This window comes from Typha latifolia, chromosome 10 (assembly GCF_019914945.1).
Source record: "Typha latifolia isolate L0001 chromosome 10, TyphaL0001v2, whole genome shotgun sequence".
NCBI lineage: Eukaryota > Viridiplantae > Streptophyta > Magnoliopsida > Poales > Typhaceae > Typha > Typha latifolia.
In genome coordinates, this window is record NC_133095.1 from 6,378,733 (window position 1) to 6,450,821 (window position 72,089).

The 72,089-nt window shown below is 39.2% G+C and overlaps 2 protein-coding genes across 2 annotated transcripts; both read right to left on the reverse strand.

Moving 5' to 3' along the window:
* Positions 1-31,762: 31,762 nt before the first annotated feature.
* Positions 31,763-32,785, reverse strand: LOC140796159 (protein PHLOEM PROTEIN 2-LIKE A1-like). Its single transcript, XM_073149053.1, has 3 exons — positions 32,684-32,785; positions 32,449-32,579; positions 31,763-32,312 (listed from the first exon to the last, which is right to left on the reverse strand). Exons 1-3 carry the CDS (start codon positions 32,714-32,716, stop codon positions 31,949-31,951), a joined length of 528 nt encoding a protein of 175 aa, XP_073005154.1. The 5' UTR covers positions 32,717-32,785; the 3' UTR covers positions 31,763-31,948.
* A 20,311-nt stretch (positions 32,786-53,096) lies between these two features.
* On the reverse strand, positions 53,097-54,116 carry LOC140796160 (protein PHLOEM PROTEIN 2-LIKE A1-like). The gene is made up of 3 exons (XM_073149054.1): positions 54,017-54,116; positions 53,783-53,913; positions 53,097-53,646 (listed from the first exon to the last, which is right to left on the reverse strand). The coding sequence occupies exons 1-3, from the start codon at positions 54,047-54,049 to the stop codon at positions 53,283-53,285; spliced, it is 528 nt and encodes a 175-aa protein (XP_073005155.1). The 5' UTR covers positions 54,050-54,116; the 3' UTR covers positions 53,097-53,282.
* Between the last annotated feature and the right edge of the window lie 17,973 nt (positions 54,117-72,089).

Below are 72,089 nucleotides of genomic sequence, written 5' to 3' on the forward strand. Positions count from 1 at the left end.
ATACATGATAAATTATATGCATATATCTAGTACTACAACAGATCATGCAACTGAGAAATTTAGGTGGTAAAGAAGCCAAGAGAAAAATGATGCAATGCCGACTCTAACCATGTATCTAACACATGTATACTTCTACTAGTCTATCACATGCATACTCATGATAGAGATCATCCCGACATAAAATCATAACAGTATAATCATCTCTATATATCACTAATGTACTCATATCTCAGATTAGCCTAATCAAATGCATGATAAAATGTACTTGACTGAAATTATCTCTAGATAAAATTATATAATCATGCTGAAGGCCAAAATATGCATGTACATAATATATAATATATCCTAATTTGAGAAAGGCGTTTAGGGGATAAGACTACTCACATTGACCAAAAGACCCAACACACGTATCCCTCATGTCCACCAATAAACGATCACACATCACTAGCAAGGTCCATGAGGTCTCAAATAAGGGGTTTGGGATCTCGTCAGTGGAAGCAGCGGCGGCGGTGGCTGTAGGCTGACGTCGGTAAGGGGAACGAGAGAGAGAGAGAGAGAGAGAGAGAGAGAGAGAGAGAGAGAGAGAGGTGGTGGGGGGTTGGCAGCAGTGCTAGGGCCCGCCGCGGCCAGCTGGTCGCAGCCGGATAGCTGCGGCAACGCTACGGGGTGCGTGGCACTCCTAGGCAGCTCCCCTACTGCATGGGCACGAGGTCGGCCACAGTTTCCCATAACAAATTTTTTTTATATTTTTTATTAGTTCTAGGTTGTTACATATACGACTTGTAATAACCAAAGTAGTGTAAAAAAAGAAATTTAATTTGCTCGGAACGATGCAACCGGCCACGCTGTGGCCGGCCTCATGCCGAGCATTCCATGCATGTCGTGGCAGCGGTGGAGGTGCCATGCACCTCCACCGAGCCAATCTTCTCCACGCCACGGTGACGCGTGGAGATGGGACCCGGCCCACCGGCCACTCTACCGCCACCGCGTGACCATCTCTCTATAATTTTTTCTCTCTCTCTCTTCCCCTCATTCTCTCGATCTCTCTCTCTCTCTCTAGCTCTCTCCCACACACTCTCTCTCTCTTTCTCCCTTTAGTTCCCCAGCTATCACCGACCGTCGAGAAGAGCCGCCGTTAGCCCTTCTATCCACCGGTGAGCCTTCCTCTCTTTCCTTCTCTCTCTCTCTATCTCTCTCTCTCTCTCTCTGGTTCTCTCGGTTTCCTCTCGGAACCGCTAAAGGTTTGAGCCACCGGCGAGATGCCGTTCCCCTCCCCTGCGACCCAGCACTCTTCCCCTTTTTCTTCTTCCTCTTCTTCTTTTTCTTCTTCTTCTCTTCCTCCTCCTCCTCCATCCCTCCTTTCCTTCTCTCAGGTAGCACCCTGCAATGAGGTGCTGGGCTGAGCCCAGCATGAAGTATAGTTTATATATATATATATATATATGCATATTGTTGATTACTATTTAAAGTATATTTGATTATGTTATTAGTTATTTAATTAGTTTAGTTAATCTAATGTAATTAATTTATATGAATTAAATCTAATTATATCATGTTTAGCAAAATACCTACAACATAAATTACTATATTAATCCTAGATAGGTAATAGTAATTATTAGGGTTATATACGTATATTCTTGCGTAATTATTTGTAGTAACTTAATTTTTATTTTCATAATTGTCAAAAAAAAATAATAGGCAGATAATTATATTTTAAATACACTATTAAATAATATGGTTAATAAATAACAAAACAAATATAGGAATGAAGAGTACATGATTACCACGAGAAATTATCTTTTAGTTGGGTTAATTTTAATTAATAGAAAGACTGACATTATTTGTTATAAATAATTTCAGATTCTGACCCCCCTATTCAAGACCCCGTGGACTTAGCTACTGAGGCTTGATCGTTGTCGTAACAGCGTGAACGAGTGGTTGTTTGGTAATTACAATGGTGGTGAGTAGTCTTATCCCCTAGATGCATTTCTCAAATTAGGATATATTATATATTTATGTATATGCATATTTTTGCCTCTAGCATGATAATATGACTTCCTACCATTAGATAGTGACCATAAATCTCATGATAAGTACCCAAAGATTCATATTGAACTTCGATGGGAACTTCTCTTGACCCAATGACACGTTTCATCAAAGGGGATGGAAGTTCATTCTATAATGACGTTGACGCTATGTCGACAATAATACTCGTTTTATTCCCTGCTAAGCAAAAATCCAGAGTGCAATGGCTGGGATTCGAATACAAAATTCTTCCATGCTTCCTTCTCTTCCCGTTGTGCAAGAAAGACTATAATCAGATTTGCCTCATGTCCTATCATTGTTCGGGTGTGCTTGAGAAAGAGAATTCCCATTTCGGCAGTTAAAAAAAGCAAAATATCAGAATCAAAGGAAGAAGGACGAAATCCTTCTTGAGGGGCCAAAGAGGAAGGCGACAAGAAGGCGGACATGTGACGAAAGTAAGTCGGGCTGGCGAGCCACCCTTAGGATTGATAGACACAGAAAGAGAAGATAACTTGTTTCCCCGGGAAAGGGTGAAGATCGTCATCGAAATACATAGCCCGTTGTGGGGAAGGCTGTTTTACTGGTAAAGGCCGATCCTCTGCAAAATACGGCCGGAAAAAGTGAAAATAGAGTGGCTTCACGGAGGATGACAAAGATTGAGTCCGAGGGAGAGGGGGGTTTTCTTCGGGGCTCGAGTTTCGTCAGCTACCACTTGAGTTCGGACAAGGAAATCCAATAAGAGACTGCTTCGTTCTCGGCCTGGCTGGACTGCCTCCTCGGCACAAGAGGATGAATTGAAAGAGCTAAAGCTCCCATTGGAAAGCACTGCTGCTTGGGCAGAAAGTAAAGTCGGTTACGGGAAGAAAAAGGCAACACTCTTTGCTTTTTAGTCAAGGGGAAATAGCTCAGTTGGTTAGAGTGCTGGTCAATTTTTTTTTTAATTGATACTGATCAGTTATAATCTGATTCCTCTGCTCTGATTCACCTCCCCGGTAGTATGGAGAGCACTAATCGAAAGAATAAGGAGGGAGGGGAATCAGAGTCACTGTTCGGAAGCATGCGATCTCTGCTATTAATTCCCTTTCCTTTTTCCTCTTCCTTACAGATAAAAGTGGCCGTGAGCCTTAGCTAACTTTATATACGAACCGACCGATCCGACGGATATATAAGCTGTAGGGTTCCGCTTTTTTCTTTTTTGAGAGAATGAGCACTGTGAACTATCTGCTTCAAAAAGGAGAGGGATCCACCGAAGAAGACCCTTCCCTTTATTCGGAAGAAAAGGAGGATCTGGACAAAATAGATGAAACAGACTGGTTTTCATTGGCGATTACATCTACTGATGCTCAGATAGATAGGTACTACTATAGTCGTTTTGGTGAGATGATTATAGTCGAGCATATTTTTATCATGCATGTAATTAGACTGATCTTGGATATGAGTATGATAATGATAAATAAAGATGATTAAAATGACTATACTGTTATAATTTTATGTCTACTCAATTTTTAGCATGAGTATGCATGTGATAGATTAGCATGGGTATGCATGTGTTGACTACATGGTTGGAGACTACATTGCATTATTTTTATCTTGACTTGTTGTTATCGTACTAGATATATGCATATGATCTCTCATTTAGAAGGAAAGCATTAAATGTGATTGCTAGGATAGTTGATAGAAAGCGTAAGGATACCTGAGTGGACACGAGGGTTAGGGCCTGCTTGGAGATGATTGATCGCTCGACATAGTCGCAATCCTACTGGCCTTACATCCAAGATTGTTAGTCTATGTGCGCAACAGACATTCGAACACATGCCACTCGCCAGGGCATATGTGACGAGTTATCCTCACGAGGATTCTATCATCTAGGAAGGTGCCCGGTCTAGATTGTTGTTGATACCCTAGCGGGCGGCGAGGCATGGTTATATTTGAGATACTCTTTGCGAGTGGTAGAGTATGCTCTGAGCCTTCAGATATGATGTTGAGATCGGGTACTGGGTGTTCACTATGCACAGTGATCTAGCATGATGGTGTTATACTGAGATGTCGGTGATGATTGTGATACTAAGAATTTCATATAATTATTGAGTAATTATCATAATTTATATACCATTGCATTTGACATCATGACATGGTCGGCATGCATCATGTGTGTTATATGTGAGAGTGACACAATGATAGTATGACATAGAGATTATTTATACATTACTAAGAGTTTCTGTTCTTGATCAGTTATAACATGACATTTACTATAAATCTGGGATTATTGAGGACTTGCTTATATGTTTCATTCATAGCATGATGATTCTTTCTGATTCATATTATCTAGTACTTGATTTATTCTCTGTTTGGCTTTACTGATTCGGGGTAAGATCTATTCATTGAATCTTTAGCTCATAATAGAGTGTGGTTAGTGTTATATAATAGATGAGTTATGTTATCTGATGTATAAGTTGACATCTTTCAAAGTGTGTCTTTATCCTTATCTTATATCCTAGCAGGTAAATTATACTATACCACTGTTGTGTATATGTAGTTGTGAAAAGCTCTTGATGATGTGTTGTGGCCTATGTGGGGCCCAAGTAGGGTTATCTATATGCTGTTGATAGTTAAACTTCAGTTATTCTTAGTTTAGATGTTGTGGATAAAATTATTATGTTGATACAGGTATATTTGATTGTCAATAACTAACCAAATAGTCAGGTGCCACGCACGTGCCATGTGGGCTCGTGCCATGCACGTGTTTAGAGTTTGGGGGTTACACGACTCAAACTAGGACTTGCCTTAGACTAACCTTGTAATGCCCTCGGTTGGCACGGGCACGTGCATGCCCACGCGCCCACACGACACGCGCAACAGGACGAGCGAGGCTCATCACGCACAGATGCTCCTGTGCACATATAATCATAACATCATCAAATAAAACCTGCTAATCTATCCATGATCACATAATCCATCATGAAATAAATCATACTAATAACCAAATAAACCTATTAACATAAGAATATCCAAGTCCACAATAATATACACTAGACCACTACATAATCTGGCAGGACCCACACAGGCTACAACAAACCATCAAGATACAATTAAAACAGTTAATACAATATTACACTTTGATTCGACCTGTATTATATAAATCATTGTCTAATACAAAAGAGTACAAATATCAAATATTAGTACAACTCAATTTCTATATAAACTATCATCTATATAATCTCGCATCTATAACTCACCTCATCATTGCTCTAAAATATCTTCTCAAGATATCTCAAGTCGCTATCACGTACCACATATCGGAGGGGTTAGAAAAAAAATAAGAGAGTCATGAGCAAAAGGCTCAGTGAATAGACCTTACCCCGAATTAGTGATGCCAAACAGAGAGTAAATCATGTACTGGAAAAATACAAATAAAAAGAGCATCATATCATGAATGAGTATATGAATGTTCCTCAATAATACATAAATAAAAAATAGATAACATGTCATGACTGATAAATTGTATAATCCTCGATAATGAATAAACAAATTTCTATGTTATACTATCATCATAATTCTCTCTCAAATATGACACATGATGCATGTCGACCATGACGATGCTATGATATCAAATACAACCATATATGATGTATATTGACTACTTGATAATTAGGTAATCAAATGATAATGAAATCATATGCATTTCTCAACATCTCAGTCATCAATGTCAGCTCTATATGTCATTATCATACTAGACCACTATGCATAGTCAACACCCGGTACCCAATCTCAACATCATGCCCAAAGGCTCAGAGCATATTCTGCCATCCGCAAGGAGTATCTCAAATATAACCATACCCTGCCATCCATTAAGTGTATAAACATCTATCCAGACCGGGCACGCTTCTAGCTAATAGAAATCTCATGAGGATAACTCGCCACATATCCCTTGACGAACGGCATGTGTCCGAATGTTTTCTGCGCACTCAAACTAATGACCTCGGACGTAAGTCCAATAGGATCGCAACTATGTCGAGCGATCAATCATCCACGAAAAGCGTCCTAACCCTCGCGCCCACTCGGGTATCCTCACGCTTTCTATCAACTATCCTATCAATCACATTTCATGCTTTCCTTCTAAATGACAGAACATATACATATATCCAGTACGATAACAAATCAATACATAATAGGAATTTAGGTGGAATAGGAATCAAGAGAAAAATAATGCAATATAGTCTTCGATCATGTAGTCAACACATGCATACTCATGCTACAAATCAATTATAACAGTATAATCAACTCTCATCATCTCTATATATCATCATCATACTCATATCCCAAATCAACCTAATCAAATGCATGATAAAAATATGCTCGACTGTAATCATCTCTAGATAAAGTCATATAATCATGCTGGAGGCCTAAACATGCATGTACATAATATATAATATAACATAATTTGAGAAAGACGTCTAGGGGATAAGACTAATCACCGTCTGATCAGAAGACACGAACCACGCATCTCTCACGTCTATCAGTCAAACATCAACTCATCGTCAGATTCCACAAGGTCTTACATAAGAGGGTTCGGAGTCTAAAAATATTTAAGTACCATGAAGTTAGTTGTTTATCTAATTTGAATTAATTCAAGTAAAATATAAAGGTTTATTAGATTTAGAATCACTTTTTTTTTATTTTTGATTACATAACTAGATCTATCTTATAGATACAATTCAAATACTATAATTATACTATTATTATAAAATACTAATTATAGTATAAGGAGAACAGGTTTGTTTCTTTTTATATAAGAATATTTCTAAATATATAATTACAAAATAAAATAAAATAAAAGGCTAAATAACTATAAGTATAGAAAAGGTCTAATTATAATTAATTTTATAATTCATATTCTATCTTGATTAATTAGGGACTATGTAGTCTTTACTCGATAAGATAATTAATAAATAACTAAATAAGCCTAGTATTTTATTTGTTGCAGAATAATAATATATAATAAATTAATAGAATTACTTAAAATGTATATCATAAGAATATTAGACTAGAAATCTAATAATTATAATTTACAAATCTATCTATTAATCTAATATACATATAAGTAAATAAATAAATATAAGTATTGCCTATATTTATGTGTAATAATTTATAACCTAATTAATCATTAATTAATTATAATTAACAATAATTGTATTGATGAATATATATTATTATTAAAATAAATAATGTCTAAATCTATTTGTATTAATTAAGACAGAAATACCTAAATAAATAAATAATAAAATAAAAATAAGGATTACTAATACTAGTGCTGGGAGAAAGAGAGGCGGTGGGGGGCGGCGGCGCTGGGGCCCACCGCAGCTAGCTGGTCGCAGTCGCTTAGCTATGGCAGCGGCGGTGAGCGTGTGGCGCCTCACCACGCAAGCTGCTCATGCAGCTTGCATGGGCACAAGGCCAGCCACAGTCGTGCTAAATTTTTTTTTAGCAGGTTGTTACAAATCCTAAAGGCTTATATGACTTGAACTAGGAGTTGCCTTAGAGGCTTACATGACTTAATTGAACTTGTCTTAGTGGTTTACATAACTTAACTAGACTTGCCTTAGAGGCTTACATTACTTAATTGATTTTGCCTAGTGGCTTACATGACTTAACTAGACTTGCCTGAAGTGCTTACATAAGAGATAAATATGACCTAGAGATAAATATTGTTAGGTTTTTAATTATTGGCAATTGTGTACAAAATATTCTAAGTGTATTTTTACATGTATATGAGCTTTATACAAGTCTAGAATATCTCTGGTTTGAAGAATTGCAAAATTATTAGAGAAAACCTGTTGAGTTCACACCGCGTTCGAACGCAGGTACTTGCGTTCACACAGACCGAGAGTTGGGTTCACAAACGCGTTCGAACGCACTCGGGCCCATTCGAATGCACCTGAGATCAAGTCATGCTGTTCGAACGCACTTGGGCCGCGTTCGAATGCACCAATGAAGTTTGAAAATCATGGACTTTCATGAGTACGGATAAGACTTGGATTTGGCTCTATCTTGGAGATTATATATAAGGATTGTGATGCCCTATCTCTAGGGTGGTTGAAGAAGCATTATTGAAGGAGACTTCTTGATGCTACATCGGTTCTTCAACTAAGAAGGTTCCACTCATCTACAAAACTTAATCTTTCGTCTTAAGGGCTCTCTAGACGAAAGATCAATCTCGAGGGCTACTGAGGTTGGACTTCAATAACGAGAAGCAGTGAATCGTGGGTTCTAGCGAGCAAGACTAAGAGGAACAAAGTCGTTTTGATTGATGGGTTGTTTTGTGAGTCAGTCTTGTAACTCCTACTATTCTAGTGATTGGTTTTGATCCGAATTTGAATCCATGGTTTTTTCCCATTTGGGTTTTTCCACGTTAAAATCTTGCTGTTCATCTCTGCTTTCGTTTTTAATATTTCTTCGGACTTTTACTTAAGCGAACGAGTGATATCATTGCCTAGTATTTAGATACATACTTGTGTCTAGGGGTTTTTCTTATTGACTCAGCAAAATCAGCCTTCCTTATCCTTCTCGGATTGATTCTTCGTTCTACTACAGATAGAGTCCAAATCTAGAGAAACTTGGAATATGAATGTTTGGAGATTGGCAATCTTATTTAGCTCATTTTATATTATTCTGACGTTTGTGGGATATTGATGTGATTCAGACTAGATCAGATCACCTCGAAAGACATTGGGCTTGATAGATCAAGTATAGTTATCTTATTTATTATTCTTATGTGGTTTAGTCAAAGTCTTAGTATGTTACGATTTTATTTAATTAGCTAAATCTAACTCTGCGCAGTTTTGTAAATATATTCTCAGAATATTTTATAGATATTCGAATAATATCAAACCAATTGGATAAGATCGCCAACCTCCAAATCTACAATTTTGGTAATCACAACTTCTCCATATTCAGAATCTATCTACAGCAAAATGAAGGGTTAATCCGAGAAGATAAGAAAGACTAGTTTGGTTAAATTTGTTTTAGACATTTTGATTTAATCTCTATAAATAGAGCCTTATAACTTGTATCCTAGACATGCTTAGAATAAAAGATTAATTGTCTTTTGCCCTAGCATCTCTCTCAACTAGACCACTGACATCTACATCTCCCTCCTCCTCCTTTACCACCCAACCTCTTCCGTTGGCATAGTCTCGGCTAGCTTCTAATCTCCCTGTACCGCTGATCACCCTAGTCTCATAGGGCAAGCCCACTTCTCCCCCTTTGTCTCTTTATCTTAACCGTCTCTACCTCCCGTACGGTTTTTACTACAGTTGTAGGCCAATCATAGCCTTCAACCATCAATCGCATCCGCAAGCGCAAACCACCGCCACCATCATCGATTGTCGAGCCACCTCCATCATCACCTCCATCCTTTACCTAGGAATTCGTGCCTCCACCCGCGGATCCCAAATCCCGTGCCGATTTGAATCCCAACCACTATGAATCGGATCAAGCCAAACAAATATTCTACAAATATTTTTCCAAAACTGCGTAGAGCTAGATTTAGCTAATTAAATAAAATTCTAACCTACTAAGACTCTAACTAAACCAAATAAGCAAATAAGATAACTAGACTCAATCCATTGAGCCCAATCTCCCCTTGATGTGGTCCGATCTGATCCGATTCGCATCAAAATTCCAAGGCAGGCCAAATTTTTGCGAACAAATTTGACCACCTCGTGCAAACCAATTTGGAACCCATGAACATAACCTGAGCACGAGTATGAGGTCGAGGATGAATGGTGAAATAAACTAATAGGCCCACGCCATCAAACTGAACTGAACCCACATGCAGCGCATGAGCAACATGAGCCAAACCCATGGCCTTGAAGAGTAGCTTCATTAGTAGGCTCAAGCTTGACATTTAGGCTGAGGTTAAGGCTTTGAGGCCAACTACTTCTAACGAGGCCTTCTCTTTAGCTGTTCTAATAGAGTCCAAGTTGGATCAATTGAATCAGATCTGCAAGGAGGAGAGAAAAAAAGACGGGCCACTAGAGACAACATCTGCCCTCACTCAACTTGCACTGATGGTTCAGCACCTGCCCTCACTCAACTTGCAACTTTGTACCCAATGACTTGGAAGAGCACCAAAGAAAAGGCATGTATTTCTACTATGATGACCGATTTATCCCCGATCATAAATGCAAGCACCAGCTAGCCCACATCATGTTCCTAGGCGGACATGAGGAAGATGAATTTGAATCCACTGATTGGCACGACAAGTCGTGTGAGTATAAGGACGTGAGAGATTAGTCAACTTGAGGACAAGGTGTCCGAAGCGTGGTGGATTGTTACAGTCCAACCATATGGGTTAAATCGAGTCAAGTCGAGTTGAGTCAAGTTAGTTAGTTAGCTTTATCTTATTATTTTGAATTTTAAATAAGTCAGATAATCCTATGTGGATCCGATCTGCTAGGGATTTTTACTTCTATAAATAGGAGTGGACATGAGTTGATAATGACCATTGAAGGAATTCGAGTTTAGCGAAGTTAATATTTTCGTCCTTATTTTTTACCGTATCCGTTAAATCGCCTTTATCTTTCTAGAAGTATATCGTAGCCGTAGAAGCACTCTAATCTGCCAAACCCTAGCCATCTTCTTCCACCAATAGCCACCATATCATACGGCCGTCCACCACCACCCTTAGCTGTCCACCACCCTCCTACGACCGCCGCAACGTCGGTTAATTACCGTTCTCCCTATTTGACCTTGCGCGACTTTTTAATTAATATCTTTTCATCGAGACGTCAGATTCTTGAAATAAGATCGATTAGAACCCTAACTTCTAAGACTACATACATATATATTTTCACAATTTTTTTATCACTGGATCAGTCCAGATCTGGTTCGTAACAGTTCTAATAAGTTCTTTTCTATCTTGTCACACCCTCTTAGTGGCTTTCCCCATCACCGTGACAGTACTATTTCTTATTGTGTGATACGATTCAGACTTCACCGATGATGTCTCGAGCATGGATACACTTTAAGGGTGTCTTTTATTCTTCTTTTAGTGTTTATTTCATAGAAAAATAAGTTTTCTATATGTCGCGGTCGAACGTGGATATAGTGCGTTCGAATGCGCTTGTGAACGCCTGCATTACGTTCGCAAAAATAGAGAACGTGAAATGTGCGTTCGAATGCGGATGGATTGTGTTCGAATGCGCTTGTGAACGTCTGCATCAGGTTCGCAAATATAGAAAATGCAAAATGTGTGTTCGAACGCGATTGAGCGCATTCGAACGCGATCGAGCGCATTCGAACGCGATCGAGCGCATTCGAACGCGATCAGCAAAAATCTACTATTTTAGGGTTAATAATTGCCATTTTTGAATTGATTGGTTAGCCTCCAAAGGTGTGGATGGCAACCATGGAATCATTATTGAATGAATTGAGTTTTGCCCTTGTCTCTTTCATCTTCTTCTCTCTCATTCTCTCATTCTCTCATTCCCCGGCGACGCCGCTTTGAGTATCCCTCGATCGGCCAATTACCCTAGTCCCTCAGGGGCGGCCACTCCCCTCCTTCTTCCAATCTATCTATCACTTTGCCATAACCCTTCTATTATCCATAACCCTTCCACCTCCACTTACTCATCGGTGCCATCCCATTATCGCCGGTCCACCATCCTCCACCATCATCATGGATCTCGTGCCTCCATCCACAAATCCAAAGACAGACTCCCTGACGTTCGCCTACTGATCAAACGGTATCTCGAGATCCCACCGTCCAATTCACCTAAAACAAGATTTTTTTGAAAGCTCTTTTCGAGGTTTACATCATATCAAAATTTCACATCGATCCGACGACTGCATTATTTGAGATCTATTTTCAAAGTTCTGTATCAAATTGTGTCTAGATCCGAGAATCGAGATAGATTGAACCTTTGCCTAAAAGGGAGATCGTATCAAGCTGGTATCAGAGCCACCGTTCCTCGGACACACACTTCCTATGACGACAACCAGAGCCATGGCTGCACGGCGAGATGAGGAAGATGAGATTTCCCCAATAGAGGAGGGGAAAATGGTTGCGAGGACTTCAAGCCATGTTTGGGTCTCTTTCCGAACAGATGGCCATCAATAATTAGATTAGGATGGAGATGATGCAGAAAATATGGGCGTGGTCGAAACCTTCTTCAACAAGTATGGCAAATGCAAGGCAGCATGGGGAGCCCTCCGCAGCATACCCAACATCCTCCCAGCATGGGGAGAGTTTAGCTATCCAACAAGATCGAGCTTCTACACCCCGACCCATGGTCAGCCGCAATGAATTGCCACTAGCTATAATGGAACATCCACATCTTCCCATGCACTGGAGACCTGGCCGACAAACCACAAAAGGCTGGCTGCACCCTTCCCGATCCCTATAGAAATGGCGAAGAGTCCAGCTTCAATGCAGTAGTTTCCTCCAGCAAGCTTGACGATTGGAAAGGTTCTTTCGACGTCAGAATGAAGTTCTTCGATGAGTCAACAACGGTGCGAACCACTATTGAATGGAGGAAGACCACGCATGGTCGCTGGATATCCCTCATCAGTGGTGAGGGAGATGAACCGGAACTGCGAGTTCTCACACTTGGGCCACTTTACACCACCTCCCTATGCAACCACGATGAGTCGGCAACTAGGAAGAAATCACATATGGCCTCCAGCGACCTTCCACCATTCTCCTCGGTCAATCGACGATCGACCATGATAACGTCATCACCGGAGATAATGTTGTAGCTCCCCACCGAGCTACAACTCAAAGGAGAAGATCGCGATCTTCCACCCACGGCAGCACCGGCCGCTGACAACCCCATAAAGGCCTCATGGGTTGCTGCTTTTCTCACCCAGACGGTAGAAAGCTTCCTGCCATGGCTGCGACTAAATGAAGAAGAAGGAGATGAAGATTTTGTTTTTGTCAACCTCCGCCTTCCACAGAAGTCAACCACTGCCACCCCAAGAGGGACCTCATCGGCAGCTATTTTCGTATTCTAGATAGCCAAAGGCTCCTTACCATGGCTGCAACAGGACAGATAAGAAGGACATGAAGATTTCATTTTTGGGCCAACTTCGACCTTCCATCACCACCGACCGCCACCACACCGCCGGGAACCCTGCTAGAGCAATTACCGGAGGTGCAACTCCTATGGCAATGACTGATGGAGATAGAATTATGGGAGAAATATTAGGGATTTGATTTTTTTTTTGAAAACCCTAAGTGGTTAGAATTTCAAGATGGCCACATGATTAGGCTTGACCAGGTTAAATTGCTAGACATGAGCTAGGTTGGACCTAAGAGCCAAAGGGGTCAAGTCAATTGTGAGTCATCTCTAGACTTGGGGACTCAATTAAGTCAAATAAGGGACCTAATCAGAAACCCTCTACTTGACATAAGTCGAGTTTGCTTATACTTGGACACATTTGACTTCGATCCTAATCCATGGAGTGGGTAGAACGATTATGAGCACAACCAACAGTCAGTTCGGCTGGTTGAACCTAACTCAAGTCACTCGGTGGACCTAATCAGGATCCCCCAACTATATCTACCTCGACCTCTTGAGCGCAATTGGATGCACTAGATTTCCATAGCTGAACTGACATTGAGTCAATTGGTCGACCACCCAAGACCAAGTGGACTCAATGTAGACGTACTAGAATCCCACCTTGGGCCAGTAGGAGTACAAGTATCCAAGCTCGACTGAGAATGACCCACCGAACACAGCAAGTTTGACTCGAATCACCTTGAGGACAAGGTGTATGGAAGCGTGGTGGATTGATGCGATTCGGACTTCACCGATGACGTCTCGAGCATCGACAAAGTGTATGTTATATATCTGATGTTCGCCTACTGATTGGATGATATCTTGAAACCCCACCGTCTGATTTGCCTGAAATAGATTTATTGGAAAGCTCTTTTCGAGGCTACAACATATCAAAATTTCATGTCGATCCGATGGCTGCGTCTTTTCGGATCTATTTTCAAAGTTTCGTGTCAAATCCTGTCCAAATCTGAAAATTGGGATAGATCGAACCTTTGCCTAAAGGGGAGATCGTATCATTGTGCACAACACTATAAGAGCTGACCACTACCCATGTCCACAACTCGTGGGCCAGCATGAGCTCGACGCACACCTACTAGACTTCAGTGTGCACCACATCCAAACAACTACAATCGCCATTATTTGCTGCCCAAGGAAGATTCTTAGCTGGATCATAACTGCTTGAATCCTTCTCTAAGAAATAATTCATTAAGAGCCACTGCTAAATTCGAAGGTTTCATCTCTTTAAAGAAGGAAAGAGATAATGAGACCTCAGAGTTTCTAGAAATGGTGGGTGTCATACAATCATGAAATTTGTCACCTCTATCCCTTCATCTTTCTTCATTGAATTGAGGCATGGTTATCACAATAACGTTCATTGAATATTCACACTACCCAATTTCTAGATGAAATCTAAGATCTAGGGTGCCTAGGTGGAAAGGTCAAGCATATCAGACCTTGACATCAAGTCCTTGATGTCAATGATGTGCTCTTCCTTCATCAATTTGAATGCGATGACTGCGGAGAACATGTAGGTGCTTCAAGAAATTACAGACAACGATAGATTTGGACCTAATTTCGGATTACCAGCTTTGGTTGCCGCGACTTGAAAGAAAGTCTAATACTATTCTAACTATGAAAATAAAATTCAAGTCGGTGAGCCAAAATTTGAGTAAGAGTACAAAACAAAGTTGAGTAAAAGTAAAAAAAGAAGACATGACAAACACACCACAGCACATTTTCTAATGTAGCTAGAAGATGTTTCTTGCATATAGAGGAAAAGATTATAAACCTAACCTCCCCCAACACATGGTGGTGGAGTTTACGTAACCTCTTGAATATGAATTACCTGACTGACTATCCTTGTGAAGTAGATAGCTTCTCTTTGGTGAGCACTCGAGCGATGGCTCAATGCTCAAATACAACATGTCAATGGTGGTAGAAATCATTGAAGACAATTCAATTCAGCTCCTTTGGTGCAATTGAGGATCAACGATTGTTGTTTCAGCTCTTAGATATATGACGATGAGTCTTCTCACAATTGATAGGAAATATGCTCCATGATGGATCCTAGAACTCATAGATGTTTATTTGGAAGCCCCTATCCTGTGAGTTGAGACACTTTTGCTTAGTCTTTAGATCACTTATATATAAATGAGGAATGTATTTGCTTCATATTAGGGGAATCCACCAAAGTAATCTCCAAGTTCGAATAGGTTTCAAAGTTTTCAATTTCAGTTCTGCACATGCCATGCGGACAACATGACACTTAAGTTTGTGAAACAATTTTTCTATGCATCATCTAGATGCCATTTGAGTGCTAACTAGATGCCACTTTGCGGCACTGTAGAAAATTTTGATTTTGTTGTAGCAAATACCGAATATGAAATTTTTTGACTTGATTTAGTTATGTTTTTTTTATTCTCTTTCCAAGTACATTCTTCCGCAAGTTGTGTGATTTAATCATACATTTTTTCAATTGTACATTTTGTATTCATTAACTTGCTATTACTTAAAATTGCATGAATATTATCTATTCGTTTTGCAAAGTAAAAGATTAAAGTTGTAAATAAATAGAAGATAAGACTTTTATTTTCAGATCTTTAAGTGTTCTAACACATCGTGCAACTTTTTTTTACTACCTTGATCTACTTGTAAATATCATGGATGATCGCTGAAGGTGTATTCGATATCTGTACCATGTGCACGTAGTAATTAGACTTCATCTTTGTCGCGATGATACTTTTGCAGTTAGGGTTAGTGTTAGTGTGTACATTCATGTATATATATAGACATCTATTGCCATTCTAGACTTTCTTCTTAATCCAAGGCTTATTTGAAAGAGAATCTAGTAACTCTTGGTTGTGTATTTGAATAGGGTGAATTGACCTCCGTGGATATCTTTGATTCAAAACAAAACAATTAGAAATAGTCTTGGTCAAGTGGAATGTGAATTATCAACATGGGAAATCTTCAAAGTGAGAAGATCCATCAACTTGAGACAAAGAAAAGGGGAAAGGTCTATATCTACTTTCTTTAGTTATTTAGTTAGATCAATGATTTATTACAGAAGCATATAACAACAATCATTTCACTAGACATATGTGTGTATATTGAAAAACCCCTAGACACACGTATGTATCTAAACACTAGGCAATGATCTCGCTCGTTCGCTTAAGTAAAAATTGGAAGAAATATTAAAAACGAAAGCAGAGATGAACGCCAAGATTTTAACATGGAAAAACCCAAACGGGAAAAAACCACGGATCCAAATTCGAATCAAAATCAATCACTAGAATAGTAGCAGTTACAAGACTGACTCACAAAATAACCCGTCGATCCAAACAACTTTGTTCCTCTCAGTCTTGATCGCTAGAACCCACGATTCACTACTTCTTGTGATTGAAGTCCAATCTCAGTAACTCTCGAAATTGATCTTTCGTCTAGATAGCCCTTAAGACGAAAGATTAACTTTTGTAGATGAGTGGAACCTTATTAGTTGAAGAACCGATGTAGCCTCAAGAAGTCTCCTTCAATAATGCTTCTTCAACACCCTAGCGATAGGGTTTCACAATCCTTATATATGATCTCCAAGATAGAGCCAAATCCAAGTCTTATCCGTACTCACAAATCCAAGTCTTATCCGTACTCACGAAAGTTCAATTTTATCAAACTTCGTTGGTGCGTTCGAACGCGGCCCGGGTGTGTTCGAACGGCATGACTTGAACTCAGGTGCATTCGAACGGGCCCGAGTGCGTTCGAACGCGACAACTTGAATTCTTCAGGTTGCGTTCGAACGCGTGTGTGAACGCGGCTCTTAGTCTGTGTGAACGCAGTACCCGCGTTCGAACGCGTTTGTGAACGCGGCTCTCTGTCTGTGTGAACGCAGTACCCGCGTTCGAACGCGCTTGTGAATGCGGCTCTCTGTCTGTGTGAACGCAGTACCCGCGTTCGAACGTGCTTGTGAACGCGGCTCTCTGTCTGTGTGAACGCAGTACCCGCGTTCGAACGCGCTTGTGAATGCGGCTCTCTGTCTGTGTGAACGCAGTACCCGCGTTCGAATGCGCTTGTGAACGCGGCTCTCTGTTTGTGTGAACGCAGATTCCACGTTCGAACGCGTTTGTAAATGCGATGTGAACTCGACGGCTTTTTTCCAATAATCTTGCAATTCTTCAAACCAGAGATATTCTAGACTTGTGTAAAGCTCATATACATGAAAAAATACACTTAGAATATTTTGTACACAATCACCAACAAATAAAAACCTAACAATCTCCCCCCTTGGCAATTTGTGACAAAACACCTAAGTTACAAGTTATTACAAAGACTTCAAATGAGCAATCAACAAGACTATAATATTTTTCACATCAATCCCTGCAAATAAACATATACCAATCCAAGATCAAGTGAAAATAACTTGAAATGAATAAACAATCCAACCACAAGTTATCAATGGAGCATAAGTTCAAAAGTACTTAAACAGACAAAGTTCACAATTTCTTCAAGCAAAGTTATAAGCAAGATTAGAAAGACAGAAAGACTCTAATAAACTCCCCCTATTGCCATGCTCCCCCCACACACCTAGACACCTAGACACTCTCCCCCTTTCTGCCACAAATGCCAAAGACTAGGAACTCGGAGGAAACTGATGCTAAAGAATCGTCAACACAGAGTCAAGTACAGTCCCCTGACGAGCTTGCTCAGCTCGTAAATTAGTCACTGCCGAATGGAGATCCCACACTTGAGTACTAAGCTGATCGAAACGAGTAGAGTACTGTGGTAACTACCCCTCAGAGTGAGATGTGTCACCGTCAGAGCTATCATCAGAACTGTCAAGGTGCGATGAGCGACCAGCGGCGGAAGAGGACGGCTTGAGAGGAGACGACTGGTCGTGAGCTTGACTTCGCTTAAGAGCAATCCGATCCAAAGGTTTGTGCGAAGTAATGGAAGGTTCTGAAGCATCCACACGCACCCCACTCTGAATGCACAAATTCGTAATAAAGATGCCAAACGGTAACCCTTCACGAGGTGCTTCTTTGTGTGCAGCTATGAGAATCGAATCATAAATCACCGCATCCAAATCAACAGAAACTCCAGATAACATTGCATGAAGAAGGAATGCACGATCCAAACTGATACTGGAATGTCGAGTCTTGGGAGTAACGTTGGACAAACAAAACAGGTGAAGCATGCGAGCCACTGGTGTTAGTTTCGCATGCGGCATCATGTTTCCCTTCCAACGTTCCCCTTTGATCAGTACTGTGCCAGCGTATTCATCGACATCAGGAAGTGGAGCAGACGTTGGATACTGGAACTCACCATCAGGAAGACGAAGTTCAGCGCGAATAACATCAGAGTCCAAGTATACAGACACCCCACGAATAGTAGAACAATTGAATAAAAAAATAGGAAAATTGATGGATGATCATACCTCGCAAAAGTGAAGAAAAAATCAGAAATTCGGCTGAAAGATGCAAGATCCAGAGGAGAACTACCCTCTAAAAGGGTTTGTAGTGAGAAATTTGATGAAAAATATCAAGATCTTGAAGATTTGAGAGGAAGGAAATGATGGGTTTCTAGGGTTTGGAAGATGGAAGATAAAAACCCTTGGGTTCAGACGCAATATTTAAAGAATCCTTGAGTGTGTTTGAATGCACTAGTATGCGCGTTCGAACGCGCCAGTCACCGCGTTCGAACTCAAAAATCTACGTTCGAATGCCCCTTTTTTTTCTTTTTTTTCTTTAAATTAAAACTAAAACAAATCAAAAATCTTTTTGGAGATGCACTTCTAGAAAATTCAAAATATATTCAAGACATAGAATATGACAATCAAATGAAATAAGTCATACATAGATCAATCAAATCATCAAGAGCATATTATAATCAATTCTAATGCATCACTCAAAATTAAATTAATCTTGATTGATCATAACAATATACATATGCAAGGTGAGCATAGATAATATGAAACATTCTTCTTAAATAAACTTTCCTATTTAAACAATGATACAACACAGTAGTCAAACTGACTTAGTATTTAAATTTGCACTTTTCGACTTATTCGCCATAACCGAACAGGAATTTTTCCTGTATTATTTTTTATACATAAACCATATAGGTGCAATGATGGCTTTCACACATGAGTAGGTAGCCCTTTTCTTATAGTACAAATCAAACAATGTGCGAGAATATATACACAAGTAGCAAAAAATTTTATTTAATTTGCAAGTAATGTACTGAGTCAAACTGGACTCTAAACAAGATGGCTTTCACACTAACTCATTGTAGCCCTTTTCATTGATCTTTTATGAGCACATTTGTGATGACTAAGCATGAGGTCAAGCTGTGCAAATCAAGGTCAATAGTGAGCTATTTAAAAAGAATTTCATGATGTCATACTCACTCAAGAATTTACACACGTTATGAGTGCATTAATTTCAGTATAATTATCATAGAAGTCGAGAGAGTGAATAACTCAGAAATGATACAATATACTACAAGATGACAAAATTGACTATAATAACTCATAATCAAGAGAAAAATCATATTTATATGTCAAGAGTATATTATTGAATCTAGGAGTGCATCAAAATTTTTTTTTTATGACAAACACTCTCGACAAATCTGAAACTAAAAACAAAAGAAAATTTTAGAGTAAAGAAAACCTAAAATAAAACAAAACGAAAATAGTAAAAAAATGAAACATGCAAACCAAAACACGCAAACAAAACAAAAAGAAAATCAATCCAAAGCACAAATGCCTAAAAAAGTACGAAGATACTCAAATCTCTGTAAATCCAAAGGTTTTCTAAATAGATTACCCAACTGTTTCTCTGTCTCAACATGTTCTAGTGCTATTATTTTGTCTTCAACTAACTCGTGTATAAAATGATGTCTGATATCAATATGTTTAGTACGCGAGTGTTGAACAGAATTATTCGATATATTAATAGCACTCATGTTGTCACAATAAAGCACCATAGTATCTTGTTCAATGTCGTAATCTTTGACCATCTGTTTCATCCATAGTAACTGAGAACAACAACTACCCGCTGCAATGTACTCGGCCTCCACAGTAGATAAAGATATCGAGTTTTGTTTCTTACTGTGCCAAGCAACCAGATTATTTCCAATATAAAAACATCCACCAGAGGTACTATTTCTATCATCACATGAACCTGCCCAATCAGAATCCGTGTATCTAGATATGATAGCTCCCGAGTCATAAGTAAACCAGATACCTAAGTCAACTGTGCCACCGACATATTTTATGATACGTTTCACAGCATACAAATGTGTCTCCTTAGGTTCAGACTGAAACCTAGCACACACACCGACGCTAAATGCAATGTCAGGTCTACTAGCAGTTAAGTACAAAAGACTACCAATCATGCTCCTATACAGTGTCTGATCAACACTTTGTCCTGAAATATCCTTACCTAGTTTGGTAGTTGTACTCATAGGAGTTCTAGCATGTTTTGCATTTTCTAAACCAAATTTAGTCACTAGATCCTTAACATACTTGGTTTGAGCGATAAATATCCCTCTTTCCAATTGAGTAATTTGAAGTCTCAAAAAAACTTCAACTCACACATCATGCTCATCTCAAAATGACTATGCATAAGATCCATTTGAAACAATTTAAATTTTAAGTGACAAGCAATAGCAAGCATTATATGAATAGATTCTAATCTAGCAACAGGAGCAAATGTCTCATCAAAATCTATACCCTCAACCTGAGTATATCCCTATGCTATGAGTCTAGCTTTATTTCGAACTATATTGCCATGTTCATCACTTTTATTCTTGAAAATCCATTTTGTTCCAATGACGTTCATATTCTTAGGTCTAGGAAGTAAATACCAAACATCATTCCTAGAAAATTGCTCTAATCCTCATGCATAGCATTAACCCAAGAATCGTCTAACAATGCTTCCTTCACATTTTTAGGTTCAAAAGAAGATGTATAACAAGTAAATGATACCTCACTTTGGATTTGACGTCTTGTCTTAATTGGTTCATTTACGTCTCCGATCACTTGTGATAGTGGATGGTCTGATTTCACTCTGGCAGATGGTTCCGGTACGTTGCAGTCATCTTTGTTCATTTCAACTTTGTCCTCATCCTGATTCTCAATTTTTAGATCAAGCTCCTTTCCTATTTCTTCGTCATATGTATCTGCAGAAATAGAAATAGGAGTAGCTTCAGTTAAATCAGCCGTGGATTCATCTATCATTACATTAGCAGATTCCATCACAGTAGAACTGTTAAGATTAAATACTCTGTAGGCTCTGCTATTATTCGAATATCCTAAGAAGATGCCTTCGTTACTTCTAGTGTCAAATTTAGTCAAATATTCTCGATCACGCAAGATATAGCATTTACTACCAAAAACTCAAAAATATTTAACACTAGGTTTCTTACCTTTCCAGATTTCATATGCAGTCAATTTTGTACCTGGTCTTAGATAAACACGATTTATCACATGTACCGCTGTATTGACTGCCTCTGCCCAAAACCTTCGAGGAACCTTTTTAGCGTGAAGTATAACCCTAGCCATTTCCTGCACAACTCGGTTCTTTCTTTCCACAATCCCGTTCTGTTGTGGAGTTATAGGAGCTGAAAATTCATGTTGAATACCAAGAGAATCGCAAAATATAGAAAAGTTTTCATTTTCAAATTCTCTACTATGATCAGAATGAATCCTAACTAGGATAGTAGATTTTTCATTCTGCAATTTTAAGCATAGTGATTTAAAAACTTCAAAGGTTTCAGACTTCTCACGTAGAAAGGCAACCCAGGTATATCTGGAGTAATCATCGACCATTAAGAAAATATAGCGTTTACCTCCAAGACTTTCCGTTTTTGTTGGACCCATCAAGTCCATGTGAACTAATTGGAGCACACGGTCGGTGGTAGCTGCATTTACCTTCTTATGCGAAATCCTAGTTTGTTTTCCAATTTGACACGAACCGCAAACCTTTTTTGACATTTCTTTCATCTTAGGTATTTCTCTTACCACTTCTTGTTTAGACAGAGTAAATAATTCCTTGTGATTCACATGTCCAAGACGTTGATGCCAAAGATTTGCAATGTCGAAAGAGGCACTGTTACATTTCAGTTTATGTGACTTTCCAATAACATAGCAATTATCAGATGTTCTAGATCCATAACATATAACATTACCACCATGATCTAGAATAGTAGAATCATTTTTGGATAATTTTACCTCATAATCTTCATCACAAAATTGACTGATGCTTAGAAGATTTGCTTTCAAGTCCTTAACATAAAGAACGTTTTCAAGAATAGGAACACCTGGAATACTTACCTTTCCTTTACCTATTACCTTGGATGAATTAACATCTCCGTATGTCACAACTCCCCCTTCATATTTTTCGAGATTAGAAAATAAGGATTTGTCGCCTGACATATGTCTTGAACAGCCACTGTCTAAATACCACAAGTCAGAATTTAAAGCTTTCAAGGCAGTATGTACAACATAACAATTCAAATCACTTTTCTTGACCCATATGGCCTTTGTTTTCATCCCATAAATAAAAGCACTTCTAGGTTTTTGCAAAAGTTTGCAATGAGGTCGAATATGCCCTAGAATGCCCGCAATGATAGCATGTCGGAACAAACCTTTTTCTACTCACCTTTTGTCGAGGAGTGTGACTAGAGTTTACCTTTGGTACCGTCGAAGTTTTACTAGTTTGTAGATTCAATTTCAGTTTAGAAGCATTCATCCAGGATTGCTTTGTAAATGCGGTTGATGGCTTCAGGTATTCTTCCTTTTGTATACCTGCAGAAACAAAGACAGTTTTGTTATTATTTGAATTACCAGTGTATCCAACACCATACCTGTCTTTTCCAGAGATTTGAGCTTTTAGAATCTCATCAAGTTTGTTCTTCCCTTTTAGAAATGTCACTTCCTTATTCAATCACGCTAGTTCAATTTCATCAGCCTTCATTTTATTTTTTGCATTGTCAAGTTGTTCAGAAAGGTCTTTGACACGTTCAAGCTCCAATTTGTACTTCTCCTCAAATTGAATTCTTTCTGGTTCAATTACCTTGAGTCATTGATGTAGTCTAAGATTGCTTTTCTTGAGTTTAAACGACTCTAGGTACAGGTCATTATATGCATTTTGAATTTCAGATTCATCTTCTTCAGCTGGTAATATATCATGATCATCTGTACTATCAGTATCAATAACGGAATCAATATTAAGTAGAGAAGAGGCAAAAGCTACAAAGTTTTCTTCGTCTTTTCCAGAATCATCATTAGATTCATCTGAGTCATCCCAAGTAACTTTCATAGCTTTACCCTTCTTCTTAAGGCGATTAGGGCATTCTTGTGCTATGTGACCAAAACCAGAACATTCAAAGCATCGAACTTTATTCTCAGAATTCTTAATTTTCTGTTTGATACCATTGTTGCTCACACCTGTGTTCGAACTTGCAGTATTCTTCTTTTTCACAAAGGCTTTGCTTTTCTCAAGTTTTTCAGCATTCAACTTGTTTGGCTTCCGAAAGAATTTATTGAACTTTTTAACGAACATGGCCAACATCTCAACATCTAAATCACCTTCATCATCAGACTCCTCTATACTTTGTTCAACTGTGGATAAGGCAATCCCTTTGGACTTCCTCGGTCTTGAAAGGCTGGACTCAAATGTTTGTAGATTTCCTACTAATTGTTCAACTTTCATAGAATCGATGTCCTTACTTTCCTCAATAGCTGTAACTTTCGCTTGAAACCTCTCTGGAAGAGACCTAAGGATCTTACGGACAATTCTATTTTCAGGAATTTTCTCTCCTAGGTTGAAATTGGAGTTGACTATATCACTCAGCTTTGCATAGAACTCATCAAATGTCTCATTCTCCTCCATACGTAGAGTTTCAAAACTAGTAGTCAACCTCTGAAGTTTAGAAAGTTTGACAGCCATAGTTCCTTCGTGAGTAGTTTCTAAGATCGTCCAAGCTTCTTTTGCTATCTCACAAGTAGAAATTCTTCAAAATTCTTTCGAGGAAACACAACTAAAAATTGCATTTATTGCCTTGCTATTCCATCCAACTTTTTCATAGTCTGACCTATCCCATGACTCTATCGGTTTATCAGCAAGTTTATCATCCACCATGTACATTGGTGGACTCCAACCGTTCACAACGACAAACCATACTCGTTCATCCATAGACTTCAAGTAAGCTCTCATCCTAGCTTTCCAATATCCATAATTTGATCCATCTAGGATAGGAGGTCTAATAGATGATGGTCCATCTCTATGAAAATCCATGCCTATCTGATCTCTCTCAAAGGGTGAGAGAACCTGCTCTGATACCAATTGAAAAACCCCTAGACACACGTATGTATCTAAACACTAGGCAATGATCTCGCTCGTTCGCTTAAGTAAAAATTGGAAGAAATATTAAAAATGAAAGCAGAGATGAATGCCAAGATTTTAACGTGGAAAAACCCAAACGGGAAAAAACCACAGATCCAAACTCGGATCAAAACTAATCACTAGAATAGTAGCAGTTACAAGACTGACTCACAAAACAACCCGTCGATCCAAACGACTTTGTTCCTCTCAGTCTTGATCGCTAGAACCCACGATTCACTACTTCTTGTGATTGAAGTCCAATCTCAGTAACCCTCGAGATTGATCTTTCGTCTAGATAGCCCTTAAGACGAAAGATTAACTTTTGTAGATGAGTGGAACCTTGTTAGTTGAAGAACCGATGTAGCCTCAAGAAGTCTCCTTCAATAATGCTTCTTCAACACCCTAGAGATAGGGTTTCACAATCCTTATATAAGATCTCCAAGATAGAGTCAAATCCAAGTCTTATACGTACTCACAAATCCAAGTCTTATCCGTACTCATGAAAGTCCAATTTTATCAAACTTTGTTGGTGCGTTCGAACGCGGCCCGGGTGCGTTCGAACGGCATGACTTGAACTCAGGTGCGTTCGAACGGGCCCGAGTGCGTTCGAACGCGACAACTTGAATTCTTCAGGTTGTGTTCGAACGCGTTTGTGAACGTAGCTCTCGGTCTGTGTGAACGCAGTACCCGCGTTCGAACGCGTTTGTGAACGCGGCTCTTTGTCTATGTGAACGTAGTACCCGCGTTTGAACACGCTTGTGAACGCGGCTCTCTGTCTGTGTGAACGCAGATTCCGCGTTCGAACGCGTTTGTGAACGCGGTGTGAACTCGACGGCTTTTCTCCAATAATCTTGCAATTCTTCAAAGTAGAGATATTCTAGACTTGTGTAAAGCTCATATACATGAAAAAATACACTTAGAATATTTTGTACACAATTGCCAACAAATAAAAACCTAACATATATATATATATATATAAATATATATATATTGAAAAATCTAGGGCAAACCCTAATATGGACTATACGACCTGTTATTAGAAGACTTAATAGAAAATAATGAATGGTAAACAATAAGCAACATAAATGCACAAGATTCATGTGGAAAAGCCCAAACTAGAGTAAAAACTACAGATCCTTTTCACTAGGTTTAAATCAATTAGTAATAAAGAGCAAATACAAGAACACCTTATAGATTACCTACTGAATTCCATAACTATATCTGAAGATTTCTTGTTCACTAGATCTCATGATGAATTGCTTTACGTAGTTGATTGCACTGATCTCTTTGACCCTTGAGATCATACGAATTTGTCTTAGTAACCCTCAAAACAATAAGTTATTTCAAGCACAATGATGAAATAATCAAGAAAAATCTTTAAGCACTCAAGTTATTTATCTTCTTAATCAATGAAGAATTCTCATTCTAATTTTCACTAGAGCTTCAATTCATGTTCTTCAATCCTTTTAATCACTTTTAAGGTTCAAAGATTAACATAGGTTTGCAAAATAGATAAGAAAACCAATTTAAGTCAATCTTGGACTCTCGTTTGAATGACTAAATCCCTCTTCTACTCGCGGGCGGATGCATTCGAATGCCTGATGGTCCATTCAAATGGTTGAGCAGATAGTTGAATGCAAAGTGGTATTTCTAATGGCCTTTTGATATTGTTTTTCATACTACTTCAACCACCATAACACATTTTGAGCAATTTAATGACGATTTTAAAATCATTTCAAATATTTTGACTTCAAAATTAATTTTTCATTTCAATATTTTTCATCAAACATCTCTTAATTTGTCATAACTTGTGCATATACTCATACATAAAATCTAGACAAATTATATGAATAAACATTATGTTTGAGAATACAATTTGCTAATAATATAAGTACAAATAAAACTTAATATTTATATATGTGAGATCTTTAGTGTTTCTGAAAATTAAGCAATTGTATGTCAGATTGGTCATCAAGAAAAATAGACGAGTCAAGCCAATTCACTCCATATATTCCCTCAGCCATTTTTACGAAATACTATATATATATATATATATATATATATATATATATTCAGCCCTATTGATCTACTAAAATCCTTATGCAAGACATCTAGTATATACAATAGCCTAGAATCACAAGCACAGTTGCATACATGCTTCATCAAGTGCTATATATACAATAATATGCAATACAATTTGTGAAGAGTCTAGAAACTTTGAGAGTTGGATCTATGTTAGAAAACACCTATTGATATGATCCAAGTCAAAATTGAGTCTGAATCAGAATCAGTCTATGTCCATGAATTATAAAAATTTACAGTCTATGCAGTTTTAATAAAATAATCAGTAAATGTTATACAAGATCCAAAAAATATGAAATCAAATATATTAGATTGATGATGGCATTACAGACACTTTCGTATTTAGATTTTCTTCAAATTTAGTATCTATCTAGGGCGGAAACAAAAAACTAATCCAAAGGAGATTTGGGGATAGTTTAGATAAGCTTTGCAATTTATTATTTATTATTTGGTTTTATACAACTCTTTTTTTATTCTATATAAATAGGGTTTTATGATTTTAATATCATGGTTGATTATTTGGATAGTTCAAACTCATATACGGATATGTATCAAGGGCGACGTGTCTAATAACTGTACATCGTGGACGAAAACCTTAGTAATTAGACCGTCCAAGTGTCTGAAATGAATGTATAAAGAATGACTTCTAATAATAAAATATTAATAATGACCGGCATAATAAATGACTTGAAAATTTAGTAAATTAAGAATGATTGGCATAAATTAAGAATGACTTACAACAACTTATTCCTGTGTGGATATATATTTAATTATATAAGATATATTTTAACTCACAAGTCATTATATATTAGTTTTAGATAAATTTCAATATTATTTGATCCCTAAAGAAAGACATAATGATGTGTTACTACATTGACTTCTTTATACAGTGATATGTATTAATTATAAAAGTTCTTCTTTAATTACAATAATTACAATATATGCAAGCTATTAGGCTGAATCAATGAACATATCATTATATATTAGTTTTGTATAAATTTTAATAGTATTTAGTCCCTAATGACTGGCATAATGAATGACTTGCAAACATAGCAAATTAAGGATGATTGGCATAAAGAATGACTTGCGACAACTTATTCATATACTAATATGTGTATTTGGTAGGTTCTTGTACCAAAAGGTCGGCTACGGAACAATTCCCTTAAGATTTGAATTTATTATAAAACGCAGTCCGCACAATCGTGGAAAACTATTCGTTAAATATTCTCTTGTAGTCAGAAAATTACAAAACTAAGTAAATTAGATTCGAAACTTCCTGATCTACAACTTTCGTATTTACGCTCTTCGTATATTCGAACTGAAACTGGGACGAAAATATGGAATAACGTGAGTGATGATGGTGGTCACTGAGGTGCTTTGTTGGAGAGATGCTAAGACGATGGTTGGAGTTCTTATTGTGGGCGGAGTGGTCTTACAACACTGCCTATCATAGCAGCATTGTCATGACTGCGTTCAAGGTGGTGTATGGGCGCACGGCTCCTACATTACGTGCCTGTGACCCAGTGGCATTTGTAGATCGGACGGAGATGGACTTAGCATTGATGGAAAGAGACGCCACGTTGAGGAGGTTGCGTGCACATCTTAAACTTGCTCAAAACCGCATAAAGCAAGTTTATGATCGTAGCTATCGGGAGCAGGAGTTTGACATCGGCAGTTAGGTGTTTGTGAGAATACAAGCATATCGACAGGTGACCATGTGTCCGATGTGTAACCAAAAGTTAGCACATCGCTACTTCGGTCCATTTCGGGTGTTAGAATGTATTGGTTTGGTTGCATATTATTTGGAGCTGCCGGAGGGGTCGAGAGTGCATCCTGTCTTTCATATTTTATTGCTGAGGGAGAGCATTGGAGATCATGAGGTCATTGGATCAGCTCTACCGAAGCCATTGGAGGAGACAGAGATCGTAGAACTAGGTCGAGTACTTGCTAGGTGCCGACAACGTCATGGTACTAGATTAGAGATGAAGATTCTAGTTGTGTGGCATGGCAAACCATCCGATGAGGAAACAAAGGAGTTGGAGATAGATATCTTAGAATGTTTCCCCAACTTTACACCTTGAGAGCAAGGTGGGGGAAGCGTGGCGGGCTGATACACCTTGTAAGGTCGCATTTGAATGCAGAAGGGGTCGCATTCGAATGCTCTTATGAACGCCTGCATGAGGTTCACAAAAATAGAGAATGCGAAATGCGCGTTCGAACGCCCGCATCTCATTCGAATCGACAAAGAACATTTTTTGTACGTTCGAATGAGATCGAGCGCATTCGAACGCGGTTGGTGGGAGTTCACTAGCATTAGCGTTAATTATTGTATTTTGGCTTGAGGAAGAAACTTATAATATCGTAGCTGCTCATGGTTATTTTGGCCGACGGCTTCTTGTACCAATTTCTCCTGACACATTACTAATTCCCCTAGCCTCTATAAAGGTGTGGATAGCAGCCAAAATTAGAATGCTATTGGAATATTGGTTTGTTGTTTCTCTATCTTCTCTGTACCCTAATTTCCCTCCTCCCTCATCACCAACCTACCACCTCTACCGTTAACAAGGTCTATCCTAACTTCTCATCTCCCTCGTCTGTCGAGTCCTCCCCTTTCTTTAGGATCTCAACCACTTCTTCCCCTTCGTCTTTACCCTTAAACAACATCACTTATCCACTCTCATCTCCATTATCATCTATAACCCTAACATCCACTCCACCCGTCACCACCACCATCATCTGTAATATATCATGTTTTCGTCCTAGTTGCAGTTCGAATCTGCGAAAGGCAAAAAACGTAGCTCGTGGAGTTGCGGATTGATTCCACTTAGTTTTATAATTTTATAACCACGGGAGAATATTTAGTGAATAGTTTCCCTCGGTTGCGCGGACTACTTCCTACAATCCATCCAGATCTTGAAGGGACCGTTCTATAGCCTATCTTTGGTATCAGAGCCAATCAGTTTGGTATTGTAGAACCCCTATCGTGACTATACCGAAGCATATTTGGGAGGACATCTCAATGGACTTCATCGAGGGGCTATTGGAGGTTCGAGGCCAGTCGGTGGTGTTTGTTGTGGTGGATAGTTTAAGCAAATAAGCTCATTTCATAGCATTGACGCACCCGTTTTTAGCAAAGAAGATTGCTGAAAATTTTGTTTGAGAAGTGGCACACTTGCATGGGATGCCGAGGACAATCGTATCAGACCGGGATCACATCTTCATTAGCAAGTTTTGGTTCGAGTTTTTCAAATTGCAAAGGACTCGAGTCAACCTTAGTTCAGCTTATCACCCTAAGACGGATGCCCAAATTGAGGTGGTGAACCGCGGACTCGAGCAATATTTGCGTTGCTTTGTGGCGAACAAACCAAGGGATTGCGTCAAATTTCTCCCATGGGCCGAGTGGTCTTACAATATGGCTCATCACTCTAGCATCGGCATGACCCTCTTTGAGGCGGTTTATGGGCGCACTCCCCCTGTCTTGCGTGCCTACGATAGACTCGCGGCGTCGGATCAGACTGAGCTCGACTTGGAACTTGCGGGCCGAGATGAAACCTTGAGACAGCTCAAGATTCAACTAGCATTTGCTCAAAACCGCATGAAGCAGACTCATGACAAGGGCCGGCGCGAGCGTGAGTTTGAGGTGGGTCAATTGGTGTTCGTTCAAGCCCAACTGTATCGGCAATCCACGTTGAGGCCGATTTTAAACCAGAAGCTAGGTCACAAGTATTACGGGCCGTATCGAGTGCTACAACAAATCAGTCTAGTAGTATACTGGTTGGACCTAGCTGAAGGAACTCGGGTCCATCCGGTCTTCCACATGCTGGCATTGAAGGCCCAGATCGGGCCTAATCATGTGGTGGGTTCGACTTTACCCGAACCAATGGAGGAAGATAGCCTAGCTGAACTAGTCCAAGTCTTAGGCCGTAGGAGACGGCGCTATGGATCCATATTCGAGACAAAAGTCTTGATCGAGTGGCTAGGCAAGCCCATTGACGAGTCTATTTGGGAGCTCGAGTCGGATATCATGAATTGCTTCCCCAATTTCACACCTTGAAGATAAGGTGGCGGAAGCATGGTGGATTGATATGATTCAAACTTCACTGATGTCATCTCAAACATGGATACACCTTACGGGTGTCTTTTCTTATTGTGTTAGTGTTTTATTCAGAGAAAAATAAGCTTTCTATAGGTTTTGTTCGAACGCGGGTGGGTGCGTTCAAACGTGATTGCAAACGCCTGTAGGCGTTCACAAATACAGAGAACGGGAATTGTGAATTCAAACGCGCTCGACCCCGTTCCAACACCCGTGTGCGAATGCCTGCATACATTCGCATCGACAGATAATGCAATTTGTGCGTTCGAACGCATTCGATCCTGTTCGAACGCAGTCGGTAGAAATTCACTATTTCTAGGGTTAATAATTATCAATTTAGACTTACTTGGCTAGCCTCTTAATGTGTGGATGGCAACCTAAAAGGGAATAATGAAGGAATTGAGTTTTTTTCTTAATCTTCTTCCTCTCCTTCTCTCTCGTTCCCTCATCCCATGGCTCTGCCTCCTCAAGCCTCTCTCGATCAGCCACTCACCCTAGACCCTTAGGGGCGGCCCTCTCCTCCCCCTTCTTCAAATCTCCCTCTACCTTAGCTCTAACTCTTTCCATCATCCATAATCCTTCCCCATCACCTTCCTTGTTGGTGCCATGCATTATCTCTAGCCTATCACCTCTATATTCCCCCTAGGATTTCGTACCTCCATCGACTGATCTAAAATCACGTTCTGGTCTGAATCTTACAGATCAAACTCCCTGACGTTAGCCTACTTATCCGAAGATATCTCCGGATCCCGCCATCCGACTCACCTAAAATTAGATTCGTTGGAAAGCTCTTTTCTAGAGCTACGACCTATCAAAATTTTACGATGATCCAACGATTATATTATCAGGAATTCTCTTCTAAATTTCCGTGCAAGATTCTGCCCAGATTTAATAATGAGATAGATCAAACCTAATACAGGGGAGATCATATCAATATATAATAAATATGATAGCCTGCACGTTTTATCGAGTGCTATATTTGCAGCTAGACCTCCTGATTTGTTAGGTAAGAAATACAACACAATTAATCATCAACAATGCAATTGGCAAGGAGGCCATGAAACTTTATGAGCAGAAAATTTTTAGGAAACCTAAGATCTATATGAAAATGAATTTATATATGATGGAAAACATCGATGGATTTTATTAACACACAACCAACACAAAGTACTAGACACACAAGATCTCATATGTAAACACAAAGTACTAGACACCCAAGGTCTCTCATATTTAAAGTAAGACACAAAGCACGCCTCTTTATTTTAATATCATCAAGGGTGACGTGGATAGTTTAAGCGGTGATGCATCTATATTGGCTTGATTTGCACCGCCTTGATAATGAGCCCACTCTTAGGATTGGTATTTGTGGTCTCGCGCATTGAGAAGTTAATCAACCCTGCTCCAAATGCAACAAAGTCACCGACGTGAAGATCGGCCCAAATGTCTACTGGCATTTCATCAAGGCTAGCCGTAGTGGTGGATGGCATCTCATTTGGTAAGTTGAGGGTGAGGTTCACAGGGATCTTCCAACCTTCAGATGGATCCTTTTTCATCACCTTGAACACGATGCTATACTTAGTACCTTCTATGAGCTCGCTCATGTCAAAGCTCCCGGTTGCCTCAAGCCACCACACCTTCACAAGTCGAGGCACTTCTACCAAAGTATTTTCCCTGGATCACAAATTTAAGGTAAATTCAAAGAGTATCCAGACCTTCTTATATATATAGTTGATTACAGTACGGGAAATTAATGGAAATTAATTATATAGGCACTACCAATTTATATGCTAGAAAATATATAAAGCACCTATCAGACTTGATCCAAGTCCATGTCCAGTACTGCTTCGTCCCGCTCCATGCAATGGATAGATTTCTGGGGTACAACATAAAATCTTTACGTGCAGCACTCCCAAAACAAACATCACCGTCAACAGCCCTCTGGAAATTATATATTTATATATATTAAAGATTATGAGTACAAAAATGAGCACTAGTGCATGCATGCAGTTGATTTATAAAACACTAACAAAAAAAAAACTTGCCATTGCTGTCAATTTTGAACCCTCAGTTGCCATCTTTCTCTCTGTCTTAGCTTACTTTGCACTTGATGAACGCACTGAGATGCATTCTTACAATCATTTATAAAGGAACCAAACTAGGAATCTAGAAGCATATATAAATGTATAAACAATGACTTCTAATATATGAATCACCGGCTTAATGAATGACTTGTAAATTTACCAATTTAAGAATGACTCGCACAAATTAAGAATGACTTACAACAACTTATTCATATGTACACGGATGCGTATTTCATTATAAATTTCATTTTTCTAAATTTTAATAGCAGAAATATATGCAAGCTAGTAGGCTGGATTGGAGGCAACTCACACCTTATCCTATCTTAGTTTTAGATAGATTTCAATATTATTTAGTCCCTAAAGACTGGCATATTGTTTGACTTGCAAACTTAGCAAATTAAGAATGATTGGCATTAAGAATGACTTATTTATATGGATATGTATTGAATAATAATAGTCATTTTTTTAATTTTAATACAATAATAATTGCAAGCTGGCACGATGATGTTGATGTTTGAGAGTAGTACCGCATATGTTTTGGACTAGTCTTATGAGAAATTAGAAGTGAATGCCAAAAGAATTAAACATATATTGTGTATTTCTAACTAGTGGGCAAATATTTAAAAATTGTAATAATATATTACGAAAATTTTATAAACCGTCGTAAGAGATCAAATCTACTGCAAACAATCAGTAATTATAATGTGAAAAAGTAAAGCATAGAAAGACAATCACAAATACATGAATTTTAAGTTAAAAAAAACCCTCAAAACCTCGATTGAATTACTAATTTCATAAAAATATTTAAATGATATATAGATAATTATAAATAATTCTACAAATAATAAAAATACTATGGTTACTTTTCAAATTAAGTTTTTAAATAGAAAAAGATAAAAGTACTATTAAATTAGAGAAATATTTGAAAACTAGAATAATGTTATTTTTATCTTTTACATAGATTTAAGGTCATTTCTTCAATTTGCTCTCTAAGAAGGAAGGTGGGGATCGGTGTCAAGAAGCTTTTGAAATTTGATCACTCAAGGATTGAGCCATTAAGGCTGGATATCCTTTTTCAGAAAAAAATAATCACTTAATCTGTGACAAAATTCATATAGATGGCTCCCTCCCGGCCGGTGAATCATTGATCAAAGAGCAAGTAGCTGCCAGGTTTAATGATTTTGTGGGATCCCTGAAAATAGTGTTTCCTTGTTCCGGAATCCTTTATCTTTGCCTTGTCAAGGCGGAAGCTGCGGGTTCGAGCCCCGTCAGTCCCGAACTAGGATCCGATGAATCGGCAAATTCGTACGTTCAATTCCTACTGGATGATGAATTTTATTAAAGAAATACTTTCTAATTCGTTAAGGTAAAATAAATGTATATTAAATAAAAAGTATATTTTAAATAAAATTATCGACGTTAAATTGTTAAAATTTTAATAGTAGTTTACTCGAAGGTGTATTCATAAAAAAAAACTAATGCTTTTAAAAGTTACCCATTCAAAACTATATTTTCTGGTTGATATAAATGTAAATATGAACTTTGGAGTGGTATACAAGAAAATAAGAGCCTATTTAAGGGTATATGTGCAGAAAAAACTAATTTTACAACATTAAAGCACAATATAAACTAAACATTTTCAAATTTTTAGGACTAAAATATATTTTTAGGATGTAGAATATTCTAATTAAATATTATGGATAATTTGGTAACTTAGCAATAGTTGTTGACCCAACCGGTTATCCAAAAAATGCCTAGTTGCATGAGTCACTAGTTCAACTGGTTATCCAAATTTCACGTCGATCCGATGACGGCATCATTCGGGATCTATTTACAAAGTTCCGTGCCAGATCCAGTCCAGATCTGAAAATCAGATGAGATCGAACCTTAGCCAAAACGGGGAGATCGTATCAGTATTATCTCATGAATGGGCATATTATATCCTCAACCAATAATATTTCTCATGATGAAATTATAATATAATATCACCCAATATAATGACATATGATGTATAACAATCATGATCTAATGATAATAGTCACATTAGTAATAATGCATGATATATGTCAACCACTCGATATCATATATATCAGAGTTAGATACAATCCATTTATCTCTCACTATCATAGTCATCTGTCTTAACTCTGAATATCATCCATCATATTAGACCATGGTACTCGGCCTCAAACTGGATACCTATAATGCCACAAGCTTTAGAGCATACCCTACCAAACACTAAGGGTATATATAAAAATAATCATACCCTGTCATATGCTAAGTGATACCTCAATAAAAATTATACCCTGTCATATGCTAAGGATATAGCAACGATAGTTGTACCCTGTCATACGCTAAGAGTACAATCATCAATCATTACCATACTTTTGCCATATGCTAATAATATGTCTAGTACCAGTCCGGACATGAAACATTTTCAACCATCACTTATGATCAGAAGATAAAAACAACATATCCCACACATCCATCAGCCAAGTGTTAACTCATCACTAACACGATTCATAAGGTCTCAAATAAGGGGTTCGAGATCTGAAAATATTTAGGTAACATGAAATTAGCCGTTTATCTAATTAGAAATCATACGTGTAAAATATGATGGTCTATTAGGTTTTAGAGTTATTAATTATCTTTATTATAATTGGATTTACATTATCGATAATCTTTTAATGTTATAAATATACTATTATTATAAAATAACAGTTATGAAATAAGAATAAAATGGTTGCTCCTTTTTATATAAAATAGTCTAAGTATGAAATTATAAAATAAGAGCGATATAGATATATATAATTATTATTATAAATAAAAATAGAAGAGAAAGAAGAGAAGAAGAAGACGAAGAGGAGGAGAAGAAAATGAGAAGAGAAGAGAAGGGAAGAGAGGAGAAGTCGGGCTAGTGGGGAGGGGCTGATACGAACCAGGTTAGATCGGATCATATTAAGGGAAAATTGGACTCAACACGGACGACTAACTATTACGAAATTACCTAGAGAAGATCGAAGACATCCTAATCTACAACTTTCGTATTCAAGGTTTCTCCAGATTCAAAATCTATTTGTGGCAGCACGAAGAATCAATCCGAGAAGGATAAGGAAGGCTAATTTAGGTCATGTTTATCTCTAGGTCATGTTTATCTCTTATGTAATCACTTAAGGCAAGTCTAGTTAAGTCATGTAAGCCACTAAGGCAAGTTCAATTAAGTCATATAAGCTTCTAAGACAAGTCCTAGTTTGAGTCGTATAAGCCTTTAGGGTTAGTCTAAGGCAAGTTCTAGTTCGACTCGTATAAAGTATTTAGGGCTAGTCTAAGTAGGACTCATTGTACCCGACCTCTATATATAAATGGGCTGGGCTTCTATGTTTAGGATGAAATTGAATGGAAGGAATATTGAGTTAAATTAAGTTATGTTTATTTACCTTGCATTACTGATAGGCTATAGAACGATTCTTTCATAATTTGGATTTATTGTATGAAGCAGTTCGCGCAACAAAGGGAAATATTCACCAAATATTCTCCTGTAGGAAGAAAATTATGAAACTAAGTGGAATCATCTATAACTTCTTGATCTATGTTTTTTATATTTACGACCCTTTCCAGATTCGAACTGCAATGGGGACAAAAATATGATATAATGCAGATGAAGGTGGTGGTGACGGGTGGAGTGTAAGTTAGGGTTATGGATGATAATAGAGATGAGGGTAGATGGGTGATGTTGCTTAAGGGATAAAGAGGAAGGGGAAGAAGTGATCGAGACCCAAAGAAGAGGGAGGACTCAATAGACGAGGGAGACTGGAAGTTAGGAGAGACCTTGCCAACGTTAGAGGTGGTACGTTGGTGAAGAGAGAGGAGAGCGATTAGGGTAGAGAGAATACAGAAAACATAGGAGGCAAGAAACTAATAATCCAATAGCATAATGATATTGACTGCCATCCACACCTTTATAGAGGCTGGCCAATAAGCCATAATAATAATAATTAACCCTAATACTAGTGGAATCCCGCCGATCACGTTCGAACGCGCAGGATCATGTTCGAACGCACAAAAGGCGTTCTCTGTCAATGCGAACGCGATGTAGGCCTTCCAACGCGCCCGACCGCATTTGAACACATATTTCTCATTCTCTATTTTTGCGAACCTAATGTAGGGTTCAAACATGACTTTACACCTTGTGGGCAAGGGCATTCGAACACAACCCCTTCCACCTTCGAACGGGACCTACAAGAATTTTATTTTAATAAAAATAAATAACTAATGCAATAAGAAATGACTCTAATAAGGTTTATCAGCCCACCACGCTTCCCCCACCTTGCCCTCAAGTTGTAAAGTCGGGGAAACGCTCCAAGATGTCCGTCTTCAACTCCCATGTCGTCTCATCGGATGGCTTGCCAAGCCACTCAACTAGAATCTCCATCTCTAATATGGTACCATGACGTCGTCGGTGCCTAGCAAGTACTCGAATTGGCTCTATCAAACACCCAATTGCCGATATCGAACTCCTGCTCCCTATGGCTACGATTATAAACTTGCTTCATGCGCTTTTGAGTAAGTTTAAGATGGGCACGCAACCTCCTCAATGTGGCGTCTCTATCCATCAAAGCTAAGTCCACCTCGGTCTAATCTGTAGATGTCACTAGGTCATAGCACATAATGTCAGAGCTATGCAACTATACACCGCCTCAAACGAAGTCATGCCAATGCTGCTGTGGTAGGCAGTGTTGTAAGACCACTCTGCCCACGGTAAGAACTCCAACCATTGTCTCAGCATCTTTCCAATAAAGCACCTCAAGAACTGCTTAATGTTTCGATTGACCACCTCAGTTTGGCCGTCCGTTTATGGATAATAGGCCGAACTGAAGTTCAATAGAGTCCCCTGCAATTTGAAAAACTCCATCCAAAAGACACTCATAAATACACGATCACGATCCAAGACAATCGTGTGTGGCATTCGCAGTCCAACAGCAAATCGCCTTGATTCTCTAACTCTGGATGGCACTCCGGATCATCCAACACCTCCTGTAATAGTCTCAAAAATGATGGGTCAAATGTACATGCATACCTCACCATGTCAAGGAAGGGAAAAGTAGGAGAAGAATATGCTGCGAGCTCGACGGTATCGGGTTGGCACGATAGTGCATCCGCTGCTTTATTTTCCGTTCCCTTCTTGTATCGGATTTCATAATTATACCGCAATAATTTTGTGACCCATCTCTGCTATGCCGGAGTGTGTATATGCTATCCCATAAAGTATAGAAGGCTCGTTTGATCAGTTCGGCTAATGAATCGCCTACCGATAAATTAAGGCTACCACTTTGTCACCGCATGTAGAATTGCCAACATCTCTCACTCGTAGGTCGATAATTGCTAGGATTTTTGTGATAAAGCCTTGCTAAGAAAGGCTATGGGACGTCCTCCTTACATTAGTACAGCTCCTATGCCAACTCCCGACGCATCACATTCTACAACGAACTCTTTGGTGAAGTCCGGTAGTGCTAGAACGGGCGCCGTTGTCATTGCTGTTTTTAGTTTTTCAATGTCTGTAGTGGCTTCATCCATCCATCTAAAAAAGTCCTTCTTCAACAAAGAAGTGAGAGAAGCAGCAATCTTGCCATACCCGGCGATGAAGCAACGATAATATCCGGTGAGCTCCAAGAGTCCTCGCAATCCTGTGATAGTAGTAGGTATTAGCCAAGCCATCATGCATGCTACCTTTTGAGGATCCGCCGCTACACCTTCAAATGAGATGATGTGCCCTAAATACTCGACTTGTTGTACTCCCCATAGGCCCTTGGACTTCTTAATCTTCAACTGGTTTTGCTTCAACAAATTTAGCACATCCTCTAAATGCTGCCAATACTCCAATTCAGTCATGCTAAACTCCAAAATGTCGTCAAAAAATACCAATATATACCTACGCAGTAGAGGCCGAGTAATACCAAGAAAAGTAGCTGGAGCATTGATGGGACCAAAGGGCATCACCCGAAACTTGTAGTGCCCATCCGGAGTTCGTAATACAGCACATCGACTAGGTGAACTCTAATTTGATAGAACCTAGCCCTCAAGTCAAGCTTGCTGAATATGGTCACCCCTACAAGCTCGTCCAACAGCTCCTCTATGACCCGAATGGGATACCGATCCTTGATAGTGATAGCATTTAGTGCCCGGTAGTCGACACAAAAACACCATGTCCCATCCTTCTTTTGCACTAACAGCACAAGCGATGAGTAAGAGCTATGACTTGGTTCTATGAGGCCTTGTTCTGATGCGATCTCTCATTTAGGGCTAAAGATCGATATTTTCTAATTCTTAGATCTTGACTAGATCTTGCACGGAACTTTGAAATAAGATCTCGAAATGTTCCGCCATCGGATCGATAGGAAATTTTTATATGTTGTAGGCCCGGAAAAGATCTTTCCAACAAATCAAGTTTCAGGCGAATCGGAATTGGGGATCTCGAGATATCATTCGTTTAGTGGACGAACATCAGGATGCTCTGGTTTGGATCCGTGGATGGAGGCACGAGATCCTAGGTAATGGTGGATGGTGGAGGACCGGCGTTAATGGGGTGATATCGGTGAAAAAGTGGTGGTTGAAGGGTTTTGGTTGATGGAAGAGTTAGGGCAAGTGTTGGATAGATTGGAAGAAGGGGGAGGAGAGGGCCACTCCTAAGGGAGTAGGGTGATTGGCCGGTCAGATTAACTCGCTGTGGTTCCGGATCGTATTGGCCCGCCCACGGATCTTGATCTCCAAGGTGGTCTCCATGGTGGTTCATTCATCGGATGGGTTCACCTGCAACTGGACCTGGTGTAACCATCCTTGCTTGCCTCTGCCCATAGGGTGGTGGTAGCAGCGGCTCTTGTGGTTGTCAAGGGGGTGGACTCGATGGTGCATTCCCATTCGACATTGCTTCTCTTGTCACCCGGAGTTCCCGCATCATCTCCATTATCATCTGATTATTAATGGCCATCTGCTCGGAAAGAGACCCCAACACGGCTTGAATGCTAGGCTCTTCCGCATTCCGATTAGATCGGGCGGTTCCGCGTGTGGAAGTCCCCGCAACCGTTTCTCCCTCCTCTATTGGGAAAATCTCTTCTTCATCACCATGCCGTGCAGCCATGGATCTGGTGGTCGTCATTGGAAGCGCTTGTCCGAGGAACGGTGGCTCTGATACCAAGTTTGATGCGATCTCTCCTTTAGGGCTAAAGATCGATCTTTTCTAATTCTCAGATCTAGACTAGATCTTGCACGAAACTTTGAAATAAGATCCCAAAATTTTCCGCCGTCGGATCGGCGTGAAATTTTGATATGTTGTAGGCCCGGAAAAGACTTTCCAACAAATCAAGTTTCAGGCGAATCGGAGTTAGGGATCTCGAGATATCATTCGTTTAGTGAACGAACGTCAGGATGCTCTGTTTTGGATCCGTGGATGGAGGCACGAGATCCTAGGTAATGGTGGATGGTGGAGGACCGGCGTTAATGGGGTGACACCGGTGAAAAAGTGGTGTTGGATAGATTAGAAGAAGGGGGAGGAGAGGGCCACTCCTAAGGGACTAGGGTGATTGGCCGGTCGAGGGAGGTTAGAAGCGGCGTCGCCGGGGATTGAGGGAACGGGAGCGATGAAGACGAAGGAGGCAAGGCAAACTCAATTCTCAGTAATCAATAATAATTTTGGTTGTCATACACATCCTTTTATAGGCTAACCAACAACTCAAATTAACCCTAAAACACAATTTTCGCCGACCGCGTTCGAACTCACCCGACCGCGTTCGAATGCACCGAATTAGCTCTTCTGGATTTGCGAACGCAATGCAGGCGTTCGAACGCGTGATCGAACGCGCCTGTCAGTATTTGCAAACGCGATGCAGGTGTTCACAATGCGTTCGAACGCACCGTGTTCGAACGCGTAGTACACTATCTTCACCCATGTTCACAACCCAGTTCACAAACCGCGTTCGAACTCACTCCACCCGCGTTCGAACGCGACTTACAGAAAACTTATTTTAATGGAAATTAAACACTAAAACATGAAACAATAACACTCCTAAAGTGAATCCATGCTCGAGACGACGTCGGTGAAGTCTGAATTGTATCATGTTCCAACATATTGGCTACCATCTTGGAGATAACTTCCTTTTGCACATGTGGATATCGATATGGCCTCACGTTCGCCGGTGCAGCTTCAGGCGCAATCTCTATGTGATGGTCCGCCATTCGCCTTGGTGGCAACTCCTTTGGTTCCTCAAATAGTCTAGCAAATTTATCTAATAAATTAGACAACTCGATGGTAGTAGATGGACTCATTTGAGGCTCATCTTCTGCTGGTCCTAACTGAAGAAGATATGCCAAATAACTCGCACAAGACAGCTCCACCATCGGCTGCATCGCAGGAATCGGCTGAGAATAAAACGCCATCAAGATGCACATCTTTGTTTCCTTGTTTAAATTTCATCCACATGCTTTGGGAATCAAATATGACGAGTCCCAAACTCTATAAACACTGAGTGACAAGGACAATGCCCGCTCCTCACAGCGCCAACGGCCATAATGATGTCATGTCCTTGCACCAGTATACCGACCCGGCGACACAAGCTATCCGCCCGTAGCTTCTTGCCGTCTCCTATGGCAACGTCAAACCCCAAAGTCGATTTAGCGTCTAAACCCAATCTCCTCACTAATCTCTCGTCTAGAAAGTTGTGTGTACTCCCCGAATCGATGAGGATATGCACACAATGCTTTCTAACGATTTTATCTACCCACAATGTCCTCGGCGCGGAAGTACTTGAATATGCATGCATTGATATTTTAGCTTTTTTATCTTCCTCTGCGCCCTCCTCCACGACCTCATCATAGACAATCTCTATCACCAACAACCTTATCGTCCTCCTCGAGACTGTCGATGAGCATCACACTCTTGATCAGTTTGGAACATCGATAATCGGGGGTGAAATGTTCATCACATCGAAAGCAAAGGCCCTTCGCTCTTTGCTCCTCCACCTAGGCAGGTGTGAGAGTTCGAACAGGGGGTCTTGTGCCTTCTCTAACATTGGAAGAAGGTCTCATAGGTGGTCGTGGTCTAAACAAGCAGTCGCTGTCTTTGAAGCCACAGAATTTCCAACCGGTGTTTTAGGCGCAAACCACCCATCTTGGTTGCCCTAACTTGTATTCGCTGCCATCTTGAGAGCCTTATGCTTTTGCTTCATCCTCACGGCCTTCTCAAAGGCCTCCTCAAGAGTAGTAAGATAAAGAGGACGAACATCCACCTGTATCTACTCTCGCATCCCTAAAATGAATGTCCTCATCAATGTCGATTCGGGCCAAGGTGGCTCACAACGACTACTAACTCTTTCAAATTCTGCTTGGTACTCTAATACAGTCATCCTCTGAACCATCTTGCTTAATGTCGTAGCAAAATCTTCATATGCCACTGTCCCAAATATGCGTGTAATCCTACTACAAAAGTCAGCCCAACCGGTAAATCGTCCACCATGGATAACAGATCGATTCCAATGCAATGCTGTTCTTTGGAGGTGAAAGCTTGCCATCTAGACCTTCGTGTCCTCCACTGTCCCTTGTCAATCAAAGTATTGCTCTACTTGAAACACCCAATCCGTTGAATCATCGCCTTGGAATTTTGGAAAGTCCAAGTGTGTGATTCTCCTCTGAATGGTATTGTCAGGTTCGCGAAAGATCCTTAATTCAGGTCTGAACCTTTGTGCATATTGATCTCCTTCTCTAAATCCTTGAGCTCAACCATCACCATCTCCGAAGGGATCAACATCATCCTCAAATTACCAATCCTCCTCATCGACGAAGCGCACTAGTGCTGCACGCCTCTCGGGTTCCACCAGTGCCAGTCTTGGGTTTTGTATCGAATGTGGGGGATGATGTGAAGGCATAGGTAAAAGAGGATCATTGACACTATCATGTCACACCTAGACTTGTGGGGTATTGGTTCGGTGTGGTCCCACCGCTGTTTATTCTTGAGGCTCTGATCTTCGTCGAGGAGATGACGAAGCTGATCGGTTCATGATATATTTCTTTAAAGTATTATGATCATTCTGCATTGCATCAACTCTATACAGCAACGTTTGGAACATGCCCCTAAGTTCTTCTGCCAAGCCCATGTTCACACCTATGGACGTTGGTTGACTCGGTCCTGCCGTGGTTGCTCCAAAGTAATTGGCCTCACGATTAGGGTTATCGTGGATTGAGTCTTCTCTTGTCGGTGTGCTCTCCATTGGTCTCCTTGTTGATGTCATCTTTCTTGTTTCCACCATTAATGGAGGTCTGAGGTTCGCTTGGCTTTGATACCAATGATAGGCTACGGAATGATTCCTTCAAAATCTGGATTTATTGTAGAAATCAGTTCGCGCAACCGAGGGAAAATATTCACCAAATATTCTCTTGTAGTTAGAAAATTACGAAACTAAGTGAAATCGATCCGTAACTCTCTCTCTCTCTCTCTCTCTTTCTCTCTTTCTCTCTTTTTTTCTCTCTCTCTCTCCTTTTCTTTCTCTTTCTCTCTCGGGTTCTTTGGAACCGAGCCACCTGCGAAAGGCCGGCCACTGGCTGGCCAGTAGAAGCCGAGCCCCTCCTTGCTGAACCGGCTCCCCCTCCCTACTAAGCCCAGCATTGTGTTACGGGTTTTATTTTAGCTTTATTTCTTTTATTTTTTTTAACTAAATATTTTATGTAGTTAATGCAACTAGTTTAAACAGAAAATTAATTACATTGATATATATATATATATATATTATTCACTAATATAATTATTAGCTAATTATAATTAGTAGAATTAATAATTTATTATTTACATATAATATTACTTGCAAATAACATATTAATACTTAGCTTCATTAATTATAGTCATGAGATTTATAAATATACCCTTCATTATATATATATATATATAATGTATTTCTAGGACCTTGTTGATATATAGATATCAATTAGAATTTACGTATATAGACATCATGTATATATATATATATATAATGTATTTCTATTTTGTATAAAAATAAAATACTAAACTTTGATAATAAGTTTTATCTGACCGTATTATAATCATTTTACCTATATTTAACGATTATTAAAGAAAATAGTAAGAACCACAAATATTAACTATAATTAGGTTTTATCGATACTTATATTTTTATAATTATATATATATATAAGTATATAAGCCTCTTATTATTACTTTATAATTATATACTTAGACTATTTTTATGTAAAAAGAACAAACCTTTTATTCTTATTCCATAGATAGCATTTTATAATAATTGCATATTTACATTACTAGAATTATATCTATAATTAAATCTAGATATTTGATAAAATATAAAAAAAGGAATTCTAAACCTACTAAATCATCATATTTTATATAAATAAATTCTAATTGGATAAACGACTAACATCATACTACCTAAACATTTTCAGATCCCGAACCCCTTATATGAGTCCTCGTGTACCCTATCGATGAGTTGACGTTGATTGACGGATGTGAGAGAGACGTGGTTTGTGTCTTCTGATCAGACTGTGAGTAGTCTTATCCTTTAGATGCCTTTCTCAAATTAGGATATATAATATAATTATGTATATGCATGTTTTGGTCTCCAACATGATTATATGACCTTTTCTAGAGATAATTTCAGCTGAGCATATTTTATCATGCATTTGATTAGGCTGATCTAGGATATGAGTATGCTGATGATATATAGAGATGATTGGAGATGATTATACTGTTATGACTTTGTGTCGGGGTGATCTCTAGCATGAGTATGCATGTGATAGACTAGTAGTGACATACATGTGTTACATATATAGTTGGAGACTACATTGCATTATTTTCCCCTTGACTTTCTTACCGCCTAAATTTGTGATATGCATGACTTGTTATAGTACTGGATATATGCACGTGATCTATCATATAAAAGGAAATGCATAAATCTCATTGATAGGAAAATTGATATAAAAAACAAAAGCGTACCCGAGTAGGCGCTAGAGTTAGGGGTGCCTAGAGTGATAATTATGGTCGCTGATATGCGATATCTTATGGCCCATGTCCGAGGTCAATTGAGTCTGTGTTCATAGACAATCGGACACCTGCCGTTCGCTAAGGCATGCGTGTGGCGAGTTACCCTCATGTGATTTCTATTAACTAGTGGGGTACCCGATCTGGATAGATTTTGATATACCCTTAGTATTTAGTAGGGTATGATTATGACTAAGATATCCTTAACGTATGGCAGGGTATGCTTTAAGCCAACATGTAGAATATTGAGATCGGGTATTTGGTGTTGACTGTGCATAGTGGTCTAGTATGATGGTGTTGTACCGAGATGTCGGTGATGACCTTGTTGTTAAGAAATGCATATGATTTCATTATCATCTGACATACCTGATTATCGAGTGGTCAATATGTATCATATGTGGTTATATTTGATATCATAGCATGATTATGGTCGGCATACATCATATGTGTTATATTTGAGAGAGAGAGAGTTATGATGATGGTATGACATGGAGATTTGTTTATACATTGTCGAGAATTATATACTTTGATCAGTTATGACATGATATCTACCATACATTTATATAGTATTGAGGATACATTTATATGTTCATTCATGACATGATGCTCTTTCTGATTCATATTACCCAATACATGATTTACACTCTATTTGGGTCTATTCACTAAGCCTTTTGTTCATGACTCTCTTTATTTATTTTCTAACCCTCTCAGATATGTGGTACGTGGTAGCGACTTGAGATATCTTGAGGAGATATTTGAGAGCAATGATGAGGTGATTTATAGATGCGAGACGGTATAGATGATAGTTTAACCAAATATTGAGTTGTACTAGTATTGATATTTGTACTCCTTGTATTAAACGATGATTTATATAATACAGGTCGAATCATAGTGTTCTCGTGTATTAGTTATTTTAATTGTATTTTGATGATTTGTTGTGGCCTGTGTGGGCCTTGCCAGATTAAGTAACGTTTTGATATGATTGTTGTGGACTTGGGCATTCATGTTAACAGGTTTATTTGGTTGATAGTATGATTGATCTCTAAGATGGATTATGTTCAATATGGATTTATTTGGTGATGGATTATGTGAGCATGGATATGTGAGACGGTTTTATTTGATGATATCATAATTATACGTGCACAGGAGTGTATCTATGCGTGACGGGCCCCGCCCGATTGGCCGCGAGCGTTGCACGTGCCGTGTGGGCGTGTGGGAGTACACGTGCCCATGCCGGGCGGCCACGGCAGGACCGAATCAACCAACGTCCATGGGTGTGAACATGGACTTGGCGGATGAATTTATGGGCATGTTCCAAATATTGCTACATAGGGTGGACGCAATGCAGAATGATAATAATGATCTAAAGGAATATGTCATGAACCAATCAGCTTTGTCATGTCCTCGATGAAGATTGGTGCCTCAAAAAGGACCAGCGGTGGGACCACACGGGTGCGCTTCGTCGATAAAGAGGATTATTGGCACCTTGAGGATGAAGTTAATCCCTTTGAAGATGGTGATGGATGTGCTCAAGGATTTAGAGAAGGAGATCAACAAGCACAAAGGTTCAGACCTAAAGCAAGGATCTTTTGCGAACCTAACAATTCTATACGGGGGAGAACCACATGCTTAGACTTTTTAAAATTCTAAGGCAGTGATCCGACAGATTGGGTGTTTCAAGTGGAGCAATACTTTGATTGCCAAGAGACAATGGAGGACGCAAAGGTCCAGATGGCAAGCTTTCACCTCCAAGAAATAACATTGTATTGGTATCAATCGGCTATTCATAGTGGAGGATTTACTAGTTGGACTGACTTTTGTAGGAGGATTACACGCAGATTTGGGACGGCGGCGTATGAAGATTTTGCTGCCACATTAAGCAAGATAGTTCATAATATAACTATATTGGAGTACCAAGCAGAATTTGAAAGAGTTAGTAGCCATTGCGAGCCACCTTGGCCAGAACCTATATTGATGAGCACATTCATTTCAGGGCTGCGGGAAGAGATCCAGGCGGATGTTCATGCTCATTGTCCTACGACTCTTGAGGAGACCTTTGAGAAGGCCGTAAGGATGGAGCAAAAGCACAAGGCTCTCGAGATGGCAGCGAAAACAAGTTGGGGTAATCGAGATGAGCGATTTGCGCCTAGAACATCGGTTGGAAATTCAGCGGATTCAAAGACAACGGCTGCTACTACTAGAGCACGACTGCCTTTGAGACCTTCTTTCAATGTTAGAGGAAGCAAAAGACCCCCCGTTCGAACTCTTACCCCTGCCCAGGTGGACGAACGGAGAGTGAAGGGCCTTTGCTTTCACTACGATGAACATTTCACCCCCGGTCATCGGTGTTCCAAACCGATCAGGACTGTGATGGTCATCAATGGTCTCGAGGAGGATGATAAGATTGTTGGTGATGGAGAGTGCTCAGATGAGGTCCATGAGGAGGCCGTGGAGGAGGGTGCGGAGGAAGATTCCAAGCTGAAATATCGATACATGCATATTCAGGTACTTCCGCGCCAATGACATTACGTGTGGATGGACTCGTCAGAAAGCATTGTGTGCACATCCTCATCGAGTCGAGGAGTACACACAACTTTCTAGATGAGAGGTTAGTGAGGAGATGGGGCATGGACGCGGAACCGACCACGGGGTTTAACATTGCTATTGGAGACGGCACGAAGCTTCGGGCGGAGAGCTTGTGTTGCCTGGTCGGTATATGGGTGCAAGGACACGACATCATTATGGACTTGTATCTATTGGCATTGTGAGGAGTAGACATTGTCCTTGGCACTCAGTGATTACAGAGCTTGGGACCCATCACATTTGATTTCCGGAGTATGTGGATGAAATTTAAGCAAGGAAATAAAGATGTGCAGCTTGATGGCGTTCGATCTCCGCCAATTCCAGCGATGCAGCCGATGGTGGGGCTGCCTTGTGTGAGTGATTTGGCCTATCTTCTTCAGTTAGGACCAGCAGGAGATGAGCCTCTAATGAGTCCAACTACTACAATTATGAACGACGGATCGTCACATAGAGATTGTGCCTAGGGCTGCACCAGCGAACGTGAGGCCGTATCAATATCCACATGTGCAAAAGGACGTCATCTCCAAGATGGAAACCGAGATGTTGGAGCAAGGCCTCATACAACCAAGTCATAGCTCTTATTCATCGCCCGTGCTATTGGTGCGAAGGAAGGATGGGACATGGCATTTTTGTGTCAACTATCGGGCACTAAACACTATCACCGTCAAGAATCGGTATACCATTCTGGTCAGAAAAGAGCTGCTCGACAAACTTGCAGGGGCGACCATATTTAGCAAGCTTCACTTGAGGGCCGGGTATCATCAAATTAGAGTTCACTCGACTGATGTGCATAAAACTGCATTTTATACTCCGAACGGGCACTACGACTTCCGAGTGATGTCCTTTGATCTTACCAATGCTCTAGCTACTTTTCAAGGCCTCATGAATGATATTTTCAGCCTCTATTATGGAGGTATGTCTTGGTATTCTTTGACGATATTTTGGTGTATTGTAGAACTTAATTGGAGCATTGGCGGCATTTGTAGGATGTGCTAAATATTTTGAAGTAAAACCAGCTAAAAATTAAGAAGTCCAAGTGCCTATGGGGAGTACCACAAGTGGAGTACTTACAAGGCGTCGGCGACGTCATGGTACTAGATTACAGGTGGAGATTCTAGTTGTGTGGCATGGCAAACCTTCCGATGAGGCGACAAGGGAGTTGGAGATAGATATCTTGGAGCATTTCCCTGACTTTACACCTTGAGAGCAAGGTGGGGGAAGTGTGGTGGGCTGATACACCTTGTTAGGTCGTGTTTGAATGCAGAAGCAGTCGCATTCGAATGCTCTTGTGAACGCCTGCATGAGGTTCCTAAAAATAGAGAACACGAAATGCGCGTTCGAATGCCTACATCTCATTCGCATCGACAAAGAATGTTTTTTGTGCGCTCGAATGGGATCGAGTGCATTCGAACGTGGTCGGCTGGAGTCCACTAGAATTAGGGTTAATTATTATATTTTAGCTTGTTGGCTAGCCTCTATAAAGGTGTGGATGACAGCCAAAATTAGAATACTATTGGAATATTGGTTTGTTGCCTCTCTATCTTCTTTCTACCCTAATCTCCCTCCTCCCTCATCGCCAACCTACCACCTCTACCGTTGACAAGGTCTCTCCTAACTTCTAATCTCCCTCGTCTGTCGAGTCCTCCCCCTTCTTTGGGATCTCGACCACTTCTTCCCCTTTATCTTTATCCCTTAAACAACATCACTTATCCACCCTCATCTCCATTATCATCCATAACCCTAACATCCACTCCACCCGTCACCACCACCATCATCCGTAATATGTCATGTTTTTGTCGCAGTTGTATTTCGAATTTGAGAAAGGCATAAATACAAAAAACGTAGCTTGTGGAGTTGTGGATCGGTTCCACTTAGTTTTATAATTTTATAACCACGGGAGAATATTTAGTGAATAGTTTCCTTCAGTTGCGTAGACTACTTCCTGCAATCCATTCAGATCTTGAAGGGACTGTTCGATAGCCTATCTTTGGTATCAGAGCCTATTAGTTTGGTATCGTAAAACCCCTATCATGACAATACTGGAGCATATTTGGGAGGACATCTCCATGGACTTCATCGAGGGGCTATCATAGGTTTGAGGCCAGTCGGTGGTGTTCGTTGTGGTGGATAGTCTAAGCAAATAAGCTCATTTCATAGCATTGACGTTTTCATCAAAGAAGGTTGCTGAAAATTTTGTTTGAGAAATGGTGCGCTTGCATAGGTGGCCGAGGACGATCGTATCAGACCGGGATCGCATCTTCATCAGCGAGTTTTGGTTTGAGTTTTTTAAATTGCAAGGGACTCGAGTCAACCTTAGTTCAGTTTATCACCCTGAGACGGATGCCCAAGTCAAGGTGGTGAACCGCGGACTCGAGCAATACTTGCGTTGCTTTGTGGCAGACCAACCAAGGGATTGCGTCAAATGGGTGTTAGAGTGTATTGGTCTGGTTGCATATCATTTGGAGCTGCTGGAGGGGTCGAGAGTGCATCCTGCGAGCATTGGAGATCATGAGGTCATTGGATCAGCTCTACCGGAGCCATTGGAGGAGACAGAGATCGTAGAGCTAGGTCGAGTACTTGCTAGGTGCCGACGACGTCATGGTACCAGATTAGAGATGAAGATTATAGTTGTGTGGCATGGCAAACCATCCGATGAGGAAACAAGGGAATTGGAGATAGATATCTTGTAACGTTTCCCCAACTTTACACCTTGAGAGCAAGGTGGGAGAAGCGTGGTGGGCTGATACACCTTGTTAGGTCACGTTTGTTGCCCTTATGAACGCCTGCATGAGGTTCGCAAAAATAGAGAACGCGAAATGCGCGTTCGAACGCCTGCATCTCATTCGCATCGACAAAGAACATTTTTTGTGCGTTCGAATGGGATCGAGCGCATTCGAACGCGATCGGTGGGAATTCGCTAGGATTAGCGTTAATTATTGTATTTTGGCTTGTTGGCTAGCTTTTATAAAGATGTGGATAGCAGCCAAAATTAGAATGCTATTGGAATATTGGTTTGTTGCCTCTCTATCTTCTCTGTACCCTAATTTCCCTCCTCCCTCATTACCAACCTACCACCTCTACCGTTGACAAGGTCTATCCTAACTTCTAATCTCCCTCATCTGTCGGGTCCTCCCCCTTCTTTGGGATCTCGACCACTTCTTCCCCTTCGTCTTTACCCTTAAACAACATCACTTATCCACCCTCATCTCCATTATCATCTATAACCCTAACATCCACTCTACCCGTCACCACCACCATCATCCGTAACATATCATGTTTTTGTCCGAGTTGCAGTTCGAATCTGCGAAAGGCATAAATACACAAAACGTAGCTCGTGGAGTTGCGGATTGATTTCACTTAGTTTTATAATTTTATAACTACGGGAGAATATTTAGTGAATAGTTTCCCTCAGTTGCGCGAACTACTTCCTACAATCCATCCTGATCTTGAAGGGACCGTTCTATAGCCTATCTTTGGTATCAGAGCCTATCAGTTTGGTACCATAGAACCTCTATCGTGACTATACCGGAGCATATTTGGGAGGACATCTTAATAGACTTCATCGAGGGGCTATCGGAGGTTCGAGGCCAGTCGGTGGTGTTCGTTGTGGTGGATAGTCTAAGCAAATAAGCTAATTTCATAGCATTGACGCACCCGTTTTTAGCAAAGAAGGTTGCTGAAAATTTTGTTTGAGAAGTGGCATGCTTGCATGGGATGCCGAGGACGTCGTATCAGACCGGGATCACATCTTCCTTAGCAAGTTTTGGTTCGAGTTTTTCAAATAGCAAAGGACTCAGTCAACCTTAGTTCAGTTTATCACCCTAAGATGGATGCCCAAATCTAGGTGGTGAACCACGGACTCGAGCAATACTTGCGTTGCTTTGTGGCGGACACAACAAGGGATTGCGTCAAATTCCTCCCATGGGCCGAGTGGTCTTACAATATGGCTCATCACTCTAGCATCGGCATGACCCTCTTTGAGGCGATTTATGGGCGCACTCCTCCTGTCTTGCGTGCCTACGATAGACTCGCAGCGTCGGATCAAACCGAGCTCGACTTGGAACTTGCGGACCGAGATGAAACCTTGAGATGGCTCAAGATTCAACTAGCATCTGCTCAAAACCGCATTAAGCAGACTCATGACAAGGGCCGGCGCGAGCGTGAGTTTGAGGTGGGTCAATTGGTGTTCGTTCAAGCCCAACTGTATCGGCAATCCACGTTGAGGCCAATTTTAAACCAGAAGCTAGGTCACAAATATTACGGGCCGTATCAAGTGCTACAACAAATCGGTCTAGTAGTATACCGGTTGGACCTAGCTGAAGGAACTCGGGTCCATCCGGTCTTCCACATGTCGGCATTAAAGGCCCATATCGGGCCTAATCATGTGGTGGGTTCGGCTTTACCCGAACCAATGGAGGAAGATAGCCCAACGGAACTAGTCCGAGTCTTAGGCCGTAGGAGACAGCGCTATGGATCCATATTCGAGACAAAAGTCTTGATCGAGTGGCTAGGCAAGTCCATTGACGAGTCTACTTGGGAGCTCGAGTCAAATATCATGGATCGCTTCCCCAATTTCACACCTTGAGGATAAGGTGGCGGAAGCATGGTGGATTGATATGATTCAAACTTCACTGATGTCGTCTCAAGCATTGATACATCTTGCGGTTGTCTTTTCTTATTGTGTTAGTGTTTTATTCAGAGAAAAATAAGCTTTCTATAGGTTTTGTTCGAACGCGGGTGGGTGCGTTCAAACGTGATTGCAAATGCCTGTAGGCGTTCACAAATACAGAGAACGAGAATTGTGCATTCGAACGTGCTCGACCCCATTCCAACACCCGTGTGCGAATGTCTACATACATTCGCATCGACAGATAATGCAATTTGTGCGTTCGAATGCATTCGATCCTGTTCGAACGCGGTCGGTGGAGATTCACTATTTCTATGGTTAATAATTATCATTTTTGACTTACTTGGCTAGCCTCTTAAGGTGTGGATGGCAACCTAAAAGGGAATAATGAAGGAATTGAGTTTTTTTTCTTAATCTTCTTCCTCTCTTGCTCTCTTGTTCCTCATCCCATGGCTCTACCTCCTCAAGCCTCCCTCGATCAGCCACTCATCCTAGACCCTTAGGGGTGGCTCTCTCTTCCCCCTTCTTCAAATCTCCCTCTACCTTAGCTCAAACTCTTTCCACCATCCATAATCCTTCCCCATCACCTTCCTTGCTGGTGCCACGCATTACCGCTAGCCTACCACCTCTATATTCTCCCTAGGATTTCGTGCCTCCATCCACTAATCCAAAATCACGTTTTGGTCTGAATCTTGTAGATCAAACTCCCTGACGTTAGCCTACTTATCTGAAGATATCTCCGGATCTCGCCATCCGACTCACCTAAAATTAGATTCGCTGGAAAGCTCTTTTCTAGAGCTACAACCTATCAAAATTTTACGATGATCCAACGATTATATTATCAGGAATCCTCTTCTAAAGTTCCGTGCAAGATCCTGCCCAAATTTAATAATGAGATAGATCAAACCTAATCCAGAGGAGATCATATCAATAGATAATAAATATGATAGCCTGCATGTTTCATCGAGTGCTATATTTGCAGCTAGACCTCCTGATTTGTTAGGTAAGAAATACAACACAATTAATCATCAACAATGCAATTGGCAAGGAGGCCATGAAACTTTATGAGCAGAAAATTTTTAGAAAACCTAAGATCTATACGAAAATGAATTTATATATGATGGAAAACATCGATGGATTTTATTAACACACAACCAACACAAAGTACTAGACACACAAGGTCTCATATGTAAACACAAAGTACTAGACACCCAAGGTCTCTCATATTTAAAGTAAGACACAAAGCACGCCACTTTATTTTAATATCATCAAGGGTGACGTGGGTAGTTCAAGCGGTGATGCATCTATATTGGCTTGATTTGCACCCCCTTGATAATGAGCCCACTCTTAGGATTGGTATTTGTGGTCTCGCGCATTGAGAAGTTAATCAACCCTGCTCCAAATGCAACAAAGTCACCGACGTGAAGATCGGCCCAAATATCTACTGGCATTTCATCAAGGCTAGCCGTGGTGGAGGATGGCATCTCATTTGGTAAGTTGAGGGTGAGGTTCACAGGGATCTTCCAACCTTCAGATGGATCCTTTTTCATCACCTTGAACACGATGCTATACTTAGTACCTTCTATGAGCTCGCTCATGTCAAAGCTCCCGATTGCCTCCAGCCACCACACCTTCACAAGTCGAGGCACTTCTACCAAAGTATTTTCCCTGGATCACAAATTTAAGGTAAATTCAATGAGTATCCAGACCTTCTTATATATATAGTTGATTACAGTACGGGAAATTAATGGAAATTAATTATATAGGCACTACCAATTTATATGCTAGAAAATATATAAAGCACCTATCAGACTTGATCCAAGTCCATGTCCAGTACTGCTTCGTCCCGCTCCATGCAATGGATAGATTTCTGGGGTACAACATAAAATCTTTACGTGCAGCACTCCCAAAACAAACATCACCATCAACAGCCCTCTGGAAATTATATATTTATATATATTAAAGATTATGAGTACAAAAATGAGCACTAGTGCATGCATGCAGTTGATTTATAAAACACTAACAAAAAAAAACTTGCCATTGCTGTCAATTTTGAACCCTCAGTTGCCATCTTTCTCTCTGTCTTTCTTAGCTTACTTTGCACTTGATGAACGCACTGAGATGCATTCTTACAATCATTTATAAAGGAACCAAACTAGGAATCTAGAAGCATATATAAATGTATAAACAATGACTTCTAATATATCAATCACCGGCTTAATGAATGACTTGTAAATTTACCAATTTAAAAATGACTCGCACAAATTAAGAATGACTTACAACAACTTATTCATATGTACACGGATGCGTATTTCATTATAAATTTCTTTTTTTTAAATTTTAATAGCAGAAATATATGCAAGCTAGTAGGCTGGATTGGAGGCAACTCACACCTTATCCTATCTTAGTTTTAGATAAATTTCAATATTATTTAGTCCCTAAAGACTGGCATATTGTTTGACTTGCAAACTTAGCAAATTAAGAATGATTGGCATTAAGAATGACTTACAAGAATGACTTATTTATATGGATATGTATTGAATAATAATACTCATTTTTTTAATTTTAATATAATAATAATTGCAAGCTGGCACGATGATGTTGATGTTTGAGAGTAGTACCGCATATGTTTTGGACTAGTCTTATGAGAAATTAGAGGTGAATGCCAAAAGAATTAAACATATATTGTGTATTTCTAACTAGTGGGCAAATATTTAAAAATTGTAATAATATATTACGAAAATTTTATAAACCGTCGTAAGAGATCAAATCTACTGCAAACAATCAGTAATTATAATGTGAAAAAGTAAAGCATAGAAAGACAATCACAAATACATGAATTTTAAGTTAAAAAAAACCCTCAAAACCTTGGTAAGATAACTATCGATTCTATTCAAGATCAAATTAATTATTAAAGAAATTATAGCAGTTATAAGATGGACACATAAATCGGCCGACAATCCCTATGACCATAGTTATCAAAATCATCGAAAGTGGACCTGGTCAGAGGCGGGCATTAGGTTATTGCATCAACCGGTGGTTCACTCGATTGAATTACTAATTTCATAAAAACATTTAAATGATATATAGATAATTATAAATAATTCTACAAATATTAAAAATACTATGGAAACTTTTCAGATTAAGTCTTTTAATAGAAAAAGATAAAAATACTATTAAATTAGAGAAATATTTGAAAACTAGAATAACGTTATTTTTATCTTTTACATTTAAATTGTTAAAATTTTAATAGTAGTTTATCTAAGGTGTATTCATAAAAAAAAAACTAATGCTTTTAAAAGTTACCCATTCAAAACCATATTTTTTGGTTGATATAAATGTAAATATGAACTTTGGAGTGGTATACAAAAAAAATAAGAGCCTATTTAAGGGTATATGTGCAGAAAAAACTAATTTTAAAACATTAAATCACAATATAAACTAAACATTTTCAAATTTATAGGACTAAAATATATTTTTAGGATGTAGAATATTCTATTAAATATTAAGGATAATTTGGTAACTTAGCAACAGTTGTTGACCCAGCCGATTATCCAAAAAATGCCTGGTTGCATGAGTCACTAGTTCAACCGGTTATCCAAATTTCACGTCGATCCGACGGCGACACCGTTCGGGATCTATTTACAAAGTTCCGTGCCAGATCTAATCCAGATCTGAAAATTGGAAGATATCGAACCTTAGCTAAAAAGGGAGATCATATCAGTATTATTTCATGAATGGGCATATTATATCCTCAACAATAATATTTCTCATGATGAAATTATAATATAATATCACCCAATATAATGACATATGATGTATAACAATCATGATCTAATGATAATAGTCACATCAGTAATAATGCATGATATATGTCAACCACTCGATATCATATATATCAAAGTTAGATGCAATCCATTTATCGCTCACTATCATAGTTATCTATCTTAACTCTGAATATCATCCATCATATTAGACCATGGTACTCGGCCTCAAACTGGATACCTATAATGCCATAAGCTTTAGACAATACCTTACCAAACACTAATGGTTTATATGAAGATAATCATACCCTATCATATGCTAAGTGATACCTCAATAAAAACCATACCCTGCTATATGCTAAGGGTATAGCAACAATAGTTATACCCTATCACCATACTTTTGCCATACGCTAATAATATGTCTAGTACCAGTTCGGACCTGAAACATTTTCAACCATCACTTATGATCAGAAGATAAAAATAACGTATCACTCACATCCATCAATCAAGTGTTAACTCATCACTAACAAAGTCCATGAGGTCTCAAAATAAGGGGTTCGAGATCTGAAAATGTTTATGTAACATGAAATTAGTCGTTTATCTAATTAGAAATCGTCCGTGTAACATATGATGGTTTATTAGGTTTTAGAGTTATTACTTATCTTTATTAACTAGTTGGATTTACATTATCGATAATCTTTTAATGTTATAAATATACTATTATTATAAAATAACAGTTATGAAATAAGAATAAAATGGTTGCTCCTTTTTACATAAAATAGTCTAAGTTTGAAATTATAAAATAAGGGCAATATAGATATATATAATTATCATTATAAATAAACATATATTATAGATAAAAATATAATTATAACTAAGTTGTGGCTCTCACTCTATCTTAATTAATTAGGCACTACATAATATTTAATTAATTATAAAAAATAATAAATAAATAAGTAAATAATCCTAGTATCTCATTTGTTACAAAATAATATATAATAAATTATAACAATTGCTTAAAAGGTATATGTTATCAATATTATATACATCTATAAATCTGATGATTATAATTTATGAATCTATCTATTAATATAATAAAAATATAAATAAATAAATAAATAATTTAAATATTACCTATATTTATGTGTAATATTTTATAACATAATATATAATTAATTATACTAATTGTAATTATTAGCAATATATTGATGAATATATATTATTAAAATAAGAAAAGAAATACCTAAATAAATAAATAAAATAAAAATAAGACCACAACAATAGTATTGTGCTCAGCCAAGCAGGCTTGCTATAGTGCTAGACCGAGCCTAGCAAAATTGCAGAAAGGAGAAAAAAATAGAAGAGGAAGAAGAGAAGAAGAAGACGAAGAGGAAGGAGAAGAAAATGAGAAGAGAAGAGAAGGGAAGAGAGGAGAAGTCAGGCTAGCAAGGAGGGGCTGATGCGAACTAGGTTAGTTCAGATCATATTAAGGGAAAATTGGACTCAATGAATTGAGTGTAGTTATCTTAACTGCTTATTTGCTTTAATTAGAGTCTTATTAGTTTAGAATTTATTAGTTAACTAATTCAACTATGCATAGTTTTGGGAAATTATTCAAAAGATATTCCACAGACGACCAACTATTACGAAATTACCTAGAGAAGATCAAAGACATCCTAATCTACAACTTCCGTATTCAAGGTTTCTCCAGATTCAGACTCTATTTGTGGCAGCACGAAGAATCAATTCAAGAAGGATAAGGAAGGCAAGTCCTAGTTTGAGTCGTATAAACCTTTAGAGTTAGTCTAAGGCAAATCCTAGTTCGACTCGTATAAAGCATTTAGGGCTAGTCCGAGTAGGACTCATTGTACCCGACCTCTATATATAAATGGGCTGGGCTTCTATGTTTAGGATGGAATTGAATGGAAGGAATATTGAGTTAAATTAAGTTATGTTTATTTACCTTGCATTACTGATAGGCTATAGAATGATTCCTTAATAATTTGGATTTATTGTATGAAGCAGTTCGCGCAACGAAGAGAAATATTTTCCTGTAGTAAGAAAATTATGAAACTAAGTGTAATCAATCTATAATTTCTTGATCTACGTTTTTTATATTTACAAACCTTTGTATATTCGAACTACAACGGGGACAAAAATATGATATAATGCGGATGAAGGTGGTGGTGACTGGTGGAGTGTAAGTTAGGGTTATGGATGATAATGGAGATGGGTGATGTTGCTTAAGGGATAAAGAGGAAGGGGAAGAAGTGATCGAGATCCCAAAGAAGAGGGAGGATTCGATAGACGAGGGAGATTCCTAGGGGAATCGCGCCGGATCACGTTCGAATGCGCTGGATCATGTTCGAATGCACAAAAGGCGTTCTCTGTCAATGCGAACGCGATGTAGGTGTCCCAACGCACCCGACCGCATTCGAACACACATTTCTCGTTCTCTATTTTCGTGAACCTAATGTAGGGTTTGAACACGACTTTACACCTTGTGGGTAAGGGCATTCGAACACGACCCCTTCCGCCTTCGAACACGACCCCTTCCGCCTTCGAACAGGACCTACAAGAATTTTATTTTAATAAAAATAAATAACTAATGCAATAAGAAAAGACTCTAACAAGGTTTATCAGCCCACCATGCTTCCCCCACCTTACCCTCAAGATGTAAAGTCGGGAAAACACTCCAAGATGTTCGTTTTCAACTCCCATGTTGCCTCATCGGATGGCTTGCCAAGCCACTCAACTAGAATCTCCATCTCTAATCTGGTACCATGATGTCGTCGGTGCCTAGCAAGTACTCGAATTGGCCCTACGATCTTTGTCTCCTCCAATGGCTTCGGTAAAGCTAATCCAACGACCTCATGATACGCAATGCGCTCCTTCAGCAATAAAATATGGAAGATATGATGGATGCACTCTTGACCCCTCCGACAGCTCTAAATAATATGCAACCGGACCAATACGCTCCAACATGTGAAACAGACCAAAGTAGCGATGTGCTAATTTTTGGTTTCACAATCGAACGCAAGGTCATGTGTTGATATGGTTGTACTCTCACAAACACCTTACTGCCGATATCGAACTCCTGCTCCCGATGGCTACGATCATAAACTTGCTTCATGTGGTTTTGAGTAAGTTTAAGATGGGCACGCAACCTCCTCAATGTGGCGTCTCTATCCATCAAAGCTAAGTCCACCTCGGTTTGATCTGCAGATGTCACTAGGTCATAGCGCATAATGTTGGAGCCGTGCACCTATGCATCGCCTCAAATGGAGTCATGCCAATGTTGCTGTGGTAGGCAGTGTTGTAAGACCATTCTGCCTACGGTAAGAACTCCAACCATCATCTCGGCATTTCTCCAATAAATCACCTCAAGTACTGCTCAATGCTTCCATTGACCACCTCGGTTTGGCCGTCCGTCTATGGATGGTAGGCCGAACTAAAGTTCACTAGAGTCCCCTGCAATTTGAAAACCTCCATCCAAAAGGCACTCATAAATAAACGATCACGATCCAAGACAATCGTACGTGGCATGGCATATAACCGAGTAACATCTCTAACAAAATTTTCAGTGAGTGTCTTGGCTAAAAATGGATTTAATAATGCAGAAAAGTGTGCATACTTGCTCAATCTATCAACCACCACAAAAATAATGGAATAACATTGTACTAGGAGAAAACCTTCTATGAAATCCATATAAATGTCTTCCGAAACACAGTCTATAGAACGATTCCTTTATGATTTGGATTTATTTTATGAAGCAGTTCGCGCAACGAAGGGAAATATTCTCCTGTAGTAAGAAAATTATGAAACTAAGTGTAATCAATCTATAACTTCTTGATCTATGTTTTTTGGATTTACGACCCTTTGCAGATTCAAACTGCAATAGGGACAAAAATATGATATAATGCGGATGAAGGTGGTGGTGACGGGTGGACTGTAAGTTAGGGTTATGGATGATAATGGAGATGAGGGTGGATGGGTGATGTTGCTTAAGGGATAAAGAGGAAGGGGAAGAAATGGTCGAGATCCCAAAGAAGAGGGAGGACTCAACAGACGAGAGAGATTAGAAGTTAGGAGAGACATTGCCAATAGTAGAGGTGGTAGGTTGGTGAAGAGGGATGATAGAGATTAGGGTAGAGAGAATAGAGAGAAGATGGGAGGCAAGAAACCAATAATCCAATAGCATAATGATTTTGACTGCCATCCACACCTTTATAGAGGCTAGCCAACAAGCCCTAATAACAATAATTAACCCTAATCCTAGTGGAATCGCGCTGATCACGTTCGAACGCTCACGATCACGTTCGAACGCATAAAAAGCGTCCTCTGTCAATGCAAACGCGATATAAGCGTTTCAACATGCTTGATCGCGTTCGAACAAGCATTTCTCATTCTCTATTTTTGCGAACCTGATGTAGGGTTTGAACAGGACTTTACACCTTGAGGGCAAGGGCATTCGAACATGACCCCTTCCACCTTCAAATGCGACCTACAAGAATTTTATTTTAATAAAAATAAATAACTAATGCAATAAGAAAAGACTCTAACAAGGTTTATCAGCCCACCACGCTTCCCCCACCTTGCCCTCAAGGTGTAAAGTCGGGGAAACGCTCCAAGATGTTCGTCTTCAACTCCTATGTTGCCTCATCGGATGGCTTGCTAAGCCACTCAACTAGAATCTCCATCTCTAAACTGGTACCATGACATCGTCGATGCCTAGAAAGTACTTGGACTACCTCTATGATCTTTGTCTCCTCCAATAGCTCCGGTAGAGCTAATCCAATGACCTCATGATACCCAATGCGCTCCCTCAGCAATAAAATATGGACGACAGGATGCACTCTCGACCCCTCCAATAGCTCCAAATGATATGCAACTAGACCAATACGCTCCTACACCTAAAATAGACCAAAGTAGCGATGTGCTATGTTAGGTTTTTATTTGTTGGTAATTGTGTACAAAATATTTTAAGTGTATTTTTTCATGTATATGGGCTTTACACAAGTCTAGAATATCTCTGGTTTGAAGAATTGCAAGATTATTGGAGAAAAGCCATCAAGTTCACACTGCGTTCACAAACGCGTTCGAACGCGGGTACTGCGTTCACACAGACAAAGAGCCGCGTTCACAAACGCGTTCGAACGTGGGTACTACGTTCACACAGACAGAGAGCCGCATTCACAAACGCGTTTGAACGCAGGTACTACGTTCACACAGACCGAGAGCTGCGTTTACAAATGCGTTCGAACGCAACCTGAAGAATTCAAGTTGGCGCATTCGAACGCACTCGGGCCCGTTCGAACGCACCTGAGATCAAGTCATGCCGTTCGAATGCACCCGGGCCTCGTTCGAACGCACCAACGAAGTTTGAAAATATTGGATTCTCGTGAGTTCTAATAAGACTTGGATTTGGCTCTATCTTGGAGATCATATATAAGGATTGTGATGCCCTATCTCTAGGGAGGTTGAAGAAGCATTATTGAAGGAGACTTCTTATGGCTACATCGGTTTTTCAACTAACAAGATTCCACTCATCTATAAAACTTAATCTTTTGTCTTAAGGGCTATCTAGACGAAAGATCAATCTTGAGGGTTACTGAGGTTGGACTTCAATCACGAGAAGAAATAGTGAATCGTGGGTTCTAGCGAGCAAGACTGAGAGGAACAAAGTCGTTTGGATCGACGGGTTGTTTTGTGAGTCAGTCTTGTAACTTCTATTATACTAGTGATTGGTTTTGATCCGAGTTTGGATCCGTGGTTTTTTCCCGTTTGGGTTTTTCCACGTTAAAATCTTGGCGTTCATCTCTGCTTTCGTTCTTAATATTTCTTCGGACTTTTACTTAAGCGAACGAGTGATATCATTGCTTAGTATTTAGATACATACTTGTGTCTAGGGGTTTTTCAATTGGTATCAGAGCAGGTTCTCTCACCCTTTGAGAGAGATCAGATAGGCATTAATTTTCATAGAGATGGACCATCATCTATTAGACCTCCTATCATAGATGGATTAAATTATGGATATTAAAATGCTAGGATGAGAGCCTACTTGAAATCTATAGATGAACGAGTATGGTTTGCCGTTGTGAACGGTTGGAGTCCACCAATGTGCATGGTGGATGATAAACTTGCTAAAACACCGATAGAGTCATGGGATAGGACAGATTATGAAAAAGTTGGATGGAATAGCAAGGCAATAAATATAATTTTTAGTTCTGTTTCTTCGGAAGAATTTAGAAGAATTTTTACTTGTGAGATAGCAAAATAAGCTTGGACGATTTTAGAAACTACTCATGAAGGAACTATGGCTGTAAAACTTTCGAAACTTCAGAGGTTGACTACTAGTTTTGAAACTCTACGTATGGAGGAGAATGAGACATTTGATGAGTTTTATGCAGAGCTGAGTGATATAGTCAACTCCAGTTTCAACCTAAGAGAGAAAATTCCTGAAAACAGAATTATCCGTAAGATCCTTAGGTCTCTTCCAGAGAGGTTTCAGGCGAAAGTTACAGCTATTGAGGAAAGCAAGGACATCGATTCTATGAAAGTTGAACAATTGGTAGGAAATCTATAAACATTTGAGTCCAGCCTTTCAAAACTAAGGAAGTCGAAAGGGATGGCTCTATCCACAGTTGAACAAAGTATAGAGGAGTCTAATGAAGAAGGTGATTTAGATGTTGAGATGTTGGCCATGTTTATCAAAATGTTTAATAAATTCTTTCGGAAGCCAAACAAGTTGAATGCTGAAAAACATGAGAAAAGCAAAGCATTTGTGAAAAAGAAGAATACTGCTAGTTCGAACACAAGTGTGAGCAACAACGGTGTCAAACAGAAAAATAAGAATTCTGAGAATAAAGTTCGATGTTTTGAATGTTCTAATTTTGGACACATAGCACAAGAATGCCCTAATCGCCTTAAGAAGAAGGGTAAAACTATGAAAGTTACTTAGGATGACTCAGATGAATCTGGTGATGATTCTGGAAAAGACGAAGAAAACTTTGTTGCTTTTGCCTCTTCGTTACTCAATATTGATTCCGTTGTTGATACTGATAGTACAGATGATCAGGATATGTTACCAGCTGAAGAAGATGAATCTAAAATTCAAAATGCATATAATGACCTGTACCTGGAGTCATTTAAACCCAAGAAAAGCAATCTTATACTACATCAACGACTCAAGGTAATCGAACTTGAAAGAATTCAATTTGAGGAGAAGTACAAATTGGAACTTGAACATGTCAAAGACCTTTTTGAACAACTTGAAAATGCAAAAAGTATAATGAAGGCTAATGAAATTGAACTAGAGCGACTGAATAAGAAATTGACATTTCTAAAATGGAAGAACAAACTCGACAAGAACCTAAAGGCTCAGATCTCTGGAAAAGACAAGTATAGTGTTGGATACACTAGTAATTCAAATAACAATAAAACTGTCTTCGTTTCTGCAGGTATACAAAATGAAGAATATCTGAAGTCATCAATCGCATTTACAAAGCAATCCTAGATGAATGCTTCTAAACTGAAGGTGAATCTACAAACTGGTGAATTGTCAACGACACCAAAGGTAAACTTTAGTCACACTCCTCAACATAAGGTGAGTAGAAAATGGTTTGTTCCGACATGCTATCATTGTAGCATTCTAGGTCATATTCGACCTCATTGCAAATTTTTGCAAAGACCTAGAACTGCTTTTATTTATGGGATAAAAACAAAGGCCATATGGGTCAAGAAAAGTGATTTGAAATGTTATGTTGTGCATACAGCTTTGAAAGCTTTAAATTCTGATTTGTGGTATTTAGATAATGGCTGTTCAAGACATATGTCAGGTGACAAGTCGTTATTTTCTAATCTTGAAAAGCATGAAGGGGGAGTTGTGACATTCGGAGATGGTAATTCATCGAAGGTAATAGGTAAAGGAAAGGTAAGTTCTCCGGGGGTTCCTATTCTTGAAAATGTTCCTTATGTTAAGGGCTTGAAAGCAAATCTTCTGAGTATCAGTCAATTTTGTGATGAAGATTATGAGGTAAAATTCTCCAAAAATAATTGTACTATTCTAGATCATGGTGGTAATGTTATATGTTATGGATCTAGAACATCTAATAATTGCTATATTGTTGGAACGTCACATAAACTAAAATGTAACAGTGCCTCTTTTGACATTGTAGATCTTTGGCATCAACGTCTTGGACATGTGAATCACAAGAAATTATTTACTCTGTCCAAACAAGAAGTGGTAAGAGGAATACCTAAGATGAAAGAAATGTCAAAAAGAGTGTGCGGTTCGTGTCAAATTGGAAAACAAACTAGGATTTCACACAAGAAGGTAATGCAGCTACCACCGACCGTGTGCTCCAATTAGTTGACATGGACTTGATGGGTCCAACAAAAACGGAAAGTCTTGGAGGTAAACGCTCTATATTCTTAATGGTCGATGATTACTCCAGATATACCTAGGTTGCCTTTCTACGTGAGAAGTCTGAAACCTTTGAAGTTTTTAAATCACTATGCTTAAAATTGCAGAATGAAAAATCTCTTACCCTAGTTAGGATTCGATCTGATCATGGTAGAGAATTTGAAAATGAAAATTTTTCTATTTTTGCGATTCTCTTGGTATTCAACATGAATTTTCAGCTCCTATAACTCCACAACAGAACGAGATTGTGGAAAGAAAGAACCGAGTTGTGCAGGAAATGGCTAGGGTTATGCTTCACGCTAAAAAGGTTCCTCAAAGGTTTTGGGCAAAGGCGGTCAATACAGCGGTACATGTGATAAATCGTGTTTATCTAAGACTAGGTACAAAAATGACTGTTTATGAAATTTGGAAAGGTAAGAAACCTAGTGTTAAATATTTTCAAGTTTTTGGTAGTAAATGCTATATCTTGCGTGATCCAGAATATTTGACTAAATTTGACACTAGAAGTAACGAAGGCATCTTCTTAGGGTATTCGAATAATAGCAAAGCCTACAGAGTATTTAATCTTGACACTTCTACTGTTATGGAATCTGCTAATGTTATGGTAGATGAATCCACTACTGATTTAACTTAAGTTACTCCTATTTGTGTTTCTACAGATACGTATGACGAAGAAATAGGAAAGGTGCTTGATCTGGAAATTGAGAATCAGGACGAGGACAAAGTTGAAATGAACAAAGATGACTGCAACGTACCAGAACCATCTGCCAGAGTGAAATCAGATCATCCACTGTCACAAGTGATCAGAGACGTAAATGAACCAATTAAGACAAGACGACAAATTCAAAGTGAGTTATCATTTACTTGTTATACATATTTTTTTGAACCTAAGGAAGCATTGTTAGACGATTCTTGGGTTAATGCTATGCATGAGGAATTAGAGCAATTTTCTAGGAATGATGTTTGGTATTTAGTTACTAGACCTAAGAATGTGAACGTCATTAGAACAAAATGGATTTACAAGAATAAAAATGATAAACATGGCAATAAAGTTTGAAATAAAACTAGACTCGTAGCACAGGGATATACTCAGGTTGAGGGTATAGATTTTGATGAGACATTTGCTCCTATTGCTAGATTAGAATCTATTCGTATACTGCTTGCTATTGCTTGTCACTTAAAATTTAAATTGTTTCAAATGGATGTGAAAAGTGCTTTCTTGAATGGTACTCTGAATGAAGATGTTTATGTAGAACAACTGAAAGGGTTCGAAGATCAAAAATTTCCTTCTCATGTGTTTAAACTGAAAAAGGCCCTCTACGGGCTAAAACAAGCTCCAAGAGCTTGGTATGAGAAGTTGACCACCTTTTTAGTGGATGCGGGATTCACTCGAGGGGGAATGGACAAGACATTGTTCATTAGACGGTCAAATAAGAGTTTAGTTGTGGCACAAATATATGCGGATGACATTGTCTTCGGGGCAACGAGTCGATCATTAGCTAAGAAGTTTGCAGATCTTATGCATAGTCATTTTGAGATGAGCATGATGTGTGAGTTGAAGTTTTTTTGGGACTTCAAATTACTCAGTTGGAAAGAGGGATATTTATTGCTCAAACCAAGTATGCTAAGGATCTTGTGACTAAATTCGGTTTAGAAAATGCAAAACATGCTAGAACTCCTATGAGTACAACTACCAAACTAGGTAAGGATATTTCAGGAAAAAGTGTTGACACTGTATAGGAGCATGATTGGTAGTCTTTTGTACTTAACTGCTAGTAGACCAGACATTGCTTTTAGTGTCGGTGTGTGTGCTAGGTTTCAGTCTGAACCTAAGGAGACACATTTGTTTGCTATGAAACGTATCATAAAATATGTCGGTGGCACAATTGACTCAGGTATCGGGTTTACGTATGACTCGGGAGCTATCATATCTGGATACATGGATTCTGATTGGGTAGGTTCCTGTGATGATAGAAAAAGTACCTCAGGTGGATGTTTTTATATTGGAAACAACCTGGTTGCTTGGCACAGTAAGAAATAAAACTTGATATCTTTATCTACTGCGGAGGCCAAGTACATTGCCGCGAGAAGTTGTTGTTCTCAATTACTATGGATGAAACAAATGGTCAAAGATTACAGCATTGAGCAAGATACCATGGTGCTTTATTGTGACAACATGAGTGCTATTAATATTTCAAAAAATCCTGTTCAACACTCTCGATATTGATATCCGACATCATTTTATACGCGAGTTAGTTGAAGAAAAAATAATAGCACTAGAACATGTTGAGACATAGAAACAGTTGGGTGATCTATTTACAAAACCTTTGGATTTACAGAGATTTGAGTATCTTCGTACTTCTTTAAGAATTTGTGCTTTGGATTGATTTTTTTTTGTTTTGGTTTGCGTGTTTTGGTTTGCATGTTTTATTTTTATTATTTCTTTTCATTTCTTTTTATGTTTTCTTTACTCTGAAATTTTCTTTGGTTTTAAGTTTCAGATTTGTCGAGAATTTTTGTCATATAAAAAAAAATTTGATGCACTCCTAGATTCAATAATTTACTCTTGACATATAAATATGATTTTTCTCTTGATTATGAGTTATTATAGTCAATTTTATCATCTTGTAGTATATTGTATCATTTCTGATTTGTTCACTCTCTCGTCTTTTATGATAATTATACTGAAATTAATGCACTCATAACGTGTGTATATTCTTGAGTGAGCATGACATCATGAATTTTTTTTAAATAGCTCACTATTGACGTTGATTTGCACAGTTTGACCTCATACTTACTCATCTCAAATGTGTTCATAAAAGATCAATGAAAAAGGCTAAAATGAGTTTGTGTGAAAGCCATCTTGATTAGAGTCAAGTTTGACTCAGTACATTGCTTGCAAATTAAATAAAATTCTCTGATGTTTGTGAATATCTTCTTGCACATTGGTTGATATGTACTACAAGAAAAAGGCTACCTACTCATGTGTGAAAGCTATCATTGCACCTATATGGTTTATATATAAAAAAATAATAATACAAGAAAAATTCCTGTTTGGTTATGGAGAATAAGTCGAAAAGTGCAAATTTAAATACTAAGTCGGTTTGACTACTGTGGTGTATCATTGTTTAAATAGGAAAGTTTATTTAAGAAGAATATTTCATGTTATCTATGCTCATCTTGCGTATGTATATTATTATGATCAATCAAGATTAATTTAATTTTGAATGATGCATTAGAATTGATTATAATATGCTTTTGATGATTTGATTGATCTATGTATGACTTATATCATTCGATTGTCATATTCTATGTCTTGAATCTATTTTGAATTTTTAGAGGTGCATCTCCAAAAAGATTTTTTGAATTTTTTCTTAGATTTTTTACTTAAAAAAAAGGGGCGTTCGAACGCAAATTTTTGAGTTCGAACGCGGTGACTGGTGCGTTCGAACGCGCAGACCGGTGCGTTCGAACGCACTCGAGGATTCTTTATATATTGCGTCCGAACCCAAGGGTTTTCATCTTCCATCTTCTAAACCCTAGAAACCCTTCATTTTCTCCCTCTCAAATCTTCAAGATCTTGGTATTTTTCATCAATTTCTCACTACAAATCCTTTTAGAGAGTAGTTCTCCTCCGAATCTAGCATCTTTCGACCGAATTTCTGAGTTTTTCTTCACTTTTTCGAAGGTATGATCATCCATCAATTTTCCTATTTTTTTATTCGATTAAGTCTCTTGATCTTGATTGATTTCGTGCGTTTTCGAGTTTTGATCACGTTAAAGTTACTATCTTGATGTTTCTTGTGTGATTGAACGTGATATCTTAGCGTTTTCAAGTGGATGGTGGATTTCATTTAGGGCCTTCATGGTTTCTTGAGTTTTTTTTTTTATTTCTTGCTATCTTTTTGTTTGCTTTGGGCATGTATTGAATCTTGCATCTTGTTTCTTTCTCAAGAATGCCTAGAAAAGCTGCAGTTCCAAGAAACCTAGGTCGCCTTCCTCACCTACCTCGGCTCCCAAGTTTTCGACATCTACGACTGCGGGCCGTTACAAACATAATTTTGGGACCTATCCTGTTATCTGTGAACGATCCGTGGTCATTTCCGATTTTTCTACTTTGGGGATAGAACAGATATTTACTGAGCGAGGATGGTTATCGGTGTGTCAGATGAGCGGGATTGCTTATGTGGAAGTTGTTCGGGAATTTTTTAGTAATGCCACAGTTTTAGAACACTGTATTCGTTCTACTGTTCGTGTGGTGTCTGTATACTTGGACTCAGATGTCATTCGCGCTAAACTTCGTCTTCCTAATGGTGAGTTCCAGTACCCCACGTCTGCTCCACTTCCTGATGTCGATGATTATGCTAGCACTGTACTGATCAAAGGGGAACGTTGGAAGAGGAACATGATGCTGCATGCGAAGCTGACACCAGTGGCTCGCATGCTTCACCTGTTTTGTTTGTACAATGTCACCCCCAAGACTCGACATTCAAGCATTAGTCTGGATCGTGCATTTCTTCTTCATGCAATGTTATCTGGTGTCTCTGTTGATTTGGCTGCGGTGATCTATGATTCAATTCTCACAACTGCCCAGAAAGAAGCACCTCGTGAGGGGTTACCATTTGGCATCTTTATTTCAAATTTGTGCACTCAGAGTGGGGTGCGTGTGGATGCTTCGGAACCTTCCCTTACTTCGCACAAACCGTTGGATCGAATTACACTTAAGCGGGGTCAAGCTCACGACCAGTTGTCTCCTCTCAAGCCGTCCTCTTCCGCCGCTGGTCGCTCATCGCACCTCGACAGTTTTTATGATAGCTCTGACGGTGACACATCTCACTCTTAGGGGGGGTTACCACAATACTCTGACCATTTCGATCAGCTTAGTACTCAAGTGCAGGATCTCCATTCGATAGTGAATGATTTACAAGCTGAGCAAGCTCGTCCGGGGACTGTACTTGACTCTGTGTTGACGATTCTTCAGCGTCAGTTTCCTCCGAGTTCCTAGTCTTTGGCATTTGTGGCAAAAAGGGGGAGAGTGTCTAGGTGTCTTGGTGTGTAAAGGGAGCATGGTAATAGTGGAGTTTATTAGAGTCTTTCTGTTTTTCTAATCATGCTTATAACTTTGCTTGGAGAAATTGTGAACTTTGTCTGTTTAAGTACTTTTGAACTTATGCTCCATTGATAACTTGTGTTTGGATTGCTCAATTTGAAGTCTTTGTAATAGCTTGTAACCTAGGTCTTCTGTCACAAATTGCCAAAGGGGGAGATTGTCAGGTTTTTATTTGTTGGCAATTGTGTACAAAATATTCTAAGTGTATTTCTTCATATATATGGGCTTTACACAAGTCTAGAATATCTCTAGTTTGAAGAATTGCAAGATTATTGGAGAAAAGTTGTCGAGTTCACACTGCGTTTATATATGCGTTCGAACGCGAGTACTGCGTTCACACAGACAGAGAGCCGCGTTCACAAACGCGTTCGAACGCGGGTACTGCATTCACACAGACAGAGAGTCGCGTTCACAAACGCGTTCGAACGCGGGTACTGCGTTCACACAGACAGAGAGCAGCATTCACAAACGCGTTCGAACGCAGGTACTACATTCACACAGACCGAGACCTGCGTTCACAAACGCGTTCGAACGCAACCTAAAGAATTCAAGTTGTCACATTCGAACGCACTCAGGCCTGTTCGAACGCACCTGAGTTCAAGTCATGCCGTTCGAACGCACCCGGGCCGTGTTCGAATGCACCAACGAAGTTTGAAAATATTGGATTCTCGTGAGTTCTAATAAGACTTGGATTTGGCTCTATCTTGGAGATCATATATAAGGATTGTGATGCCCTATCTCTAGGGAGGTTGAAGAAGCATTATTGAAGGAGACTTCTTGTGGCTACATCGGTTTTTCAACTAACAAGATTCCACTAATCTATAAAACTTAATCTTTTGTCTTAAGGGCTATCTAGACGAAAGATCAATCTTGAGGGTTACTGAGGTTGGACTTCAATCACGAGAAGAAATAGTGAATCGTGGGTTCTAGCGAGCAAGACTGAGAGGAACAAAGTCGTTTGGATCGACGGGTTATTTTGTGGGTCAGTTTTGTAAGTGCTACTATTCTAGTGATTGGTTTTGATCCGAGTTTGGATCCGTGGTTTTTTCCCGTTTGGGTTTGTAAGATTTTTATTTGTTGGCAATTGTGTACAAAATATTCTAAGTATATTTTTCATGTATATGAGCTTTACACAAGTTTAGAATATCTCTGGTTTGAAGAATTGCAAGATTATTGGAGAAAAGCCGTCGAGTTCCCACCGCGTTCACAAACGCGTTCGAACGCGGATACTGCGTTCACACAGATAGAGAGCCGCGTTCACAAACGCGTTCGAACGCGGAATATGCGTTCACAAACGCGTTCGAACGCGGGTACTGCGTTCACACAGACCGAGAGTTGCGTTCACAAACGCGTTCGAACGCAACCTAAAGAATTCAAGTTGTCGCGTTCGAACGCACTAAGGCCCGTTCGAACGCACCTGAGTTCAAGTCATGCCGTTTGAACGCACCCGGGCCGCGTTCGAACGCACCAACGAAGTTTGATAAAATTGAACTTTCATGAGCATGGATAAGATTAGGATTTGGCTCTATCTTGTACTTTCGTGAGTACGGATAATATTAGGATTTGGCTCTATCTTGTACTTTCATGAGTGCGGATAAGATTTGGATTTGGCTCTATTTTGTACTTTCGTGAGTACGGATAAGATTTGGATTTGACTCTATCTTGTACTTTCGTGAGTACGGATAAGACTTGGATTTGGCTCTATCTTGGAGATCATATATAAAGATTATGATGCCCTATCTTGAGGTGGTTGAAAAAGTATTATTGAAGGAGACTTCTTGAGGCTACATCGGTTCTTCAACTAACAAGGTTCCACTCATCTACAAAAGTTAATCTTTCGTCTTAAGGGCTATCTAGACGAAAGATCAATCTTGAGGGTTACTGAGATTGGACTTCAATCACGAGAAGTAGTGAATCGTGGGTTCTAGCGAGCAAGACTGAGAAGAACAAAGTCGTTTGGATCGACGGGTTATTTTGTGAGTCAGTTTTGTAACTGCTACTATTCTAGTGATTGGTTTTGATCCGAGTTTGGATCCGTGGTTTTTTCCCGTTTGGGTTTGTTAGATTTTTATTTGTTGGCAATTGTGTACAAAATATTCTAAGTATATTTTTCATGTATATGAGCTTTACACAAGTCTAGAATATCTCTGGTTTGAAGAATTGCAAGATTATTGGAGAAAAGTCGTCGAGTTCCCACCGCGTTCACAAACGCGTTCGAACGCGGATACTGCGTTCACATAGATAGAGAGCCGCGTTCACAAACGCGTTCGAACGCGGGTACTGCGTTCACACAGACCGAGAGCTGCGTTCACAAACGCGTTCGAACGCAACCTGAAGAATTCAAGTTGTCGCGTTCGAACGCACTAAGGCCCGATTCGAACGCACCTGAGTTCAAGTCATGCCGTTTGAACGCACCCGGGCCGCGTTCGAACGCACAAACGAAGTTTGATAAAATTGAACTTTCATGAGCATGGATAAGATTAGGATTTGGCTCTATCTTGTACTTTCGTGAGTACGGATAATATTAGGATTTGGCTCTATCTTGTACTTTCATGAGTGCGGATAAGATTTGGATTTGGCTCTATTTTGTACTTTCGTGAGTACGGATAAGATTTGGATTTGACTCTATCTTGTACTTTCGTGAGTACGGATAAGACTTGGATTTGGCTCTATCTTGGAGATCATATATAAAGATTATGATGCCCTATCTTGAGGTGGTTGAAAAAGTATTATTGAAGGAGACTTCTTGAGGCTACATCGGTTCTTCAACTAACAAGGTTCCACTCATCTACAAATGTTAATCTTTCGTCTT

What these genes read in the sequence shown, in the direction of transcription:
- LOC140796159 (XM_073149053.1), bottom strand. Translation starts at nt 32,716, where the DNA reads ATGGCAACTGAGGGTTCAAAATTGACAGCAATG. An exon ending in GTTCAAAATTGACAGCAATG is followed by an intron (nt 32,580 to 32,683) that starts GCAAGTTTTTTT and finishes TATAATTTCCAG; the next exon opens with AGGGCTGTTGACGGTGATGT. An exon ending in ACTTGGATCAAGTCTGATAG is followed by an intron (nt 32,313 to 32,448) that starts GTGCTTTATATA and finishes TTTGTGATCCAG; the next exon opens with GGAAAATACTTTGGTAGAAG.
- LOC140796160 (XM_073149054.1), bottom strand. Translation starts at nt 54,049, where the DNA reads ATGGCAACTGAGGGTTCAAAATTGACAGCAATG. An exon ending in GTTCAAAATTGACAGCAATG is followed by an intron (nt 53,914 to 54,016) that starts GCAAGTTTTTTT and finishes TATAATTTCCAG; the next exon opens with AGGGCTGTTGATGGTGATGT. An exon ending in ACTTGGATCAAGTCTGATAG is followed by an intron (nt 53,647 to 53,782) that starts GTGCTTTATATA and finishes TTTGTGATCCAG; the next exon opens with GGAAAATACTTTGGTAGAAG.